The sequence below is a fragment of the Zalophus californianus genome, chromosome 3 (assembly GCF_009762305.2).
Source record: "Zalophus californianus isolate mZalCal1 chromosome 3, mZalCal1.pri.v2, whole genome shotgun sequence".
Classification (NCBI taxonomy): Eukaryota; Metazoa; Chordata; class Mammalia; order Carnivora; family Otariidae; genus Zalophus; species Zalophus californianus.
In genome coordinates this window covers 88,374,435-88,446,523 of record NC_045597.1, presented here as the reverse complement: position 1 = coordinate 88,446,523, position 72,089 = coordinate 88,374,435, and the positions used below count along the sequence as shown (strand labels likewise).

Sequence of the window (72,089 nt, the reverse complement as noted above, 5' to 3'; positions counted from 1 at the left end):
GATCTAGAAGACCAATTGGCAGAAAAAAAAGGATAAAGAAGAGCCAGGGAGAAACAACTCAAAATCCATAAAAACAGAATCAGAGAAATAAGTGACAACATGTAATGTTCCAATGTCAGAATTATTGGAATCCCAGAGGGGGTGGAGAGAGAGAGGACTAGAAGATATATTTGAGCAAATCGTAGCTGAGAACTTCCCTAATCTGGGGAATGAAACAAATATTTGTGTCCTAGAGGCAGAGAGGACCCCTCCCAAGATCAAGGAAAAAGGCCAATGTCCTGGCATGTAATAGTAAAACTCGCAAATCTTAGAACCAAGGAAACCATATTAAGGGCAGTTGGGGAAAGAGATTCCTTACATACAGAGGGAGGAACATCAGAAAAATGTCAGACTTATCCATTGAGACCTGGCAAGCCAGAAAGGGCTGGCAAGACATAATCAAGGTATTAAATGAGAAGAACATGCAGCCAAGATTACTTTATCTGGCAAGGCTGTCAATCAGAATGAATGGAGAGATGCAGAACTTCCAAGACCAGCAGAAACTGAAAGAATATGTGACCACTAAGCCAGCCCTACAAGAAATATTAAGGGGGTTCTATAAAAGGAAAAAGACCCCAAGAGTGATATAGAACAGAAATATACAGAGAAAATCTATAGAAACAAGGACTTCACAGGCACCATGATGACAATAAATTTCATATCTTTCAATAATCCCTCTCAACGTGAACAGACTAAATGCTCCCATAAAACGGCACGGGGTTGCAGATTGGATAAAAAGACAGGACCCATCCATATGCTGTCTACAAGAGACTCATTTTGAACCTGAAGATACATCCAGACTGAAAGTGAAGGGATGGAGATCCATCTTCCATGCCAAAATACCTCAAAAGAAAGTTGAGGTAGCAATTCTTAAATCAGACAAATTAGATTTTAAGCTAAAGACTGTATTAAGAGACACAGAAGGACACTATATCATTCTTAAAGGGACTATCCAACAAGATTTAACAATTGTAGGGGTGCCTGGGTGGCTCAGTTAGTTAAACCACTGCCTTCAACTCAGGTCATGATCCCAGGGTCCTGGGATTGAGCCCCACATCGGGCTCCCTGCTCATGCAGGAAGCCTGCTTCTCCCTCTGCCTGCCGCTCCCCCTGCTTGTGCTCTCTCCCTCTCTCTCCCTCTCTCTCTCTCTCTCGCTATCTCTCCCTGTGTGTCAAATAAATAAATAAAATCTTAAAAAAAAAAAAAGATTTACAATTGTAAATATCTATACCCCCAACAAGGCAGCAGCCATTTACATAAGCCAACTGTTAACCAAAATAAAGAGTCATATTGATTTTTTTTTAAAGATTTTATTTATTTATTTATTTGAGATAGAGAGAATGAGAGATAGAGAGCTCGAGAGGGAAGAGGGTCACAGGGAGAAGCAGACTCCCTGCTGAGCAGGGAGCCCAATGTGGGACTCGATCCCGGGACTCCAGGATCATGACCTGAGCCGAAGGCAGTCGCTTAACCAACTGAGCCACCCAGGCGCCCAAGAGTCATATTGGTAAAATACATTAATTGCAGGAGACCTCAATACTCCACTCTCAACAATAGACAGGTCATCTAAGCAGAAAATCAACAAAGAAACAAGAGCTGTGAATGACACACTGGGCCAGATGGACCTTATAGACATATACAAAACATTCCATCCTAAAACAATGGAATACTCATTCTTCTCGAGCGAACACGGAACTTTCTCCAGAATAGACCACATACTGGGTCACAAATTAGGTCTCAACCAATACCAAAAGACTGAGATTATTCCCTGCATATTCTCAGACCATAATGCTTTGAAAAGGGAACTCAATCACAAGAAAAAATTTGGAAGAAATTCAAATACTTGGAAGCTAAAGACCACTCTGCTCAAGAATGTTTGGGTCAACCAGGAAATCAAAGAAGAACTTAAACAATTCGTGGAAACCAATGAGGAAAAAAACACATTGGTCCAAAACCTATGGGATACTGAAAAGGTGGTCATAAGGGGGATATATAGCCATCCAAGCCTCACTGAAAAAAAAAAAAAAAGAAAAATCCCGAATTCACCAACTAACTGTACACCTTAAAGAACTAGAGAAAAAGCAACAAATGATGCCAAAGCCACACATTAGAAGAGAAATAATTAAGATTAGAGCAGAGATCAATGAATTAGAAACCAGAAACACAGTAGATCAGATCAACGAAACTAGACTGGATCTTTGAGAGAATTAACAAGATCGATAAACCACTGGCCAGACTTATCTGAAGGAAAAGAGAAAGAACCCAAATTAATAAAATTATGAATGAAAAGGGAGAGATCATGACTAACACCGAGGAAATAGAAACAATTATTAGAAATTATTATCAACAACTATAGACCAATAAATTGAGCAACCTGGATGAAATGGATTCCTTCCTGGAAACCTATAAACTCCCAAGACTGAAACAGGAAGAAATTGACAACCTGAGTAGGTCAATAACCAGTAACGAGATTCAAGAAGTGATCAAAAACCTCCCAAGAAACAAGAGTCCAGGGCCTGATAGATTCCCTGGGGAATTCTACAAAACATTCAGAGAAGAAATAATACCTATTGTCCTGAAGCTGTTTCAAAAAAAGAGAGAAGGGAAGCTTCCAGACTCATTCTATGAGGCCAGGATTACCTTAATCCCCAAACCAGGCAAAGACCCCATCAAAAAGGAGAATTTCAGACCAATATCCCTGATGAATATGGATTCCAAAATCCTCAACAAAATCCTAGCTAATAGGATCCAACAATACATTAAGAGGATCATCCACCACGACCAATGGGAATTATCCCTGGGATGCAGGGGTGGTTCAACATTTGCAAATCAATCAATGTTATAGAACACATTAATAAGAGAAGAGAGAAGAACCATACGGTCCTCTCTATTGATGCAGAATAAGCATTTGACAAAAAAACAGCATCCTTTCCTGATTAAAATTCTTCAGAGTAGAGGGATAGAGGGAAAATTCCTCAAGTTCATAAAATCCATCTATGAAAAACCCACAGCGAATATCATCCTCAATGGTGAAAAGATGAGAGCCTTTCCCTTAAGATCAGGAACATGTCAAGGATGCCCACTCTCACCACTATTGTTCAACACAGTACTAGAAGTCCTAGCAACAGCAATCAGACAACAAAAAGAAATAAAGATATTCAGGTTGGCAAAGAAGATGCCAAACTCTCTCTTTTCACAGATGACATGATACTTTATGTGGACAACCCAAAAGACTCCACCCCCAAATTACTAGAACTCATACAGCAATTCAATAATGTGGCAGGATTCAAAATCAATGCACAGAAATCAGTTGCTTTCTTATACACAAACAATGCAACTGTAGAAAGAGAAATTGGAGAAAGGATTACATTTACAATAGCACTAAAAACCATAGGATACCTCAGAATAAACCTAACCAAAGAGGTAAAGATCTATACTCTAGGAACTACAGAACATTCATAAAAGAAACTGAAGAAGACAGAAAGATGGAAATATATTCCATGCTCATGGATCAGAAGAATAAACATTGTTAAAATGTCTATGCTACCTAGAACAATCTATAACTTCAACGCCATCTCGATCAAAATTCCAATGACATTTTTCAAAGTGCTGGAGCAAACAATCCTAAAATTTGTATAGGATCAGAAATGACCCCGAATAGCCAAGGAAATGTTGAAAAAGAAAAACAAAGCTGGGGTCATCATGTTGCCTGATTTCAAGCTATATTACAAAGCAGTGATCACCAAGACAGCATGGTACTGGCATAAAAACAGACATACAGACCAATGGAACAGAATAGAGACCCCAGATATGGACCCTCAACTCTATGGTCAAATAATCTTTGACAAAGCAGGAAAAAATATGCAATGAAAAAAGACAGTCTCTTCAATAAATGGTGCTAGGAAAATTGGACAGCTATTCACAGAAGAATGAAACTCAACCATTCTCTAACACCAATGAAGGAGGGGAAATCAGAGGGAGGGATGAATCATGAAAGACTATGGACTCTGAAAAACAAACTGAGGATGTTAGAGGGGAGGAGTGTAGGGGTTGTGTTAGCCTGTTGATGGGTATTAAGGAGGGCACATATGGCATGGAGCACTGGGTGTTATACGAAAACAATGAATCATGGAACACTACATCAAAAACTAATGATGTAATGTATGGTGATTAACATAACAATAAAAAATTAAAAAAAACTAATGATGTATTGTATGGTGACTAGCATAACATAATAAAATTAAATTAAATTAAAAGAAAAAATGAATAGCCAAGCAGTTCAGCATTGTTCACTGACTAGGCCGTCCTTTCTCTTTTCCCCATGATTTCTAAATATCTCTTCTGTCATACAATGTTTACTCTGGAGCTCTGTTATTTTCTATAAGCTAATCCCACTCCGTCTTAATGAACGCCACTTTAAGTGATAAAATTCCTTCTAAGACTGCTTTAGCTTTGTCCTAAATTTTTTAGATAAAGTTTATCATTTAATTACTATCATTTCTAAACATTTTGGAAATGCTATTATCTCTTCTACTTTAACCCTCCAGTTTTCAGAACTGAAGGATTTTATTTTTAAGTTTCCAGAAAGTTGAAAAATTTTACCTTTTTATTTTATTATTATTTTGTTTTGCTGTGGTCTTTCTAATGTTATTACACTTGAAAATAGGTTATGATGCAGTTTATTGTCATATTGAGGGCACTTATTATGAATGAAATGAGAGTACCATCAATAACCATCTCAAGATAACCGTGATATATTGGAAATATATAGGTATGTCTACTTGTTCCAGGACCATTTATTGAAAAGATTATCTTTGCTCTGTTGTGTTGCCTTTGCTCTTTTGTCAAAGATCAGTTGACTGTATTTATGTGGCTATATTTCTGGGATCTCTGTGCTATTCACTTGGCCTCGTTGTCTATCCTTTTGTTAATATCACACTGTCTTGATTACTGTCTTTTTATCGTAAGTCTTGAAATAAGGGAGTGTCGGTCATCCAATTTTATTCTTCTCTTTAAATATGGTGTTGATTGTCCTGGATCTTTTGCCTCTCAGTGTGTTAATTTCCACAAAATAGATTGCTGGGATTTTGACAGCATCTATAATCAAGTAGGGAAAAACTGACATTTTGACACCCTTGGGGCTTCCCATTCATTAATATAGAATATTTGTCCACTCATTTCTTTTCTTTTATTTCATTCATCTGAGGATTATTGCATCTATGTTTATTCATGAAAGATACTGGTCAGTAGTTGTCTTGTATTGTCTTTGTCTGGTTTTGGTGTTAGGGCAATGCTGTCATCATAGAATGTTTAGAAAGTATTCCTTTTCACTCTCCTCCAAAATAAACTGTAGAGAAATGGCATAATTTCTTCCTTAAATATTTGGTATTATTTGCCATTGAACCCATCTGGGCCTTCTGTTGTTTTTTGTTTGTTTGTTTGTTTGTTTGTTTTGGAAGGTTACTAATTATTGACCCAACTTAATTAATAGATATAGGCCAGTTCAGATTTTCCATATATTCTTGTGTGAGTTATGGCATATCATGTCTTTCTTTTTTTTTAAAGATTTTATTTATTTATTTGAGAGAGAGAGAATGAGAGATAGCACGAGAGGGAAGAAGGTCAGAGGGAGAAGTAGACTCCCTGCTGAGCAGGGACCACCCGCCCCCCCCCCCCCCGATGTGGGACTCGATCCCAGGACTCCAGGATCATGACCTGAGCCGAAGGCAGTCACTTAACCAATTGAGCCACCCAGGCGCCCTCATGTCTTTCAATTAATTGGTCCCTTTCATCTCGGTTATCAAATTTGTGGGCATATGGGGCGCCTGGGTGGCTCAGTTGTTAAGCGTCTACCTTCGGCTCCGGTCATGATCCCAGGGTCCTGGGATCAAGCCCCACATCGGGCCCCCTCCTCTGCAGGAAGCCTGCTTCTCTCTCTCCCACTCCCCCTGCTTGTGTTCCCTCTCTTGCTGTGTCTCTCTCTCTGTCAAATAAATAAATAAAATCTTTGAAAAAAAATTTCTGGTCATAGAGTTGTTCATAATATTCCTTTATTATGATGTTTTAAATGGCCATGGAGACTATAGTTATGTACTTTTTCATTTCTGATATTAGTAATGTGTATTCTCTCTGTGTGTCTCTCTGTCTCTGTCTTCCTCTCTCTCTCTCTTAGTCTAGCTAGAGGCTTATCCATTTTATTCATCTTTTTAAGGAACCAGATTTTGGTTTTATTGTTTTTTTTTTTTTTCTATTGATTTCCCTTTGTTAATTTAACTTATTTCTGCTCTATTTTTTTTCTTATTTATTTCCTTCTACTTTAGATTTAATTTCTTTTCCTTTTTATAGTTCCCAAAGATGGAAATTTTGATGACTGGTTTAGGTTTTTCTTCTTTCCTACTCTATACATTCAATGGTATAAATTTCCTTCTAAGCAGAAAGTTGCATCTCACATATTTTGGTAAGTTGTGTTTTCATTTTCATTTGGTTCAAATTATTTTCTAATTTATCTTTAGAAGACTTTGACCCATATGTTATTTAGAATTTTGGTTTTTAATCTCCATGTATTATGGGATTTACAGTTATCTTTCTGTTCTTAATTTCTAGTTTAACTGCATTGTGGTCTGAAAGCAGACATTGTGTAATGTCCCTCTGCTGGGGGCCAAGGGGATTTTCCTTCAATATTTAGTGCAGAAACCTGCTGAGCTCTTGTTGGTGAGTCTCAAGTTTTGAGACTCCTGTGTGACTGGGTCCCCCTGAAGATTTTAACTTGTAGAGCTGTCCACACTGTAGCTCCATCAATTGCTAACTGGAATTAGGTTTTTCTATCCTGATGTGGTTTCTGCTTGTGAGTCTCTGCTTCAGTGAGCCATGACTTTTTGCATTCACCTGTTTGTCTCTGTAATCTTGGGAGTAGCAATTGTCCTTCTTTTGTAGATGCAAGAACTCTTGTTAATTTTTCAGCTTTTTAGTTGTTGGAATGGAGTGGTAGCTTCCAGGTTCCTTATAAATGTAACTGGAAACCAGTATTTTCCCCTGTCACTTTTTTTTATTCTTTCTTTTGTTCTCTATTTTTTCAAATACTCTGTGTGTGTGTGTGTGTGTGTGCGTGTGTGTGTTTTGTGAACTACTATTGTAAATCATTTCTCCCACTCCATTTTTTTTTTAATTTTCCTACTTTCCATTGGATATGGAGAATTGTCTTTTGTGGGTTAACATTATAATTCTCTTTTCATTCTATTTGTGATTATCTCTACTCTACTAATTAATCCTACTTATGTCCATTTTTCTCTATCAAATTTTAAGTGTAACAATAGTTACATCTTCCTCTTAAGAGGGCAAGAATCTTAGTATTTGTCACCTCTTTTATTCCCCACTTTGTAGGCCTCATCTAGAGGTTTAGTTTAGAATTGTTATAAACATAGTCTTTTTTGCTTTGCCGTTTAGCAAACAGAGTGCTTTTCTAAGTTCTTTACTTCTCTTTACTTACCATTTATTTTGACACATCCTCCTGCGTTTTTTTTTTTCCTACTAGATGGAGCTATTCCTCCAGGCCATTTTTCAGACTGCAAAATGTGCTTTAAGATTTTGATTCCTTATATCATGGATTATTTTTGCACTCAAAAGTTTTTTTTTTCCAAAGTGTTATTTAAAAAGATAAACGTTAATTTATTTTAGTTTTGTATCTGGTCAATGGTTGCATTGGCAAGTCTTTTTTGTCATCCTGACCATTTGTAAGTGTACAGTACAGTGGTGTTGTGGTGTTAACTATATGCACCTTGTTGTGTCAGATGCTATTGGGAAGCCTTATGCCAATTTAGTTCTCATTACACTGTAGAATGTTGGTGGTTTTTTCATGGTTAACCTTAAATTTCATTGATGTGATGTTTCTTCTTCTCATATTTTTCTTTTAGAACTCTATGTGCCCAGGGATTTCTGGCTTTTCATCTTTTTAAAGTCATTTCCTTTAAAAAAAAATCCCTTCAGTTATTTTTTTTTCCTCTGTCCTTGGGTGGTTCTATTATAAAAATATCAATATTTCTACTTCTAGGGCATAACATTCTCTTAAGTTTTCTCCTCTTTCAGCCTTTCTGATGCCTCCTGGCTTAATTTTCGGCCTGCACTTCCAGTTCATTGATTCAACTATTTTGTCACAGATTATCATTTGTGCCATTTAAAGATTTGAACTTAAGTTCCACTTTTCTGTTGTTGATGTCAATATTTTTTGTGGTTTTACTGGCAAGGATGAAGGAGAGGTCATTTTTTTCTATATCTTAGTCCATTCATTGTTTTGAACATTTATTTAGTCTCACCATTTTAAGGACAAATGCTTAGATTTATTCTTTTTTTATTGAGGTATAATTAACATATAACATTATATTAATTTTAGCTCTACAACATAATGATCTAATATTTGTATGTGCTGCAAAATGATCACCACAATATGTTTAGTTATCATCTGTCACCTTATATAGTTACAAAAGTTTTTCTTGTGTTGAGAACTTTCAAGATCTATTCTCTTAGCAACTTACAAATATGCAATACAGTATTATTAACAATAGTCACCACACTATACATTATGTCCTCATGAGTTATTTATTTTGTAACTGAAGTTTGTATTTTTTGCCCACCTTCACCCATTTCGTCCATACTCTACATCACCCTTACCCTCTGGTAATGACCAATCTGTTCTCTATATCTCTCAGCATGTTTGTTTGTTTGTTTGTTTTCTTTATTTGCTATGTTTCTTAGATTCCACATATAGGTGAAATCATATAATATTCATCTTTCTCTGTCTGGCATATTTCACTTAGCGTAATACCTTCAAGGTCCATCCATGTTGTCACAAAATGGCAAGATTCCATTTTTGGGGAATGTGTAGTATTCTAGTGTGTGTGTGTGTGTGTGTGTGTGTGTGTGTGTGTGTGTATGTGTTGTTTCTACATTTGACGATTGTGGATAATGCTGCTATGAATATAGAGGTCCACATATCTTTTTTAAATTAGTGTTTTTAATACTGGAAGTGGAATTGCTGAATCCTATGGTAGTTTTAGATTTTTAGGTTTTTTGAGGAATCTCCAAATTCTTTTCTATAATGCTGCACCTATTTACATTCCAACCAACAGTGTACAAGGAGTCCCTTTTGTTCACATTGCACCAACACTTGTTATTTTTTGTCTTCTATGATAGCCAGATGTTAGGTACTATCTCATTATGGTTTTTTTTTTTAAGATTTTATTTATTTATTTGAGAGAGAGAGAGAATGAGATAGAAAGCACGAAGGGAAGAGGGTCAGAGGGAGAAGCAGACTCCCTGCTGAGCAGGAAGCCCAATGTGGGACTCGATCCTGGGACTCCAGGATCATGACCTGAGCCGAAGGCAGTCGCTTAACCAACTGAGCCACCCAGGGGCCCCTCATTATGGTTTTAATTTGCATTTCCCTGATGATTAGTGATGTTGAGCATCTTTTCATGTGCTTGTTGGCCATCTGTATGACTTGTTGGAAAAATGTCTATTCATATTCTCTTCCCATTTTTAATTTTAGTTTTGTTTTGTTGTGCTTTCTTTTTTTTTGCTATGGAGTTGGATGAGTTTATATATTGGAGATATACATATAGTATCATATAATATATGATATCAACCTTTTTTTAGATACATGATTTGCAAATATTTTCTCCCATTCACTAGATTGTTTTTGTTTTTGTTTTCATTTTGTTGATGGTTCCCTTTGCCGTGTGGAAATTTTTTAGTTTGATACAGCTCCACTTGTTTATTTTTGTTTTATTGCCTTTGCTTTCAGGGTCAGATCCAAAAAATCTTTACCAACAATGATGTCAAGGAGTTTGCATTTATACTTAAGTGAGTCTCAGAATCTTTGCCTTTTGAAAAAAAAATATTTCCATTTATTTATATTTGTTTTAAAAACATATACATTCATATGCTTTATACTTTATTACTTTAATTTTACAATTTTCTACAGTTGAGTGTTGAAGTATCTCCCTTCCCTTCCCCACATCTTACTTTCTCTTTTTTCAGCCATGTCCTAGCCTGGAAGTTTGGCAGTTCTACTATGATTTTGAATTTAGCTAGCATTTGCCATCTTCTCTTTAGTGCTATACACAAATTCACATGTTTTTAGTAATAGATCTGCATTAAATAATAACTATGTTTTCTATCAAACAACTTAAGTGACTACACCTTTTTTCACCAACAGATATGAATTTCTCTAAATCTGCATTTCCCCTTATTTTTTTTGTTATATTTTGACCATTACTAAATTGTCCCTTTTATATGTATATACTTTGTTCCAACAAAAATTGCTAAAGTATTATAAATTCTCTATGATAGTACCGTCTGCCACTTTTAGATAATCTACATATTATGAATATTTACATACATACTTCTGTTTCCTCTACTCCTTTTTTTTGTTTATCTTGAAATCACTATTCAAGTTTAATTGACTTTTCATTTGGTTAGAATAGTTGAGTAAGTGTTTTTGCCACTTAGCCAAAGTTTATGTGTTTTCTATTTTATGGTAGTTTGATTATAGAATTCTAGAGTGATGTTTTTCTTTCTGATTTTATGGCTTAAGTAAGCTGTATTTCTATTTGGAAGTTTCCAAAGTTTAATATCCATCCTAGGTATTCAAAAATTTCATATGAAACTTTTTGTCTATAAGTCTTCCCTGGGACTGGATGCCCTCCTTCAAAATGAAAAGAGAAGTCACAAAGGTTCCTTAATAATGTAGGCCATTTGTGATTTTTATTCTTTTAGAACTCCTCTTTTGTCATATTATGTCTCAGTTTGAGCTATTCAAGTTCCCATTGTACCGCCTATTCTTTCATTTTTCCCCCATGTCTGTGGGGGTTTGCCTGCATTGTGAGATATTCTTTTTCCAGTCCATCTTTAGAATACTAATTAGGTGCTCAACAGCAGCTATTGTTTCTGTTTTAGTTAGTTTCATGTTATTAACATTTGAAAAATAACTTTTATGCCTGGACAGTCTTTTCTGCATTTGTATGCAAACATATTTTAAATGGAAGTTCCCAAGAACTTGTGCTTTATTTTGTTGTGGTTTTGGTTGAAGTTCTCTTTGTTCTTGTCCACACTTTTTTTTTTTTGCAAATTGGCTTTCTTTCCTCAGTTTCTAATTTTCATTAATCTCAGTTATGTCTCTTCAGGTAAAACTACTGAAATACCTCAGAATGTGTCAAATAAACTTTTAGTTGAAAACATGGAAGTTTTGGTTCTGATTGTTCTAAGGTGAGAAAGTTGCATAACATGGACCCACCCCCTCACAACCTTTTTACCTTCTACTGAGGTCAGAAAGATGAACTATCTACCTTCAGGCTTCTCTGGGCACAGACTAGAAAGCAGCCCTCCAGCATCTACACAGCTGTGGGAAATCTATTCCGTGTTGCAATACTACTTTACAGGACACTAGTAATGCCTGCTCTTAATTACAATAATGGTTCACTTGGCCTTGGGATGGCTCGAGCATGTTCTCCAATTTTCCTCTTTCTTCTTTACTTTCTTGGTTATGTCCATATTGATATGAAATCTATATGTTCATTTATGTTAACACTACCAAAATATGTAAATAAAAGAAAATAAACACATCTGAGTTTTTTTTTTTAATTTAGCATTTGAAGGAAGAAAATTTAAAAGAGTAGCTCCCCTCAACTAGATTCACTAGACCTCTAGGTTTGGGAAATGAAATCATGATGTAGGCACATAGGAACTTAATTGAATACACATATACATTCTATATGTAAATATGCATGTATCTATTTATCTAATATGTATTTATTTATGCAAGTTATATTTATATCTATACATTTATATTTATACATTTATATCTACCTTCAGCTTCTTTTTTAAGATATAATTGCCATGTAACACTGTAGTAGTTTAAAGTGTACAACAGAATGATTTGATATATGTAAGTGCTGTGAGATAATTACCTTGAAAAGTTTAGTTAACATCTGTCACCTCATGCATTTGTAATTTTCTTTTTCTTGTGATGAGAAATTTTAAGATTTACTCCCACAGCAACTTTCAAATATACAATGTAGTATTGTTAACTACAGTCATTATGCTGTGCTTTAAATCCCCAGGACTATCCATCTTATAAGTGGAAATTTGTAACTTTTGATCCCTTTTACTTATTTCTCCTACTCCTATCCCCTGCCTCAGGTAACAACTAATCTGTTTTGTGTATCTATGCATATAGGTTGTTTAGATTCTGCATATAAGTGAAATCATATGATATTTGTCTTTGATTTATTTCACTTAGTATGATACCTTCAAGGTCCATCCATGTTGTTGCAATGGTAGGATTTCTTTCTTTAATATATGCATATATGTCTGTGTATGTATATTATCATATATATGATATAATATATATTTATGTTTATATTATATAGAATATACATTTATATAGAATATATGTTTATATATTTAATACATATAATATTTTCTTTATCCATTCTCTCATTGGTGGACGCTCAGGTTGTTTCCATATATTAGTTGTTTTAACATGTGAGCACAAATGTCTTTCCATGTATTCATGTCTTCTTTAATTTCTTTCATCAGTGTCTTATAGTTTTCACTCTATAGGACTTTCACATCCTGGATGAAATTTATTCCTAGTTATTTTATTCTTTTTGATGCAATTATAGGTGATTTTTTTATGTTTGGGTGTTTGGAAAATATTTCAGCCTTTTGATTAATGTGTAGACAGTTCTATCTTTACAAACTTGAATCTTCAACTCCATTTACTTACATATCTTTGTTATCTCTCAATGTTTTAAAGTTTTCTACTTTGAGGACTTGAATAAGTTTTGGGTTTATTTGCTTGCTTTTTATTATATTAATTTTTAAGTATTTGACACTAAAGCACTGCTTTAAATATATATTTTAACATTTCTAATTTTTATATCAAAACATTATTTTTGCATTGAATTTCAATTTTACAACTTTGTTAAATGTTTTAAATGTTAATAATTTGACTATACCATCTCTTGGGTTCTCTTTTCTTTACACATAATCATATCATATAAGAACTTAACATTTTTCTTCTCTTTTACAATCATTTTATCTTCTACTACTTTTTTCCTGAATTAAGATATTGCCTAGAAACTCTGGATCAACACTGAATAGAAGTGGTGAAACTCCTTGTTTTGTTCTCAATAAAATAGGAAAGTTTCAACGTTTCAGCGATAATAATAATGTTTGCTGTAGATTAAAGATAAAAGCTACATACTTTTTTTAGATTAGGAAAGACCCCTTCTATCCCAAGTTTGCTTTTTTAAAATAAATGTATATTTTTTATTATGTTAATCACCATACATTACATCATTAGTTTTTGATGAAGTGTTCCATGATTCATTGTTTGCATATAACACCCAGTGCTCCTCAATATTTTCTACATGTATTAAGTTTTTTTCTCTCTATTGTGTTAATATAGTAAATTATATAAACTGAATTTGAATGATAGACATCTTAGTTTTCAACTTATCTTAATTACATGATATTACCCTTATGTGTTTATTGCTGCATTCACTTTGTTAACATTTTCTTTAGGACTTTATTTTAATCTGAAGACATGTGGTCTATAATTTGATTTTGTTAAAATGCCCTTGTTCAAGTTTTGGTATTAAGATTTTGCTCACCCTATGAGTTGGAAATATAATTTCTTCCTCAAATATTTGGTAAAAAAATGCACTGGTAATGAATTCTACAACTGGAAATGTGAGAAAAAAATTTAAACAATTTTTTAGTAGGAATAAAACTACTCAGGTTTTCTTTCTCATTCTATAACCATGTCATCTAAATACTCAGATTTATTTGCTTAATTATGTTCATAATATTTCGAATTTATGTTATATCTCATTTTACTCTTGATTCCTTACTGGGTATTTTTTGTCTGCTTAGTTACAGAGAGGGACTCACTTTAAATATGACTGAATAAGCATGCAGTATTGCTGCCTGGGGTCCCTCCACCACTGCACAACCCAGCTGATGACAACAGCAATCACAGGAAATACCTGTAAGCCTCTGGCTGGACTTTTACCTTGGTCTGCTTGAGCAGCAAGATGTAAAGACCAGGATATTTAAAGACACTAGAAAAGCCTTAAGCTGATAACTAAATAATAATAATAATAATAATAATAATAATAATAATAATAATAAATCTCACAACTTCTTTACATCTCAGATAATTGTTGTGAGGTAAATTGTCTTCAGGAGTTCACCAGGAATATAAAGCCTCAGAAGCCCAAGGTAGGAACTGACACAAACTTCTGCTGGCTTTATTCTCATTTGGGTTTCACTCTCCCACCTCTGCAATCCATCTTCCTAATACACTACTTTTACTTTTACTCATGACCTCTCTCCAAAGAAGCCCAACTTAGAGCAATTTACAGCATTTTTCAAATTTTATCTATTGTGGGGTAATGCTATTAAGAATGTGCATATTTAGAACTATAGCATCTCTGGATAAACTGAAACACTTGATTTTTATAGAGTCACCTGCTACATCATTGTGAAACTTGTGCCTCAGAGTCTCTTTGCTCTATTATGGATATAGGCTCATCAGGTATATTTGTTACCTAGTATCCTTTTAAAATTTTTTATATTTTCAATTTTTCAATCTTCTGGTAAATTTGTTTTCAGATGTCTTTTTTAACAACATACTGTTATTTTATTTAAATTCAATCTCAAAGAGTTCCCTTTAATTATAGTATTTAGTCAATCAGTATTAAATATAATACTAATATACTTGGAATCAAATATATAATTTTGTCTTAGACTTTCTACATGGCAAGCCTTTTCTATGGTATTTTTTTGTCCTTTAATCATTTTTTGAATACATTCCTTCTATTAAACAATTTTCTATCTATAAGTTTAGAAAGTAGGCCCTTAGTTTCCTATTCTTTTATTGATTAAAGTAAGAATTAAAGCATAAAACCTTGATAATGCCTTATCAACATCCAACATTATTTAATACATTTCTCCTCTTCTAATATAATGTAAAAACCTGAAACATTTAATTTTAATTACTTCTAGATTTTTTTAAAATATTTTATTTATTTATTTGACAGAGAGACACAGCAAGAGAGGGAACACAAGCAGACGGAGTGGAAGAGGGAGAAGCAGGCTTCCCGCTGCCTGATGTGGGGCTCAATCTCAGGACCCTGGGATCGTGACCTGACCTGAAGTCAGACGCTTAACAACTGAGCCACCCAGGTGCCCCATTTACCTCCAGAATTATATGATTATAATTTTATTAATCACAGACACATTAAATTTCAGAAAGCAACATTATTATTATTATTATTATTATTATTATTATTATTAGTGGTGTCCTTTCTGTTATATTCATTTAAATTTACCCACATATTTAGTTTTTGTTTATCTTTATTTCATGCTACAGTTATGACCTTTGACCTAGGATTGTGTCTTCCAAAAGAAAGCCCTTTATGTTGTCTTTGGTGTTTGAGAAGTAATCTTCTGGGTAAAATGTGGCTTCTTTAAAACTAATCTGTTTTTATTTTTAACTCCTTTTAAGATTTTCTCTTTGGTATGTTTCCCCTAGTTTCACACTGATGTTTTAGGTATAGATTTCTTTATAGTTTTCTGTTTAGCATTTACTGGACTGATGGATTTTGGGGATTGATTTTTTTTATCTGTTATGGAAAATTTTCAGCCTTTATATCTTCAAATATTACTAAGCTATTCTTTTTCTATTTTGCTCTGTGACTCCAATTTAACCTATATTAGACTTTTTTCTTATGCTTTTCTAGTTTTACTGAGATACTTTACATTGTGGCAGTTTAAGTTGTTCAACATAATGATTTGATAGATGTGCGTATTGCAAAATGAGTACCACAATAAATTTAGTTACCTTTCATTAATTCACATGGTTACAATTTTTTAGTGATGTGTATTTTTAAGATCTACTTTCTTATAAACTTCAAATTACACAATATATTTTTGTTAACTGTAGTCACTATCATGTACATTATATCCCCTGAACTTATTTAACTTATAATGAAAGTTTATACCTTTTGACCAGCTTTACCCATCACTGGTTCCCCCTCTCCAATTTCTGGCAACCACCAATCTGTTCTCGTTTCTATAAGCTCAGTTTTATGTTTTGTTTTGTTTTGGGTTTTTTTGGTGTTTTTTATTCCAATTATAAGTGAGATAATACAGTATTTGTCTTTCTCTGATTTACTTCACTTATTTATTATAAATGCATTCTTCTGCTTTATAATAGGTTTCTAATTATTTCTTGAATTGTGACTAAGCAGTTAACAAATGTGACCATTAATTTTTAAATTTTAGTTATTTTACATTTTTGGTTCTACAATATTGATTTTTAATTTCAAAATATAATAGTGATTCCAGTTTCCTGATAGTATTACAATGGTTGTTAGATTTCTAAGAATGTCTCCAAGATTCCCACATCCTTGGATACACATATTTCATAATCCCTGGGGTTTTGGCCTCATTAGACCCTGAGCAAAGACACCACCTTTGACTTCTGACCTACAAAAGTGTGAGATAACGAATGTTGTTTGGAGCCTCACAGTCTTTTGTCATCCTGGATCATCAATATAAAACCAATGCAGTTAGTAAGTTTAACTTAATCTCTTTGAACCTAATAAGCACAGTTTTTTGTTATCATTTGTGTCTAATAAGTTTGGTTATTTCTGTTGTCAAACTCAGGTCAAATAGAAACTTTAAGACCAATTCTAAAGAAAGTCAGATTAGGTTCAAATAATCATCACAATGATCTCATTAAACATTATCAGCAATAATTAATTTCAGAATATAGTAGTTCAAGCAACTTAATTTCTGAGCTAAAATAATTTAGAATCTAGAAAAGGCAAAGTGATCAAGTATCAAAGAAAACATAAATAGAATAAAACAGTGCAGTTGAATTTAATGCATTCCAAAATATAGAATATTCATGCAATTTTTTCTGACTAAATTAATATAAAAAAGGAAGAAAAAACCCAGAAGGAAGAAATTAAAGAATTATGAATAAGATTGTTAAACTAAAAATACAGGAACTTGAATTTTCAGCATAAAATTCTTACAGGTCACCTGTAAAGATTAAAACAGATAGTCTAAGAACTCCTATAGAAAGGATTCTGAGTTAAAGGAGATTTTGTGCAAAGATAGGGTAATTAGTTGGCTTTAAATCTGAAAACATGGTGAAAAGATCCACCTTGGATACAGAAGTTTGTTTTAGAGGGGCAGAGTGTGACTATGGAAAATAATAATTTCCAAAGCTATCCATGTTCTAATTTCTGGGACCTATTTGTATGTTATGATACATGGCAAAGGGAATTAATATTGCTATGGAATTGAAGTTGTTAATTAGTCTATTTTAAGATAGAATGATAATACATGATGATCCACATGTGTTCAAAGTGAAGTGTAAGCAAGAGAGGAGGAGGTCAGAGAAATGCAATATAAGGAATTGACTTATATCTTTGCTCATTTTCAAGATAGATGCAGTGATGAGATAAAGGATGAGGATAACCTCTAGATGCTGGAAAAGGCAAAAAAAAAGAAGATATATAAAATATAATATATCTTTCCTTCCCCCCAGAGATTACGGAAAGAAATGCAGTATTGTCAATGCCCTTACCCTCTCCCAGATTCTTGGCAGTCTTGATAATCAGTAACACTTTTGATGAGTTAATGGGTTTTAGAACTCCTCCAAAAGATCAAAATGTTTTCCAACTCTCTTGAAAAACCTTATTTTTAGAGCTTTGTGATTTTCTGACCTGGCTCAGAGCTCATTTATGAGAAATGTGTTATTCCTAGAGCATTTAGTATGAATTTGGAGAAAAAAAACACGTCAGATTCATATACAGGCATATGTCTTATTGCAGGTTTGGTTCAAGACCATTGTAATAAAGCAAATATCACAATAAAGAGAGTCTAATGATTATTTTGGTTTTTCAGTGCATATAATGTTATATTAAATAGAGTATAATGTTTACACTATACTGGAGCCTATTAACTGTGCAATGGCATTATGGCCCCCCCAAAAGGTACCTAACTTAATTATAAAATACCTTATTGCTAAAAAAGGATAACCATCATCTGAGGTTTCAGAAAATTAAATCAGTGATAACTGATCACCATAGTAAAAACAACAATAATGAAAAAGTTTGAAATATTGTAAAAATTACCAAAATGTGGAAGAGAAACAAAGAGTGTAAATTCTGTTGGAAAAAAATGTTGCCAATAGACTTGCTCAATGCAGCGTTGTCAAAACCCTTCAAAGTATCAAAAATGCAGTATCTTCAAAACACAATAAAGTGAAGCACAATAAAATGATATATGCCTGTATTAATTATATTTTAAAAATGTAAATGGAATAAAAAGCAAAACATCTTTAATTATAAAAAAATTATAAAATACCAACATTATTACTATAAAGAATGGATTCATGAAGGACATCATGAGGATAATACAAAGTGTAGAAACAAGAGTAATGCATGTGATTTCCCAAATAATACATGTCATTTTCAGATTATATATATATATACATATATCTGTCCCCACGTGAGTTTCTGCACCCAGTGCCAAATGTGTTTCAGATGCTCTCCCCATTCCCTCTGCCCCTCCCCCCACCTCCACTTGTGCACAAGCAATGCTCTCTTTCTAAAATAAAATAAAAAGGGGCACCTGGGTGGCTCAGTCCTTAAGCTTCTGCCTTCAGCTCAGGTCATGATCCCAGGGTCCTGGGATTGAGCCCTGCATCAGGCTTCCTGCTCAGCAGGAGGCCTGCTTCTCCCTCTCCCACTCCCCCTGCTTGTATTCCCTCTCTCGCTGCCTCTCTCTCTGTCAAATGAATAAATATAATCTTAAATAAATAAATAAATAAATAAGTGAATAAATTGGACTGCATCAAAAATAAGAACTTTTGTGCATCAAAAGGACACTATCAAGAAAATGGGAGTGAGGAAATATTTACAGTCACAAATATGATAAGCGTTTGATATCTAGAATATATAAAAACACTTCCAACTTAACAAGAAAATAATCAATTAAAAAATACACAAAGGATGAAGAAAACTTTGTCTACAGAAGATATGCAAATGGTCACTAGGCATATGAAAAGGTGCTCAACATCATTAATTACCAGAGAAATACAAATAAAATTACAAAAGAATGTCATTTTACATGCATTGGAATGGCTATTAAAAATAAACAATACTCATTGGAGGAAGATATGGAGAAATTGGAGCAGGTACATTGAAGGTGGGAATTAAAAATTTGCAGGTGCTGTGGAAAACCATCAATTTCTCAAAAAGTCATACAGAGAATTACTGTATGATTCAGCAATGTCAGTCCTAGATATATATTCAAAAGAATTGAAAGCAGGGACTCAAACACATATTTTATGCCAATGTTCATAGTAACATTATTAACAATATTCAAAATGTAGAAACAATCCAAATGTCCACCAACAGATGAATGTATAAACAAAATGTTGTATACAGTACAATAGAAAATTTTATTTTTTTTTATTATTTTATTTATTTGACAGAAAGCAAGACAGCAAGAAAAGGAACACAAGCAGGGGAGTGGGAGAGGGAGAAGCAGACTTCCCACGGAGCAGGGAGTCCGAAGCGGGGCTCCATCTGAGGACCCTGGGATCATGACCTGAGCCAAAGGCAGACACTTAACAACTGAGCCACCCAGGGGTCCCAGAAAAATATTATTAATGGCCATAAAAGAAAAAGAAATTGGTATATGTTACAACATGTGTAAACTTTGAACACATTCTAAGTAACATAAGCTAGACAAACAAGGACACATATTGCTTGATTCCACATATACAAGATACCTAGTGTAGGCAAATATGTAGAAACAGAAAGTAGAATAGAGGTTGGTGAAGTCGGGAATGGAGAAATGGGGAATTATTGTTGATGGGGTAGAGTTTCTATAGAGGATGATAAAAAATTGGGGTATAGATAATGGTAATGGTTGCACAATATTGTGAATGTACTTAATGGCACCTATTGTACTCTCACAAATTGTTCAAATGATAAAATATTATAGCTAGATGTATCATATGACCTCACTGATATAAGGAATTCTTAATCTAAGGAAACAAACAGGGTTCAAAGAGGGTTGCTGGAGTGGTGGGGGTGGGAGGGATGGGGTGGCTGGGTGATAGACACTGGGGAGAGTATGTGCTATGGTGAGTGCTGTGAAATGTGCAAGACTGTTGAATCACAGATCTGTACCTCTGAAACAAATAATGCAATATATGTTAAAAAAAAAAGAAGAAGAAGAAGAAGATAGCAGGAGGGGAAGAATGAAGGGGGCAGAGATCGGAGGGGGAGATGAACCATGAGAGATGATGGACTCTGAAAAACAAACTGAGGGTTCTAGAGGGGAAGGGGGTGGGGGGATGGGTTAGCCTGGTGATGGGTATTAAGGAGGGCACGTTCTGCACGGAGCAGTGGGTGTTATGCACAAACAATGAATCATGGAACACTACATCAAGAACTAATGATGTAATGTATGGTGATTAACATAATAATAAAAATTAAAAAAATATTATAGCTAGATGATACAGACATAGATGATAGGTGATAGATATAGATAGATGATAGATAGATTAGATAGATAGATGATGATAGATAGATAAAAGATAGATTGTAAAGAAATATTTTTAAAAGACAACTATGAAATTGCAAAGGGAGGAGAAGGAGATCAAGGAACTGGAGGGCAGAGGAGAGGAGGAAAGGGAAGTAAAGGGAGGGGAGGGGAGGGGAGAGAAGAGGAGGGGAGGGAAGGGGACAGAAAGGGAGGGAAAGGGAGGAATTTGACTGTTTGACTCAATGGTTCCAGGTAAGTATCTCATGTTTGTTCACGTGAGAAAATATTACATATTAAAAATATCCCTTATACCATTTTTTAAAATTTTATTTTATTATGTGATGTTAGCCACCATACAATACATCATTAGTTTTTGGTGTAGTGATCCACGATTCATTGTTTTCATATAACACCCAGTGCTCCATGCAGTATGTGCCCTCTTTAATACCCATCACTGGGTTAACCCATCCCCCAACGCCCCTCCCCTCTAAAACGTTCAGTTTGCTTCTCAGAGTCCATAGTCTCTCATGGTTCATCATTCCCTCCAATTTTTCCCCTTCATTTTTCCCTTCCCTCTCTTAATGTCCTCCATGCTATACCTTATGTTCCACAAATAAGTGAAACCGTATGATAATTGATTTTCTCTGCTTGACTTATTTCACTTAGCATAATCTCCTCCAGTCCCATCCATGTTGATGTAAAAGGTATGTATTCATCCTTTCTGATGGCTGAGTAACATTCCATTGTATATATGGACCACATCTTCTTTATCCATTCATCTGTTGAAGGGCATCTCATCTTTTCCCACATTTTGGCTATTGCAGACATTGCTGTTTGAACATTGGGGTGCATATGGCCCTTCTTTTCACTACATCTGTGTTTTGGGGGTAAATACCCAGGAGTGCAATTGCTAGGTCATAGGGTAGCTCTATTTTTAATTTTCTGAGGTACCTCCACACTGTTTTCCAAAGTGACTGTACCAACTTACATTCCCACCAACAGTGTAAGAGGGTTCCACTTTCTCCACAACCTCTCCAACAGTCGTTGTTTCTTGTCTTGTCAATTTTTGCCATTCTAACTAGTGTAAGATGGTATCTTAATGTGGTTTTGATTTGAATTTCCCTGATGGCTAATAATGATGAATATTTTTTCATGTGTCTGTTAGCCATTTGTATGTCTTTGTGGGGAAGTGCCTGTTCATGTCTTCTGCCCATTTTTTGACTTGATTATTTGTTTTTTGGGTGTTGAGTTTGAGAAGTTCTTTGTGGATACCAGCCCTTTATCTGTAGTGTCATTTGCAAATATAATCACCCATTCTGTGTGTTGCCTCTTTTATTTGTTGACTGTTTCCTTTGCTTTGCAGGAGTTTTTATCTTGATGAAGTCCCAAAAGTTCATTTTTGCTTTTGTTTCATTACCCTTTGGAGATGGATCTTGAAAGAAGTTGCTGTGGCCAATGTCAAAGAGATTACTGCCTATGTTCTCCTCTAGGATTTTGATGGATTCCTGTCTCACATTGAGGTCTTTCATCCATTTTGAGTTTATCTTTGTGTATGGTGTTAGAGAATGGTCAAGTTTCATTCTTCTGTGTATAGCTGTCCAATTTTCCCAGCACCATTTATTGAAGAGACTGTCTTTTTTCATTGCATATTTTTTCCTGCTTTGTCGAAGATTATTTGACCATAGAGTTGAAGGTCCATATCTGGGGTCTCTATTTTGTTCCATTGATCTATATGTCTGTTTTTATGCCAGTACCATGCTGTCTTGGTGATCACTGCTTTGTAATATAGCTTGAAATTGGGCAACATGATGACCCCTGCTTTGTTTTTCTTTTTCAACATTTCCTTTGTGATTCAGGGTCTTTTCTGATTCCATACAAATTTTAGGATTGTTTGGTCCAGCACTTTGAAAAGTGTCATTGGAATTTTGATCAGGGTGACATGGAAGGTATAGATTGCTCTGGGTAGCATAGACATTTTAACAATGTTTATTCTTCTGATCCATGAGCATGGAATGTTTTTCCAACTTTTTGTGTCTTCTTCAATTCCTTTCATGAGTGTTCTGTAGTTCCTAGTGTATAGATCCTTTACCTCTTTGGTTAGGTTTATTCCGAGGTATCGTATGATTTTTGGTGCTATAGTAAATGGAATTGCTTCTCTAATTTCTCTTTCTACAGTTGTGTTGTTAGTTTATAAGAAAGCAACTGATATCTGTGCATTGATTTTGTATCCTGCCACATTACTGAATTGCTGTATGAGTCCTAGTAATTTGGGGGTGGAGTCTTTTGGGTTGTCCACATAAAGCATCATGTCATCTGCGAAAAGAGAGAGTTTGACTTCTTCTTTGCCAATTTGAATACCTTTATTTCTTTTTGTTGTCTGATGGCTGTTGCTAAGACTTCTAGTACTATGTTGAACAACAGTGATGAAAGGGGCATCCTTGACATGTTCCTGATCTTAAGGCTACATCATAATTTGGAAGTTATTATTCATCTGAATTGATAAAACTTTGTTCATCTATATTTAGGGATACCACAAAAGTTAAAAGAAATGGGTCTGAGCCATATATTCTGTTATAGAAAGTTCTTTGAGAAATATTATTAGCTAAGTTGTTAAAATATATACACTAACTCTATCTTAAAATTTGCATATGTAGAAGATATATAGATATAAATATGTAAAAGAAATACACATTTACACTATAAACTCTTAACTAAGGTGATTACATGATTTGCCATTCCGACTGGAACATTTCTATGAATTGAAAATGTCTCCATTACATTAAAAACTATACCAGATCAACAGGTATAAACTGGGATATGTGGTCACTCAATTTTTAATAACCATTACTTCTAAGAAAGGTAATAGAATTTATTTTCTAGTTATCTTAGCATTTTAAAAATAAGAATATACTCCTCTATTGCTTCTATATTTTTAAGTAAATGAAATACAAAAATATTTTTAAATTGTTAGAAATATTGTTTAAAATACAAGTTTGGTTACATTGTGGTTAATAGATCAAATCTTTAACAATGGGGATTGATTAAATGAATTATGATACAAATGTAGGATAAGCTATTGTAAGCTTTAAAAAATTCAATCGTGCTTACTTATAGAGCAGTTGTTCATTATATAATATAAATTTAAAAAGCAATATATAAACAATATAGAAAATAGTTGATTCCAAATTAAAATGTGTATCCTAGGAAAAAGGTAACTGATAACTGGACTTAAAAACTTACTTTTGAGTGCATTTTACTTTTCCTGGTTTCCAATATTTTCTGCAGTGTTCATTTATCTGTTTTAATCATTAAACACACACACATATTTTTACTTTACATGGGATAATAGCTGTTAACTGTCTTAATTTTTACCCAAAAGTTTGTTTGGCCCAAACCATTGACCAACTGAAATAATTTACCAACTTCCATAATCTAGAGAAATTTTACTAAAGCACAGGAGAAATAGGGACAGAAGTGTAAACATACATTTCATTATCTGGGCCAAAGACAAGGTATCTACATATCTGACAAGAAGTTTAAGTATATGAAAAGATGTTTATATATTTCTTGTGAAGTTCTCTGGTAAAAGGCAGCTCTGAGTTATAATGAGTACACTGCCCTGAAGATTGCTTTCAGAGGCTAGCTCTCCCTTTTAAAATATCCCACTCATTTCAAAGGAATATAGACTGTCAAGGTTGAAACCTTCAACAACATCGCCACACTGTCACTCAACATCTTAACTACTTTATCGAAGAGGAGCTTGTTGCCTTTAGAAATAGTGCATTTAATTTTTTTTGAAAGATGTTACAGAAAGAAAGAGCTAAATTTATCTCCTGATAGATTTCTTGTCTTTCTATTATTGAGAAAAGGTTAATCCAACGTCAAATAATTGAAAAGAGATGTACTGTAACACTTTCCCATTTGTCACCCTGAGCATCTCCTCCTGTCCAAGCTAAATATCCTCCATTCCACATAAGAATAGTTTGTTCATTCCATATCCTCTATCTGGAAATATCTTCATTATCATTGTTCAAGATGACCTTCATGTATTGCCTCCCTGACGCTCATGCGCCACTCTGATTCAGTTAGATCTCACATAACTTACTCACATAGCATCCAGCTGTTATTCTTTTCACAGCATTTTCCATGTTGTGTTTTTATTGTAAGTGACTTTCGGATTTTAAACTGTGAGGTCCTAAAGGGCAATGACCATGAGTCTGCTTTTATATTTTTGGTGCAAAAATACTTCACATGTGTTTCAACTTCTGGTGTTGGATTGAATGGACCTTTGAAATGAAAGCAAACCTGGAAAAGCAAACCATGAATACAATTTAATCCCTCAACAAAAGCAATGTGCCTTTCCTTCTGGAAATGTGTACCCCCAAAAGACAGCATTTAACGTTTGAAGTTTTCTCTCAAGGGTGCCTGGGTGTCTGGGTCGCTTAAGTGTCTGACTCTTGATTTCAACTCAGGTCACGATCTTGGGTCCTGAGATGGAGCCCCATACATCAGGCTTTGTTCTCAGCAGGGAATATTCTTGAGGATTCTCTCTCTCTCCCTCTTCCTCTGCCCCTTCCTGCCCTCAAGTAATAAATAACTTAAAAAAAAAAGATGTTCTCTCACCCCTCCAAATTACGAGTGCCCTTACTGGGCAAAGTTGGCATTAATCACTAAAGACCATCACCAAATTATCACAGCATCTTCATTTCCCAAGCCTGCCACTCAAAAACAAGGTGAATTTCTTTTACCCTTTTGGATTCCATTGTCCTCACCACTCTGATTAAAACTGTCTGGATGACCTTTCAACATTTCACCTCCTCCAGTTCACATAACATAAACTAATAACCAAACTGAACATGGATTTATTTGGTCTATCATTTCTGTTCTGGTGTATATTTCTCAGCTTCATTGTTCCCAGTGACATGCTTCCAAGAAAGTATTGAAAGTTGCTTCTGAGGTGAAAGTAGTTCTGAAACAAGCTTAGGAAAAAGAAATCTAATTTTTAGAACTCAAAAGAAATATGAGTGATGCCAGGTATAGATGATGGCTTATATTCAAGGCTTAAACCAGTGAGTATTCATATTCTGAGATTCTTCAGAGACTTAGTATTCGCCTTTTCACAGAGATCCTCATTTAGGAATATGCCATAGAAAGAGACCAGTGTGAGATCCCAGAGTGCCCGGGGAAAATGTATCTAGTTACGGGGGCTTTTTAATCCGTGCCAGTGATTTATCAATACAGCCTAACCAAACGCTTTATTAATTCAGAAGGTGTCATGATTTTAATTTATCTTATATCTTTTATTGCCCAGGCCAAATACTTTACTAATCATCACATGTGTTTCAACGATTGAAGCGTACATTAAAATATTTGACAGGCTGCCCATTAATCTACACATTGTGGCCCATTGTGCACTTTGCTGATGGAATTTCACATTTTATAGACCCATCTTTGAATTTTGATGATTTGGTTCAATATTGTTAGCAGAGAACTTGCCTTCTTGGGAATGTATTGCCCATTAAAAGCAACATGCTAGGGTGACTGGAATGTGTTTTGATTTAACAATTGAGTTTATAATTGTATACACTTCAGTAACCACAGAGCTTCCTCTGTTGAAAGGGACTTTGGCTCCTGTGTATTTATGTTGTAAAAGAGCTTTCTTTCTTCTATTTTTAGACCCCAAAATGATGCAAAATCTGCTTAAAGACCAAATGAATAATATTTATAGATAGTTTGGGGGGCACCTGGGTGGCTCAGTCGTTAAGTGTCTGCCTTCGGCTTAGGTCATGGTCCCAGGGTCCTGGGACCCACATTGGGCTCCCTGCTCTGCAAGAAGCCTGCTTCTCCCTCTCCCACTCCCCTTGCTTGTGTTTCCTCTCTTGCTGTGTCTCTCTCTGTCAAATAAATAAATAAAATCTTTAAAAAAATTTATAGATAGTTTGGAACACATCTTTTTTTTTTTCCTTTTTAAGAACATAATATCTCAAATCTTATGGTGCCTGGGTGGCTCAGTTCGATTAAGTGTCTGACTCGATTTTGTCTCAGGTCATGATCTCAGAGTAGTGAGATGGAGGCCGTCATTGGGATTCATGCTCAGCATGGAGTTGGCTTGAGATTCTCTCTCTCCCTCTGCCTTTCACTGCCACTCACTCTCTCTCTAAAATAAATAAATAAAATCTTAAGAAAAAAATATATAATATCTCAACTTCTACCATGAGATGTTAAATAAAGTAATCATCAGGATCTAGAAGTCAAAAAGAAAGGGAAAGCTTAAGATAAAATACTGAAAACAGACTCTAAAAGATTCTAGGTGCTAGATTCACACCATCATTGACATTATTAGCTATCTTCACTATATTGCTGGGTAAATTCAGGAACTACACAACAACCAAACTAAACCAAACCAAAACAAACAGCTTTATTTGACTTTTTTTCCCCCCAATTGTGATGCCTACTGAAATTTTGCATTTCCCTCAGTCACTTTAATCTAGAATCAATATAGCCTTAATCTTGCATATCAGCCAACAGGGAATGACCTCCATAATGTGCATAAATATTTATTCAACAGATATTTCTTGAGCTCCCTACTATGTATTCATCATTTGGTAAGATACACTGCCCTCAAGGCAGTGGTGCGAAGACACACATGAGAAGTTGAGAAACATAAACAATGTATCAGAAGTCAGAGTATGAATTTTTCAGCAAATTTAGTCTAGTGCAAAAGGCAACACAGAGGTTGAGGAAAATTAGTATCAGCAAAGGATTATTAAATGTATCTACTGTGCATTTTGAGTTTAGGTTAAGCTGCAGGCAAATCACAGCCCTGGAATCACAGCACTATGGGACTTGGAGAAGGCTTTAAAATTTCCCATTGCTTCAGTTCTCTATATGTTGGATTTATGCATCGGATCACTAATCTGACTTTACAGATTATTGGCAAGAGTAAAGGATAAGAAAGACACTGTGAATACAGTGTCTGTTAAATATCAGATACCCAAGAGTAACTTTGGTGATAAGTATGTGACTTCATTAATTAATGCTATTACTAAAAATGTAATAAAAATGGTTAATAAAATATCTGTATAGTCAAATGATGTTCCATGGAAGAGATGGGCCTCATTTGGGTCTTGAAAGGACAGACAGGTTGCTTAGTGAAATAAAGGTGAGTATGCCCAAGGGGGGAGTAAAATCATAAGTGAAGGATGAGAAGTAATACAGAGCACAGTGTATGGAGCATGGAGAGTGTATGGGTTTATTGGAGATGTCTGGTTCTATGATATAGTGGACTTATTCTAATAATGTGGGCTATCCCAAAATGGGAGGGGTCTATACAGCACACTCAACTTTGCAGTTTGTCATTTTTCCAAATTTGGACTCAGAACATGCAGGTGCATTAGCAGGTTTCAGATGAATTACAAACCCTTAATTGTTAACAACAGTTAATATGCTGACATTTTTGATAATCCAATTAAAAATTGAAAGAATTAGGATCAAGATATAGGATTTTCTCATATAATCCTACTAAATTACTATTAGAATTATAGCAGAGGAAGTAAAAAGGAATAAACCAGGTATTTGAATGAAGTTGAATTTAGACACAGAGGTTGGGAACATGGAGGTCTGGGGATAGGACAACTACTTTTTATTATTAAACATTATGTTTCATTTGAATCTATCATTTTTATTAAAAATCACTAACAAAATAAAGAAGTTTTCTTCATAATAATGTTATATATGGTTTTATTGAGGAAAAGTTATAGCCAGTTATGAAATGTAATTAATAAACCTGAATATGTTATGAAATGAAATGTAATGAATGTTAGTCAGTTATGAAATGTAATGAATAAACATGAATATGTCCATAGAAGAGGGTCTCGTGATTGCTTATCATTCCTGTGTGTCACAAAAGAAAAAAAAAGTCAATTAAGACTCTGGTTTATAACAACATCCCATACAGTCATCATATATCCTGAAAGCATGAAAAATGCTTTTCCTTTAGTATACAGTTTTTTCCACCATAGCCGTGAAGAGCATTATGTAACAATATTTTTGGTAGGAAAAATTCTAGACTTCATGGTTTTATCTTGCTTCTTCAGAACAGAATCATTTACATGTCACTACTCTTAGGTCCTTGAAAGATATTTTCCCTTCATGCTCATCTATATTCACAGCATTATATTAGGGAATATTCACACACACATACACACACACACAACTCTCTTTTAAAAGGAAACTTATACCTAAGTCCCTAAAATTATAGAGACATCCTTACTATTTTATCATATATTTTAGGCCATGGTTTCACAAACTGTATAGCAATAATGTGAGGGTTCTTCATTAAACTAGTGAACAAATAAGCATGTCAAAAATTTTTAAGCATGTGCTAAATGTTCAACATATTGTACCATGTGCCTCACCTCTGAATAGATATGGTTGATGACAGACCATTAAGAATATTTCCTAGTTCAGAGGAATTCTTAATCTCAGGAAACAAACTGAGGGTTGCTGCAGTGGTGGGGGGTGAGAGGGATGGGGTGGCTGGGTGATAGACATTGGGGAGGGTATGTGCTATGGTGAGTGCTGTGAATTGTGTAAGACTGATGAATCACAGACCTGTATCTCTGAAACAAATAATACATTAACATAACATAATAATAAAAAAATTTAAAAAATACGATTCAAACTAAAAAAAAAAGATAGTAAAAAGGGAAAAATGAAGGAGGGAAATCAGAGAGGGAGATGAACCATGAGAGACTATGGAGAGGGGAGGGGGCTTGGGGGATGGGTTAGCCTGGTGATGGGTATTAAAGAGGGCACATATTGAATGGAGCACTGGGTGTTATACGTAAACAATGAATCATGGAACACTACATCAAAAGCTAATGATGTAATGTATGGTAATTAACATAACATAATAAAATTAAATTTAAAAAAAAGAAATACACTAAAAAAAGAATATTTCCTAGTTCAAAATCCAATAGAGTTTATTTGGGTATGCATCATTATATAAACACACAAAAAATTAATCTTTCCCTCCTTCCTAACTGCCACTGACTATCTGCTGGTGTCCTAAACCTGACTCAGTCTCAGTCTATTCAAGTTCATCCCTAAGCACAAAACTTCTTAAATGCAAATTTTGTCAGTCTCCTGCTCAAAATCTTCAATTTCCGAGAGTTCTTAATTGCATGAATCTGGCTAGCTTGACCACAAATAACTGAGTATAAGTATTAGATACATAACAGAATAAGTGGAGGAGACTGAAAAAAGATGGATAGGATAATAGGTGTAAACGAAAGTTATTCTGCAAGATGAGAAGCAGGCAGTGCCATATATACTTTTTTTTAGAGGTATGGAAATTTATATCCATGACATTGGCACATATATTCCCCTGTCTCTTGCTACAAATGGAATAGAACTGGTGGAGAAGTATTCCACTGAGACCCCAGGTCTTCTGAGCTACAACCCAGTTCTAGAGGGCACAGGTTTCTTGACTGGTCTGTCGGTGGCAAAGTAACTCACCTATTCCAACATTTTCCCACCTATGGCTAATGGGAGACATCCATCCTCTCAGGGTGACATGGGATACATGAGACAGATGTGGTTTTGGTAGATCCTTCAATAGAGATACTGGTATTCAAGAATTCCAGGATGATATTCCAAGGCAGTAAATCAAATGCCTGTTGATGAGGGGTTATGGTAGAGACTCCAGAACTAGATTCCAGCTCAGCCAACATTTATCCACTCCAAGGATTTCTACTATAAAATCTGGTAGGACTCCCATCAGGCTCTGCAAAGACTTATTTCTCAGCAGCCACCTTCTATTCCTGAGTCCTTACAGACTGTGGATACTCAGGCAAAATTCCACTATGCCAGACGGACTCCTGAAGAAACCAGAGGTACTGTACTCTAGACATGTTAGATCAGCTACTTGAACGTCTAGCCACCTCTGAATTAGGGTACCAAAGATAAGAATAAAACTTCCTGCATATTTACTGTACATAGTCATCTTCTTTGTTCCATTAGCAGCAAGAGGAACTGATCTAGGGTTATATTAGCTAACTTTGTCTCTGTGCCTGATCACCACTGCTGAGGTCTTGGGCTGACACAGCTGCATCTAACAAGTAGCCATCCACACATCCTTTGGGAATTCATTCAGGATGTTTTTTTTGGGGGGGTGGCTTTTTCTGGCTGCATTTCTAGTAGCTAGTATGTCAGTATTCTAGCCGGTATGTCATCATTGCTATTGTACTAACCCGCAGCCATCAATATTAGTAATACAATGGCTGTGAATCCCAAACACCATGATATCTTTATGTTGTTATATTGACAATCACAACCCCTGTTTGGTGGGTCCATTTGGTCAAGTCAAAAAGGATCTCTCTGTATGCATTTCTTCTATTGCATGACATGGCAGTAGCTTCCTCCAGTACTATACATAATGGAAAAGAGATCCCCAATTAGGAGGAGCAGCTAGATGATAGAAACCTGAAGGAGTTAATGAATCAGTGAATTCTTTGACTCCAGTTAGCCACTGCTATTCTGCATGGAGCACTGGGTGTTATATGCAAACAATGAATCATGGAACACTACATCAAAAACTAATGATGTAATGTATGGTGATTAATAAAACATAATAATAATAAAAAATGACTTCTTGACTCTCCAGTGCTTTCACACGAAGGTGAAGCCCCTTTGAGTAGCCTTTAAGTCTCTTCTTACTGTACGTGTGGCTTATCTCTCCAATCTGAAGGGCATTTTAACCATGGGCTATGGAATTGTCTATATTTTATAATAATGTATTTGGTGAAAATTATTGGACAGTGATGTATTTTTCAGCTTCAAGCAATGTCTTTAATATTTTCTTGATCATATCACATAATTTCCCTTTTAAGAATATCAGTTATATCTCCAAATGTGAGAAATTGGTATACAGTTTAATACACATGAACCCAGGAAAAATGGAGTATTTTTCCAAAGTAATAAGATGACTGGTACCAGCAGAGTGATATTTCTTACCTGGCAAAAAATGAAGTGCAGTATGAACATGATAAGGTCAAAGTGAAAGTGAAGACCTCATTAGCTTAGAAAAAAGGTAGGGACAAAACAGACATGTAGGAAAGCTTGAGGACTAACATTCAATTCTTAATTGACTCTCAGTAAGATAAATTCAAAGAAATTTTACTAGGTAGAATGAGCCATGACTGCTCAGAGTGATATTTTTAGTTCCACGGAAGCATTCCAAGTTTGGAGCAAAATGAACAAAGATTATTTAGAATGGGAATCAATTTCCTAATCCTTATTATCATTATATATTCTTAGTTATGTCATTTCCAACCTCAAGCAAGGGACTTTGAGAAGTTCTGGTGTTTCCAACCTAAACTTTCCTAGATTCACTAACATTAAAAAAAAAAAAAGTTTCTGAAAAGGAGTTATTCATTCTTCTGTCATCTCAAAATTCCCTGTGTGGCTCTATTATCCAGCTATTTCATTCTGCTTTGTAACATAGCTGTTACAATTCTGACCCAACCATATTTTCTAGCATTTTTTCTCATTTAAATGTAGATAGCAATCCTGATTTAATAGAGTTTTGGTGAGATCAATTTTGGTGATCTGTGTAAAGCACCCAGCACACTGCCTTGTACATAGTAGGGCCGATGATTCTGTTTCCAACCTCTTCCTACTTGATTCTTGTTTACAGATATCCTCTTGATGGAAGATACAAAGTCATATGCTACACTTTGTCCACTGTATGAGTCAAAATAGTGTCTTGCTGATTGGAGGAATTCTAACCTGTACCAATGGCAGAATTTTATAAATAAGGAATTTGAGGCCCAAAGTCATAAACAAGCTGGTCTAAAATGACTTGACATACCAATGGCAGAACCACGTCCTAATTATATCTTTTTCTGTCATCCAAGTAATTGTTTTTATTAATGAATTAATTTATTAAAAATATTGATAACTCCTATAACCATATCTCTTTTCTTTGTTGTCTCAGTAACATCTTGTAGGCAAGGGAGTATTCTAGTTCCTTATCAATAATTATTAGTTACTTTAGTAATACTCATGGGCCCTAGCATGTGATGGAGTTCTTTTCCTGACTTCCATTGGTTGACTAGTTTAAATTTATATGATTCATACCTAGGTCACCACAATAATATTAGAAGTAATGAGTAATTGTAGGTATTTAGTAGGAAAGCACAGAATTACCTTGTTCTGACAGTGTTACACAATTAGATATCAGTGTTTGTCTTTCCAACTAATACCGAAAGCCATGTTTATATAATTACTTTTACCTGCCTTGAACAGGATTTATTTAAATATCTTGATGTTTCAGTCTCTTCATCTGTGTCTGAAAAACACACACAATTCCATCAGATGGTTGAGAGAAAAATTGTTAAATCGTGTGTTTTACAACCCTACTACTGTGTAGAGATCACTGTATATGGTTAGTTGATGGTCATGCCCTTCTTCTTCCCAAATTAGCTTCGTTAGGCTGGCTAGGTTTCCTGTCACTACAGAAAGGTTGGAAGAGTTAAGAGGTGAGCTTCAAAGTGATTGCAACTTGAGGATCCATTGCCCAAACGTCACAAAACCAAAATAAGTACTTTTCTGCACTAAGTATTATCTGTAGCATATTTGCACACCTAATATAAACTAACTTTCTAAGACACATGTCTGCTTCTTTTGTTCTCTCCTAGATGGTGCCTACCACTGTTGTGTCAAAGAGATAAGTACAGTGAATCTTTCTAGATGTAATTTCATCATGGGTTTTTTTCCTTATCCATTATCAAAAAGAAAAGAAAAAAGAATCACCATTAACTTTAGAATAATGAGTTAATTTTATAAAGTCAGGGAAAATATTTATTTACGTGATAAATAAATTAAGGGGTATGTAGAGAAAATCACACCACTGAGATCAAAGGAGTAGAAAATCTCTTCATTTTAAGGTGGTTTTTGTCAATTCCACAGGTAAGTCTCAAGAACTGGCTTTAAAAGATGGATAGACAGATGGGAGCACCTAGGTGGCTCAGTGGGTTAAGCATCTGACTTCAGCTCAACTCATGATGTCAGGGTCCTGGGGTCCTGGGATCCAGCCCTAAGTCGGGCTCCATGCTCAATGGGGAGCCTTCTTGTCTCTCTCTCCCTCTGCCCCTACCCCCACTCGTGGTCTGTCTCTCTCAAATAAATAAATAAAATCTTTAAAAAAAAGATGGATAAACAGATGAATGAATAAAGATTCATTCCATTATTCATACATTTGCACAAATATATATGAGAATATATATATGAATAATGGAATATTATTCAGCCATAAAGAAGAATGAGACCTTGCCATTGGCAACAAATGGATGGAGCTAGAGGGTAACTTAAGTAAATCAGTCAGAGAAAGACAAATACCACACGATTTCACTCCTATGTGGAATTTAAGGAACATAACAAAGAACAAAGAAAAAAAAAAAGAGACAAACCAAAAAACAGATTTTTTACTAGAGAGAACAAACTGGTTGTTGCCAGAGGGATGGTGGGTGGGAGGATGGGTGAAATAGGTGATGGGATTAGAAATACACTTGTGATGAGCCTTGAGTAGAATTGTTGAGTCACCATACTATATGCCTATAATTTATGTAGCACTGTATGCTAACTCTATTGGAATTAAAAAAAATGGATAGACAAATTACAGAGCCCTGGCCAAAACCATGCAATAACCTAATACTTCCATATTTATGTATGGAAGAATTCCATCTTCCAAAATAAAATGCCAAGCATGCATCAATGTCTGTTTCATGAATTAACATGGCTTATCACTGCACTTGAATGGTAAATGTGTCACAGATCTGCTTTGTTTGTCCCATGCTGAAGTGTAACTTGATGTGGTCTGTCAAAGGTTTGGCCAGGAGAGAATGAAGGTGAAATATCTATAATATATTAAACCCTGTAAAGACTTTCTGGTTACTCCCGAGGGGCTTGGAGGTAAACAGGCTCATCCTTCACAATTGAGAGTCAAAGTAGAGCTACCCAATTTCTGCTTCTTATGAACCTCATTATTTACTTTTAAAGGTTGACCTTAATTTTATTTTATTATTATTACTATTATTATTATTAATTTTTTAGAGAAAGAGAGTGTGAACAAGGAGAGGCAGAGGGAGAGGGAGAGAGAAGTTTAAGCAGGCTCCATGCCCCAGCACCGAACCCTATGCAGGACTCAATCTCATGACCTTGAGATCATGACCTGAGCCAAAATCAAGTGTCAAAAGCTCAACTGACTGAGTCACCCAAGTGCCCCAAGGATGATCTTATTAATCTATGAGTTTATTTTCTCCAACAGTCCCATTTCGCCCTGCTAAATATTTAATAGACACAATTATTTTAATAAGGTGTACACTGAAATATTGGGAAATAACTAAAATATCTTACAAAAATATAGCAACTAAACAAAATGATGGCATGCCCACTCCAAGGTATATTATAAACCACTGGTAAAGATATACATAAAGACAACAGCATGCCATCAAAAAACTTTAATGTTAAGTGAAAGAAAGAGGTATGCTAAGTGATTTTTTGTATGCTAAGTGAATATAGTTGTACATGACAAAAAACATAAATTCATACTAGCAACAAAAAAGATTTTTAAAATGTATTTTCTTTATTTATATTCTTTTTAAATATATTTTGCATATACATGTGTGTTTATGATATTATAATTGAGAAATTATTGAGGTGTCTCGGTGGCTCAGTGGGTTAAGCTTCCAAATCTTGGTTTCAGCTCAGGTCATGATCTCAGGGCTGTGAGATCAAGCCCCATATTGGGCTCTGCACAGCATCTGCTTGTCCCTCTCCCTCTTCTCCTCTCCCCACTCATGCACTCTCTTTCTTTCTCTCTTTCTAAAATAAATAAATAAAATCTTTAAAAAAATAATTAGAATTGAGAAATTATTGCCTTTTATCCAAAAGATAGAAAGCATGGCTCTGAATTTTTAAAGAAAATCTACAACTAATCTTCCTTATAATTTACCCCTCTGCATTCTTGAGTTCAAATTTTTCTTTTATTTTTGAAAATTGTTTTTTTTCTTTGTTTTTGTTTAGTTTAGTTTGGTGTCTTTTTTCTTTTTTTTTCTTTTTGGATGCAATTATTTTTTTGTTGTTTTTGAGGTGGGGGCATATAATTTATAATCACTGACTTCCACAAGTCACCAAATGCTTCTTTTTTTTTTAAGATTTTATTTATTTATTTGACAGAAATAGAGAGAGAGAGAGCACAAGTAGGCAGAGAGGCAGGCAGAGGAAGAGGGAGAAGCAGGCTCTCCGCCGAGCAGGGAGCCTGATGCGAGACTCGATCCCAGGACCCTGGGATCACAACCTGAGCTGAAGGCAGTCACTTAACCAACTGAGCCACCCAGGCGCCCTCACCAAATGCTTCTTATAAGCTAGTGTTTTAAGTTGCTTCTGGACATATTTAGATGTAAAACAAAGCTTTACCTATGAATTCCATACCAAAATTTCAATTTGAGCAACACTGATCCTAATTACATTTCTTCTTATGCATAATGATTCTCTATGCAACCTCCCAAACTTCCCGTTTTTTTTTTCCTCTGTAGTGTAAAGTCATAATCACCCTCTGACATATTAAATATTTTACTTATTTTTTTACAACATAAATGATCTAACAGTGTGTTTTTTAGTTTCTTTTTTAAAAAATGTTATTGTTTGTTGTATCTGCAGTGCCTACCATATATTCTACATTCAATAAATGATTGGATGGCTGAATGAGGAGAAATGGAAAGAGAACAAAGTCGTTAATTAGGAACAAAAGAGTGAAACATTAATGTCTATCTGCACACCTTCGTGAACTTTCTAGAAATGAGGTCAGAGGCATATAGTTCGAGTTGTCCCTCGAGGTTTCTATGTTGTTTACCAGGTTTGCTGCCTGGGAAAAGAGAAAATTACACTTTTCCTTCAAATTGGGTATGGCCATGGGACTCCATGGCTCAGAAGAGATGCATGGAAGTGATATATGCCACTATTAAAGTGACACTTAAATAATGCATAGCTGCCACATTCCCTTTCTCTTGTCTCAGCTGTCATGGAAACACAGAGATGAGTATCCATCATCCAGGGCCCTGAGTGAAGACAGCATAGAGCAGAGTCCACCCTGTTGACTTGAGATGGACATGTCACATGAATGTGACATTAACCTTCATGGCTTCATGCTGATTTGTTATAGTATCTGCACCTCAATCCAATCTTCACCATGGTCTGCATCTTTTGTAACTAGAATCTTTCACATAACAGGCACAGAATGAGCATTCTTTCAATGAAAAGGAAGGATAGAAGAATGGAAGGGAGGAAAAGAGAAAGGGAGGTAGGAAGGAAGGAGGGAAGGAAGGAAAGAAAGAGAGAAGTTGGAGAACAAGGCAGGGATGAGTGAAATGTTCTCATCCACATCACGCTAAGCCCTTGAACTTTTCCAGAACAAAAGAAGTCAGAAGCACAAAGCTTAGTATCATATATGTGACTAAGAATGAAGGTTGAAATTAAATGATGCATGTCCAATGATGGATCTTAACAATCTTAGTTAAGAATGAAATACATGTTAATAAACATATATTGCATACTACTATGCACTGGGACCTATTCTGGGTTCTCTAAATAAATATATGTTAATTAATGTATTAATTTCTATATGCAATTTATTTTAGGATTTAATTACTAAAACATTACTTATTTAATTTTTATTAAATTATTTAAATAACATTTTATTTTATTTTATGATTTAATTTAGATTTATTTTATTTAAATTCTCTGTCGTAGATGAAGTAGACTACAGAGGGGCAGTGGCAGAATCAGAAATACCAGGGGCAATTGCTTGGGCTAAGTATGAATAAATATGCTTCCTAAGATAAGACAACATGGGCTCCAGTCTGAGCTCCACTACTTATAAATTCTATAACTTAGGGCACATTGTTTGACTTAGCTGAGCCTTATCAATAAAATTAGAATAATAATTATTCCTATCTTGTAGTTTTAATGACCCAAATAAATACATCTATATAGGCCTTAGCCAAATGTATGGAAGTTTTAATAGATGCTCTCTCCTTTGTTTTTGTTTGTTTTTACTTCTTGAGCCATCAAGTTAAAACTATAAAGTGGGTATTATATTTTTTAAAGATTTTTTATTTATTTATTTGACAGAGAGAGACACAGCAAGAGAGGGAACACAAGCAGGGGGAGAGGGAGAAGCAGGCTTCCTGCTGAGCAGGGAGCCTGATGTGGGCCTGGATCCCAGGACCCTGGGATCATGACCTGAGCTGAAGGCAGACGCTTAATGACTGAGCCACCCAGGCACCCTATAAAGTGGGTGTTATTGTATGTCACTTACATAAAAGAATAACTGAAGCTTTGATAAATTATGTAACTTTTCCAAGGGGAGAAGAAAGGAGATGAAGCTGTGATAGATACTGGAAGCCCAAGATTTGCTTACTGTGATAGGCACTTCCTGGCTGCTCTTATGTAAATCCATGAAGCAATAAATATTGGGAAAGCATGCTTCTTTTGCATCACTATGTTAGAGAGTCTATGACATGGGCCATGTGGGAGAGTACCCATCACATTATCTAGACACACATGGAAGCACAGACAATGAGAACTAAGCCATGAAATTAGCACACAATTAATAAGCACGGAGATGGACAAAAGTCACCTCAGAGAAAAAATACTCCCTAGGTGCACAGTTGGGTGAGCAAGATCATAATCATCCTAGTAAAGGCTGTGTCAGTCATAAAGTCTGTTCAGCCATAGAGATTTCTGAAAGAACCAGAGAGACACGTATCAGCACTTCCTATCCAGAAGTTTCCAGGAATGTTGGTCTTTTGACTAAAGCTCCATTCCTTCCAAGCCTTACAGCAACACATGAGGAGATAGAAATGGCAGGCTGACAGGTGTGCCAGGGGCCTTCAGGGAGAGAAGGATCTAGATTTTGCCCCAAGCTTTCTAGTTCACAGAACCTGAGAGTTTTCATTACAATTTATCCATTTATTTTACTTTTTTTTAAGATTTTATTTATTTGAGAGACAGAGAATGAGAGATAGAGAGCATGAGAGGGAAGAGGGTCAGAGGGAGAAGCAGACTCCCTGCTGAGCAGGGAGCCCGATGTGGGACTCGATCACGGGACTCCAGGATCATGACCTGAGCCAAAGGCAGTCGCTTAACCAACTGAGCCACCCAGGCACCCATTTATTTTACTTTTAGATTTATATCCTATGTGCTTCTTTTGCATGAGACAGCCTTCAAATCCACTCCATTTTAAGACACTTATGAATCAAGCTCCTACATCTGCAAGGCAAAAGGCCAGACAGCTTTTCTGTGATACATAGTGGCCCTTCATCAGCCAGCATTTTCCTAGTGACACTCCTCATTTGTTGAAAGTTTACTGCAAAGTTTTTGAGCTAGTAGAAGACATATTATCTGATGCTGTTCCTATCATTGTGGTTAAAGAAAAGTAATACTGTTAAGGAACAGTATATTTAAATAAACATATTATTATGTTATATGGTACATATATAGGTACATATATAATTATGGTGTTTCATGCACACATGTATGTACATATATATGAATATGTGTATATGCACATATTTGTATATGTATACATGCATACATACATACACAGGTGTACATGTATTTAGTTTTTATTTTTATCAATTACCTATTAGTGTTTAACATACCAAAAACTTAATGGCTTAAAGCAGCACACACTCATCTTCTCACAGTTGTTTTCGAGATCATTTGTCTGGTCATGGCTTAACTGCGTCCTCTACTTCAAGGTTACACAGTCAAGGAAACAGAAAGGGCTGTGGTCTCAGCACCAGGCTCAATGGGCAAAGGATTTCTTTTAAGTTCATTCATGAAGTTGTTGGCAAGATTCAATTTCTTGCAGGATGTTGGACTGCGGACCTCAGTTGCCTGCTGGCTGTTGGCTGGAAGCCACCTTTACTGCTTTCTTCATGTGGGACTCTCCAACAGGACAGTCTACTTTTTCAAAGTTAGCAAGAGAAAGAAAGTCAGCTGGTGAGGTAGATATAGTCTTGTTTAACTGAATCACAAAATAATCATTCTATTACTTTTTCCATATTCTATTAGCTGGAAGCAAGTTATTCAACACAAGGGGATTTTACATGTGTGAATACCAGGAGACTGGGAATATTGTTGGGGTAGGGTATTTATAAATCTGCCCACTACAGGATATTGTTCCCATATCCATTATTTTATTTATATGTTTCTCATAATAACCCTCTGTATCAATTATCATTACGCTTGTTGAAAGATGGAGAGGATAAGGTCCTTAGACTTAAGTGATTTATCCAGAGTCAGGGCACCAAAAAAAGACAGAATCTGGCTTAGACTTCAAAGCCTAGTTCAATTTCCTCTGCAAATATGCCTCATTTTCTGAGCTGGGTTGGGTCACTGTCCAAGAAACATTATCTGATTAAGGGTCTTAATGAATACAAATAAGTTTTATTAATCTAAAGTTTGATCAGTGGCATCCTTGGGTGTTTCTTCTTTTGATCTTTAACTGCCTTCAACTTTACTCATTGGAAAATTAAAAGTGGAAGAAGAGCCCTGGCTAATTGAAAATTATCACTTCCACAGACTTTATGGGTTGCCAGAGAACAGGTACTAAGAACACTTGGCAATGGTTATTTCAGCGTGTTTGATTGAAGGGTTATAAGCCAAAAAGAACTTATCATCTGGTCAGGGGAAGTAAATTGTCAGACATTCAGAGATCCTCCTTGGACCTAATTAAAGAAGTCAATTCCATTAAGTGAATCAAAATTTACTCAGATCCACTTCATGCCAGGCACTATGGTGAGCACTAATAACACAAAATGAGTGAGAAACAACAAATCTTATCCTTGAGATGGTCAATTTATAGAAAAGAGTGTAAGGAAAGTGACTTTGGCCATCCCTGAAGCAGACTTCTGTGAATACCTAACTTTTCCCAAGGCAAACACTTGTTGCCCCTGGAAACAGAAATCCAGGGAAAAAAAAAATCTTATCTGTATAATTATGGACCTTCTGAACAGATTTCAGAAGATTCAGCTTAGGTCCTTCCAATCTACCTTCTTCCTCCTGCTTCATCTTCGGGAGCAATTTATATTCTACCCTTTTTTTTGCACCCAAGTTCTTAATGAGAGTTCTTAATGAGAACAGTGAAAAAATTTTAACACTTGCTTTGCTTCTCAAAGGAGATAATAAAAACAAAAGTCTATAGAAACCCCAAAGTTACATCCAAGTTTTTATGTACTTGGCATTACTGAACCTCTTCTAAATATGATTAAGCATTTTTGAATTGAATATGTTTGATGAAGGCCATTTTTCAATTGCAACTATTCATTTTCAGAAAAAAAAAAAGGAAAAGACCATTTGGGTTGTTGCTGTAGAAATGTTCTTATATAAACTATATTTTATGGTATGTCAAATATATATAATGTTTATCATCTGAATTAGCAAATATAAATATAAAGGACAGATAAATATAATAAAATACATAAGTTAAAAGTACTCCTTAATTCAAAGACTTTTGAAGATGAGTTGTATCTTTTGATCTAAAAAAATACTTCCACAAATGACATATTTTTTATAAAGAATCCCCTAATATGGCATAAAAATTAATTTAATAATACTCAATGTCATTACATTGAGATGCCAAGATTAATTAGAAAAGGTGTTTTATCACAAAAACACTATGAACTTTCTCCCCCCTTTTTCATGATGAATTTAAATATGCACTTGATAAAAGACAACAGGGGGAGAAGAAAATTATGCATGCCTTTTTTTGAGAGTGTTATAAAGACAAGCATAATTAACTGCATATTTATTAAGAAATCCTTTATATTTTCTTATTTCTTCTTATGACCAATATGACTTTGTGTTTGTAAAACAAAGCCATTGTTAAATTTACATAATTGAACAAGAGCTTGTAATTCTATTTATTAAATTAAACAAGAAAGTTTATTCACCTTTTGATATTCACCCGTATCTAAATTCCACAGTGTATAACCCAAAGTCTATTAGTTTGGGCTGGGGAGAGAGAGAGGATTATGGGAAAAGTGTATGAATATTGATAATCACTAGGAAGTCAACCATGCAGCCATCATCCGTGGCAGAGTACTCAGTAGTCACCTCATCTGCTCTGATAGCTCCCAAGCACAGAACAAAATCCAAATAGTTCAACTATACATAAGTTTGGTGGAGATGATCTTGGTGCAGTGTCTGCTACTATGTGCTATATGTTATCTGGGTATGGTGAGGTCATTCATTGTTTACCGATGAGCCAATTCTCTGCCTTTGCCTCAACCAACTCAGACTGGCTTTGCCTAAGATAGTGGCACCTTCTATCTTAGGGAAGGCAGATACTTATCCTAAACCGAGAAACATTACAGATCTATTGCCACCATGACAATTCCATTGCATTTGGATAGTAATTGACTTAGGAAACAGCATGTAAGTCAGTTCTGGGCAATAAAATGTAAGGTAAAATCTTTGGATTGGATTGGGGGACATGGTGGGAGAAAGTTCTGGGAAATATTTTCCTCTCAGGAAAAAAAAAAAAACAACAACTGAAGTTTTGTGACGAGAAAATCCAGTGCCATTTTTCTTCTTGCCTCAAATTGGTATTGGTGTAGGAAGATGTTGCCTGGAGCATAGCATAATTATAACTAAGAGATGACAAGCTAAAAGTTTGAGGATGGGAGAATAATAAAATAGAGACAATTGCTGTACCAAATGTGGATCCTACACTCCGACTTTTATTTGAGATCATTTATTAGATTATCAGCTAAATTTGAAGTTTACTGGACAGATGACCCCTCAAGTATTTTTTTCATTATTTTCAAGTATTTTTCAGTATTGAAATTGTTTCAATGTCTGTTTCCTGCTTCTTAAATGTGATGAGATACCCATTTTTAAGCTCCTTATGAGCAGAATTAGCCTTTGATGAAACTTTCCAGTTAGCTAAATTTCCCTTAAGAATCCCTTAATTCCACCTGCCTCCCATCCCATCCTCAGCTCTGGCTCACCTGCATCCCGTTTTCTCCCAGTACCAAGATGCACCCACTCTCTCTCCTTTACCAGAAACTTTCCTTAGGACAGAAGGATCTGATAGCATTCATACCCTCTTTAGTGTGAATGCAAACCATTTTTCTTCTCTCAAAATTATTTACACTTTGCTTTCTGTCTCAATGTGGAAAAATATTTTATCTTTAGTATATGAACATCATGAACATAATATCAGTGACTTTTATTTATGAGTATAAAGTTTCATTCAAGAATCCAGAAAGATAAGAAGTTTACTTACCCTACCTACATATGTATGAGGTAAGATGGGCCATATAAGTGATTCAATCTGAAACTGTTTTTAGATATTTCAATAGCTTCCTGATGAAATAAAGAATTAGTTGTTTGTGTTTTAAACAATTAAGATCAATGGATAAATATATAAAAGACATTTATTTTTACTCAAACAAAAAAATAGGGAAAATAGCTTTTACTGAACGTATCTAGATGTGACACCAACAAATATAAATCTTCAGAGAAGCCTGTGTTTCCCTTAATCACAGGATCTCATATTTGGAAATGAGATGATTTGTTCCACAGATTCCCCTCTCACTAATTTAGAAGGTTTTTTGTTGTTTGTTTGTGTTTGTTTGTTTTGTTTTTAATATAAAGAAGCTGCCAACTAGTGAATCTGGACTCTGCATAGACATTGCACACTTTATTCCTTTATATTGTCACAATAATCTTGTGAAGTAGTGGTAGCTATACATTACTCAAATGAGAACCTCATGGTTCAGAGAGTTTAATTAGTTTATGATTGTACAACTTGTAAGTATCAGAGCTGGAATTCAAACCCATGCCCTGGAACCAAGTACTTCCTACTACCCTTTGCAGTCACATTTTAAAAGCAGAAATGTCCAGGAGGCACGTGGGAATGAGTTTCACAGAATAATAGATTGCATTTAGAGGCCCCTGTTTCCCCCCCATATATTTAATGATCTATTTTCCCACTGAGTAATTAAACATGTTCCTTGAGGACCAGAATTGTGACTGCACTTTGTGAAGACACTCTGGTACTTGAGGCAGAACCTTGGGAGATCCCCAGGTACATACATGTTCCTCACTTCTTGCATGGGATGAGCATATAAAGGGCTTTAGGATAAGACTGTGCCTTAACACTATTTGTTTCCCAACATAGAGTACAGTGTCTGACCACAGGAACACTGCTCAGTAAATAAATAGTGTGGTAATATCTTCCTGCTCTGTGTTTTTCCAGATCTGAAAGAATTTATATTAGCATGGATCTTTCATTTCCATAATTCCAACCATGCTGTATTTTCTGGCTCAGCCTTCAGAGATTGGCAGAGTTTTGCAGAATGAGCACTACTTAAATAAAGTTGGAGATTAGGGAGGAAATCTTCTCATTCCCTTTACCCAGAGCAGTAAACTGACAATCCTCAAAGAGTTGAGATAGGCTTGAAACCCAATATATTGAAGTGAGATATTAGGAAATTATTCTACCTGGAATCCTTCTTGACTTAATGAACAATTAAATTTCATTCTTACTTTGAAATTGCAGAAGTGAATGAGCCCAATTGCTCCGAGCTTCCTTCTTTGGAATATCTTCTAAAGGCGATAATTTAATAGGAAAGTAATTGCATCTTATTGTTGGAGAAATTCTGCCATTGTGGATTATCAGTATGTTTAGTGGAACATTAACCACTGATGACAATAAAGGACATTTGTAAAATGACTTCCCTCAAGAAATTAAAGCTGGGCTTTGCAGAGAAGTAAGCCTTGGTTCAAATATTGTGTTGACACAACTGGAGTGGTGTTTTGGGGCAGTTTCATCTTTCTACTTTTTATTTTCTGTTTCCACAAAGCTACAAGAGTGATATTTACCTCACCAGTAGGCTACAAAGGTTAAATAAGATTATATGCCTGTATAGTTGCTAGCATAATTCCTAAGACATATGCAATACTTTGCAAATGTTGCTTTTTCACAGTGCTAAATAAAATAACAGTTTGTTGATACTACTTTTTAGTTAGATAGAGATAAGATGACTTGACCGAAAGGTTGCTGACCGTACTGTGTGACCTTGGGAAGTTCACTGAATCTCTTAGAAAACTCAAGTTTCTCATCTGTTGAGGAGAATAGTTACAAATTTTAATGGTTATCAGTAAAATAAAGTTGGTATGTGTCATTTACACAGGACTTGATACACAGTAGTCGTGTAAGGCAGACCTGCTCTTAGCTAAGTGTTATTGTCAAAGATATCACTGGTGACATTGAGAAGCTCACTCTGAAATACATCACATCTTCCTGAGAAACCAGGCTTGGTCTAACAGAAAGGCTCCTGGCCAGGGGGCCATGTTTCCTCCTAGTCCTTTTGACACTGTTCTTTATTGGTGTTTTTGTGATCTGCCTGCATAGTTACTTTAGTCATTATGGTCATTTTAATACTCATAGGTTTATATGGCATGGTTTACTCAAAATTTTAAAAGTGGGTATTTGTCCCCCTTGGAAACATAAAAATCTGAGTTTGTTTCACTGGTTATCTTCTGTCAGATCCTACCATCATATGAAACAATGAATTAAAGAACTTTTCTATTGCATAAATAAATGCCCATTTTATTAATTATTGCAAAGGCAAATAGTATAGAAGGTGTGCTGAGTGGTAGCTGCCCTATAATTCTCTGCCTTAAGAATGGGGAGCTGGATTAAATGCCTCTCTTAAGGTAACTTCTGCATGAACTTCCACCCTCTTTCTTTCAAGCTAGATAGAGGTTACATCTAAGCATCTTGACCATGATTATTAGTAGCAAAGGATTATCATAAAACAAATGTCTAATTTAAAAGTGTTGGGAGGGGGCTCCTGGGTGGCTCAGTCATTAAGTGTCTGTCTTCGTCTCAGGTCATGGTCCCAGGGTCCTGGGATCGAGCCCCGCATTGGGCTCCCTGCTCCACGGGAGGCCTGCTTCTCCCTCTCCCACTCCCCCTGCTTGTGTTCCCTCTCTCGCTGTGACTCTGTCAAAAAAAAAAAAAAAAGTGTTGGGAGTTTAAAAAAACAGTCACATAGAGCCTTGATATTTTATAAATATGAAAATAAACACATCAGAGTTTGCATTTTTAAACCTTGAGAAATCCAAAAGGCAATATGGTAGCTCCAAGAAAGCATTCTATCTAATCTCCCCAGTCCAGCATGGACAGACAATGCATTTTACCTTTTATTTTTTCTTCTTCTTCTTCTTCTTCTTCTTCTTCTTCTTCTTCTTCTTCTTCTTCTTCTTCTTCTTCTTCTTTCTTCTTCTTTTCTTCTCCTTCTTTCTTCTTCTTCTTCTTCTTCTTCTTCTTCTTCTTCTTCTTCTTCTTCTTCTTCTTCTTCTTCTTCTCCTTCTCCTTCTCCTCCTCCTCCTCCTCCTCCTCCTCCTCCTCCTCCTCCTCCTCCTCCTCCTCCTCCTCCTCCTCCTCCTCCTCCTCCTCCTCCTCCTTCTCCTTCTCCTTCTCCTTCTCCTTCTTCTTCTTCCTTTGCCTGTTAGGTTTTATCATGCTCTGATCTAACCATACCCCTAGCTCTGGAAGAGAAACAAGAATCATGGCAGTTACAAGCACAGGTTTTAGAGTTAAGCAGATATACTCTGAAATCTTGATCTAACACTTAGAAATTGGGAACCTTGAGCAATTTACTTACCCTTTGAGGCTTGTTTCTCTCTTTATAGAATCAGAACAACAGTGATTATTGAAAAAGGTTTCTGTGTGGGTCAAATGAGGTAATATATTTAATATATCTGGGTCAGTGCTAGAATATAAGAACTGCCAAAACCAATGGTATTAAAAGTGTTGTTATCATTATTATTATGAAGTTTATCATTATGAGGAAGGAACTGGTAGTGGAGGAAAAAGAAAAAGGAAGATTGGTATACAGGTAATCTAACCAATCTATAGGTCATTCAATCTCCCAAAACAAATGTTATTACCAGTAAAAAAGTATATTATGACAAGTCCTCTTAAGGCTTTATGTAAATGAGACCCTATTGACACTGGGACAGACACACACAAATGGACAAATTCCACTTAACTTGTGAAATATAACCTGTGACAAGCATTTGGGAGGAAGCTATGGTTTACATTTTTACCGTGCAGCTATATTACAGAATTGGTCATTCTGATATTCATCTATTATATGAAGTAATATAACTTTTCTTCATGTTAAAGATGTTCTCATTTTATTCTCAAATCTTTGATTCTTGTTGGCATTACCAACATCAGGTAACAACTGACAAATGTACTTAAATGAATTTTGTAGAATAACTCCTCCTTCAAAGCCCCACTATCCTGCTCAAGAAAGGACTCTCTTCTCAGAATGTTGGCTGCTTCACCAATCACAGATGGGGATGACTTGGGACACCATGTTCCACCTGCCTTGCTAAAAATGAATAAACTTTTGAGTAAGTTTTAAGAGGAAGGATACATCCACAATTTAAAAATGAAACAAAAGTCTGAAGAGTTTGGGCTTGGCAAAACATAATTACTCAAGTTGGAAAAGGGCCAAAATACCAAGTTTAACAACCATGACTAAGAAAGCTATATATGTCTTGGAACATTTTTAATGATCACTTTTTTTGCAGCATATTAACATCCACTCATAATTCCCAAGCCCCCAAGGTGGGAAGCATTGCATAGAAAGGGTCCTCTCAACATCTTTTGGTGGGGTCTGTAGCAAAACTGGCAGATGGTTGAACTACTTCAAGGACAGAGATATTATGCTCCCAAGGACCATGGTATCTGCAAGAAAGAGAAATCTCTAATCTCAGAGATAAGGCACCTTCTGGAAACTTATTCTCAAGTGTCCAAAAATGTTATTGGCTATTTTCATCATCACAAATGTGTCCAAGCAAGATGATGTCTGATGTCACCTTTGTGCTTCCCCTAGGCGGGACTGTGTAGGGGAGGATGTTGAGGAAGAGCCAGTCTGTCAGGCTCTGTTGTGCATTCATGCAGATCCATAGTAACCTCCCTTCTGCACCATGTCACCTTTTCATGGAGGTCATATAATGAGACTTTAAAAGGCCACCTTGAAGAAGAATAGGGATATTCATCATAAGCCATAGGAGGAGAGTTCCATAGAACAGAACCAAAGTTCCTTAAGGACATCAAGAGCTGAACTGAAAGTTATAATTAATCAGGAAGGAGATTAGTAGATACATTTCTTCTAGCAAATTGTGCCTTGGGAGGATTATACGTGGGAAGTCATGACATTATGATCTGTGTAAGGCAAAGTGTTGCTGCTATGTAATTTCAGGGGACTATATGTGTAAGTGCAGAGGAAAATAATGAACCTCACCAACTGCTAACCAAAATAAATAGAAAAAGAAATATTTGCATTTATTATATATATAATCAATATGTTTTATATTATAAATATAATCATTATAAATGCAATCAATAAATATTGATCTACATGGGGTTTCATAGTATTTCCCTCAAATCTTTCATCAAGGGTATGTGGTAGCTAGTGTAAGGATGGGATCTAAGGACTGACTATTCTCAGAGAAGCCTCCACTGAGACAAGGAAAGACATAACATTTGGCTAATAGAGAACTCCTGGTCAGATACACAAATCTCTAGGGAGAGTCAGGATGAGAGCAAATCCAAAGGAGGCAAAGCAGAGGTTATAGCCCAAGATGGAGAACCAAGAATCTGCACTCTGGAGACATGATAGTGGACAAACTGAGACCAAGTGGAAGTAATACAGACTGGTAGTGAAGGACTTGCCTCTGAGAACCACATGGTTGCTGAGGATTTATTTTTAGGAATGGCAGGAGTGCAGATTGTGGGCCTTTCAATTTGACTTAATGCTGGGGACCAATGATAAAATAAGGTAACCACCTACTTGGTCTAGTGTAGTAGTAAGTAGATAGGAATTATTTGCTAGCATTTATTTTTCGTATACTGCATTTTTTTTAATTTTCCAATTTTACCTTTTTATTTTCTAATTCTAGAAGGAATGAAAACTCTGGTGAGTATCAAAGAATTGAGAATCTTATTAGAAGCAAATTAAAAATGTATTAAAAAAGGTTTTTGGATAATTGCACAGAAGGCAGGAGATTAATTTAATCCTTTCAATCCCCAAATTATTTCAAAATTTTCATGTTTTCATTTTCTTATAATAAATGTGTATCACTTACATGGTTTTAAAATCATCATAATCACAATCATCTAAAATAAAATCTCAGATGCCAATGAATTTTAGATATCTGATGTTTAGATTCAGCATTTTCTTAAATTACCAATATTCACATGGTTGGTTAGAAGACAAAAGTTAGGATCTGCCACTGTTCCATTGGTATTACTATCCATTCTCTTCTCTAGTTTCTAAATACAGTTTCATACTAAGATTTATACTCTCTGTGTACCCCATTCAAGAAGATAGATTTGTTTGACAATAGATCCAGCTATATAAATTAGAATTAACTTGAAGAGAGATATTTTGGATCTTCCTTCTCAGCTCCATGTTCTGAAGATAAAGGACAAGGTGTATTTCAAGTTTCAACTGGATACTAATTCTTGATCAAGAGTTAGGACAGACATAGATTGATGTTATACATAATAATACCATTTTGCATAAAATAATGCTGGTGACATAATGCTAATTATAAGAAAGATAGAAAATCATACATATAACATTGTGTTAATTTTGCAAGTATTTTATGCATAGAATATATATATAAAAATATTAAAATAGTTATCTAAGGACATTATCTAGGATAATGGCTGATGGTGATTTCTTTCACTATTAATTTCTACATCAGCCTCTTTTTTTACTATTATAGTAGACAAAGCATAAAAATACAATTTATAAAAAATAATAACTTATTAAAAGACTAATTTGGACCATAAAGAACAACTTCGGATAAGCTGTATCTAAAGATATTAGATCTCAGATTTTTTAAATTAAATGAAATAATTTATGATGAGGGCTTGACTCATTAAATGACAATACATACTTTTTTACTCCCTATTATTTTATAGATGCATACTCAAAAAATACTAGTAAAGCATTTTAAAAGACGCAGGTGATAACTAGATTCTTAGAATGCTATTCAATTTTATGGAGTTACAAGGGAAAAGAAATCCCCATGTCACCATCTTCCTTCTCACAAACTTAAGAGTGTTCAGCCTAGTGCTTAGAAAGTATTCTAAAAAGGTGGAAAAAAAAAGGCTGGGAGAAGCAAACACCTACTAAAACCCTTCTGACACATTTTTAAGTGCTAATGGAAGCTGTATGCAATATTCAGTTTGGAATTCACTACTATTCAAGACTGTATTTACACGACTGAAAGAAATTCACTTAAATATGAAGAACTGTGAAACTAACTGGCAGATAGATGGAAAATGAGAAGTATTCCACCCATTTACAGATCAGATTTTTTCTCTTAAAAAGTATGTACTCATTACTCAAAATTCAAATATTTCTACTAAATGTTCCTCAGGAAGTATGCATTCTCACCAACCGCAAAAAGGACCCACAGTAATAAACAAATAGGAATGGCTTCCTATATTGACACTTCTGCATATCAGTATATTACTAAACTTAAACACCTGATATTAATTTTGAAAAAGAAATTCCTGGTATTATCATTTGGAACCCTAGAAAGATCCCTGGACCTTTCATTTAAGTGACTCATTAGATTCCCATTTTTATATAAGCCAGTTTTAAATGGGTTTCTTGTAACAAAGTGAGGCCATGATAATCAAAGTAGCTGCCTCCTCTCCTAAAATGGGATTTTTTTTTTTAGAAGGCTGTGATTTGGCCAACTTTGTGTCTTAACTTAATGGTCAACATCTACAGAGTATGAAAAAATTTTTCTTATCTGCACTGAAAATATAAGCAAGCATCAACAGCATGATTCCAAGTACAAGTGCATTGGATCTTCAGACTAGGGAGCAACCACTCAATGGTTGGGAGATTACAAGTATTCATGGATATAAAAATAGATGGAGTTTTTAAACTCAGCACCCAAAAACCAAATCATCCAGTTAAAAAATGGGCAGAAGACATGAATAGAGATTTTTTCCAAAAAAGACACATAGACACATGAAAAGATACTCAACATCAGTCATCATTAGGGAAATACAAATCAAAACTACAATGAGATATCACTTCACGCTTGTCAGAATGGCTAAAATAAACAACACGGGAAGCAACAGGTTTTGGTGAAGATATGGAGAGAAAAGAACTTCTTACATTGTTGGTGAGAATGCAAACTAGTGCAGCTACTCTGGAAAACTTTCCTCAGAATGTTAAAAATAGAACTACCCTACGATCCAGCAATTGCACTACTAGGGTATAAAAATAATATATAATGGAATACTTATATGTAATGGAATATTACTCAGCCATCTAGAAGAATGAAATCTTCCCATTAACAACAACATGTATAGAGCTAGAGAGTGTTGTGCTAAGTGATATGTCAGTCAAAGAAAGACAAATACCATATGATTTCAATCATATGTGGAATTTAAGAAACAAAACAAATGAACATTGTGGGGAGGGAAGAAAAAAGGCAAATCAAGAAACAGAATCTTAACTATAGAGAACAAATGGGTGGTTATCAAAAGAGAGGTTGGTGGGGGAATGGGTTAAATATGTGATGGGAATTAAGAAGTGCACTTGTGATGAGCACTTGGTGTTCTTTGTAAGAGATGAATCACTAAATTCTACTGAAACTAAATTGCACTGTATGTTAACCAGCTGGGATTTAAATAAAAACATGGAAAAAAATAGATGGAGCTTTCTAGGCTAAGAATGTTCCTATGGATTTGGTATGTTTTGAATGATGCCATGATATAGAGGCAAAAATTATAAGATGAACAGAAATTACAACATAATAGAAAAGGGCATTATATTCTGTGCAGTCTTATAGGAGTTGGCCCTGCCAAGCAGGTGAGGCAGCACCGATGGAAAAGTGGGCTACCTATGGAGGGGGGAAATATTGAGAGGTTTAAAAACTGAAAAAAAATAAATTAAAAAAAAAAAGCTGAAGAGAGTAACATAAGAGTGTGATGGAACCCAGCAGACTGCATAATTATAGATGATGTCTCTGAAGGACTAGGTTAAACAAACTCAAGAAAAGAAAAATAAACAACGAAAACAGGTCTGGGATTTCTTAGAATTTAGGATTTGTGATTAAATTCTTGTTCATAAAAGTTGTTTTAGTTCTGTGTCTTTTAAAGACAAGAAGTGCATCAAGGCAGTAGATGTTCTCTTCTAACAATATTCTTTAAGAGGCTAAAGCTGCCTCAGTTAGCTACCAATCAAGTGTAGCAAGGATGTTAAAAAAATAAATAAATCATAACCTGAATCTTTACCTTTAATCTGCCTATTAAAGGCATTTGGGGGGTGCCTGGGTGGCTCGGTCAGTTAAGCGTCTGGTTTCAGCTAAGGTGATTTCAGGGTCATGAGATCAAGTCCTGCATTAGGCTTTGCACCCAGCATGAAGTTTACTGGAGTTTCTCTATCCCTTTACCGCTGCGCTCCTGCTTGTGCTTTCTTTCTCTCTCTGTCAAAAATAAATAAATCTTAAAAAAAAGACATTTGGATATGCCAAGACCTCCTTCTGAACACTGTCATTAATTAAATAAATGAGACCAGAATGAATAAGGAGCAATGCATAAGCATGATTGGCATTGCCTGACTCATAGAGCATTAGTTGCAATATAGAAACAGATCAGGCACATATAAATATTCTAAACTATTTATTGCAGTGAACCAGGCTTTCCATCACCCACCCCTCCTCTAGGAAAACATATTGAAGTTGTAGGAAGGCAATAATAAGGAGCAGGTGACAGACAGGATAAAGAAAGTAAGAGATGTGGTTAGAATCTTGTCCAGAAAAATGAAAAGAGTTTAAGGAGGAAAACAGAGAATGAGAAGGTAAATGAAACAGGCTGTGAAATTGCCCTGAATGCCGCTAATACTGAAAAGATTTGATGAAACACAATAAAGCCATTTGTGATAATTCACAGCGTGATTTTGTAAATTACTTAAAAAACACTGTGTCATAAAAACAACTTATAGGAATGAGAACATATCAAGAAAAACAATAGAAATTGTGAGTTTTGTCATTCTGTTATTAAATCACAACTGTGGTATAAAGGTGACAGCAGAATATAGTCTTTCTATGTTTCTTTCTCTCCCTAGGAACTTGACTAAAATTTAAAAAAAAAAGATAGATGGATAGGTATATGAAAGAGAATTAAAAATAACACTCATCCTATTTTTAGTAGCAAGTTGCAGAGTTTAAAGTCCTGTAAAAGCCACAAGGGAAGAGGGATAGGAAAAGCTAAGAACCTGCCATGAAAATCCTAAAGGTAAGATTTAAACTGAAACAACAAAATGCCTTAAATAACTGGAACCAAAGCAGGAATTAGCCATTTAGAAATCCAGCAAAGGCCACAAGGGGCAAGTTTAGGGAAGAAGAATGCTAGAAGGGCCCTGTTGAAAGTGTCTAGAGGACCTAGCAGTTATCAGAAAGTTTGAGTACACTCAGAGTACACTCTGAGGGTGGGAAATTTCCTTGAAGTGTATTGGCTGTGTTTCCTATTTGCAGTGGGCAGTGACTACACTGGTAAGGACAATGCTGTGGCAGAAAACTTCATGGACACAGCATGAGACCACAGATTACTGAGGCAATCTCACTGAGGTGCTGTGTTGGAAGAAGCAGTCTCTTTCTTAAACAGTAGGGAGATATTTAAGGCTGTGAAACCCATGGGGGTGTCCAGAACCCCCTAGAGCCCTGAATGGGGCTCCAGAGAGCTAATGGTGCAAACTCCAAATAATTGAGAAAACTCATTGGAAAATATTTCAAAAGTATCAATATATTAAAAAATGTAAAAGCATAGCAAAATTAACCAAAAGATGAACATTCATGGGGAAAAATTTCTATACACAAATACACTCATTGAAAGCATGATCTCACAGAAGGATCATAAAGCATGTCTGAAAGAGAAAGTTCTACTTTCTCTACTCAAAGGTGGCATTCCTTTCTTGAGGAAAAGTATGGGGGGGGTAGCAGAAGGAAAAACTGTCACAGGAAATAAGACAAAATGATTCATAAAGAGACATACACTTGTAAACACAGTAAGGCATTTAAAGAACAGTTAAAAATAATTAAATAAGATACAGTGACCCTTGAACAACATGAGGATTAGTGGTAATGACCTAAGGCAGCCCAAAATCCACAAATAATTTTTGACTCCCCAAAAACTTAACTACTAAGAGCCTACTGTTGACTGAAAGTCTTACTGATAGTAGGAGTAGTCAACTAAGAAGTATCTTGTATGGTTTATGTATTATATATTATATTCTTATAATAATGGAAGCTAGAGAAAAGAAAACATTATTAAGAAAATCATAAGGAGAAAATACATTTATATTATTGTATTATATATACAAATAAAAAAATTGTATATTAGACCCATGCAGTTCAAACTTATGTTGTTCAAGGGTCCATAGTAACTGGAGAATATATGCTCTCTCTCTTTCCCCATATATGTGCATATATATATATATATATATATCAAGCAATGAAGTATAGACGCAATTGGAATGTCCAAAGAATATATATATTTCGAATAAATGATAGATTATAGATGATAGATAGATAGATAGATAGATAGATAGATAGATAGATAGATGGCAGAACAAAGGGTAAATGTTAGCATGGAAAACTTTTCTTATTTGCCGATAATGTGATTTGTAGAATGTAGTACAACCAAAGGAATAATGGTTACATTCTTAAAATTAATCAGAGTTTAGCAGTTTTGATAATAAAAATCAAAATGTAAAAATTAAATTTATATATTAACCTTTATAAGTCAGGCTTATAAGTTTAAGTTTATAATAAACTTTTAGATATGTGTGTATGTGTGTATACATCACCTATAATAGCGTAGAAATGTCAAGCACCTAGTAATGTTTCATTAAAAATAGCAATACTATTGAGAAAAACATGAGTGAGAGTACCAAATATTAAATATAATCTACATAAGTGAGAAATATACATCTTTGGTAGATTGCATAAATCATTATTGAATAAGAGGCAATTATCCTCTCATGATTTATTGACTCAATGAAGTTCAAAAAAAAGTAATAAGGATTTTTTATTTATATGGAAGTGCAGATCTGCAGAGCAGATCCTACAATTTACATGGAAATGCAAGGGACTAAAATAAACATAATATTCTTGAAATATAACAAAATGGAAGAATTGCTCTACCAAATATTAATGCCCCAGCAAAGTCATATTAGTTAAAATAAAATACTATTGGCACAGGAATAAAGAAATTAATCAATGGAGCAGATTGAAGAGTCCTGAATAGACAGATGCACATAAACATTGGATATATGCAGTGGTAGTGTGCAGCAGAAAGGAAAAGATTGATAAATTATGGACTCAATTAAAAGTAAGAATTTGACTTACACAAAACAAATATGATTATGAATATAATTATGAAAGAAAAAATATAAAGAGAGATTCATTTAGACAAAAGACTTAAAATGGCATCAGTAGATAGACATTTGCTAAAGGGAAAACTCCCTCTGTGAACAGTAACCACATGAAAAAGTTTTCAACCACATTAATTAAGAGAAGTAAAAATTAAAATTGCAAGTAAATAACACTACATACAGATTGGCAAAAATATTTTTAGATAATAAAAATAAATTCTGATAATGTCAATTATTGACAAATTTATATGGCAATAGAAATTGCCAAAACTTCTGGAGGGAGTGTAAATTAATTCAATCATTATGGATTATAGTTTGGCATTATATGACTGAATATCCATAAGCTTTATCACCTAACAATTCAGTTGCTATGTAATATCCTAATGAAACTTATGACCTCAAACACCAAGACACATACACAACAATGTTCATAAGGGATAGTGCCCAGATCCCAAAACTACTCATCTACATGTCCTTTAACAACAAAAAAGATGAACTGTGGTATATACATACAAATAAAATGATGAAAAGTATAAAAGGAACCCAAGCTACTTGCAACAACATGGATGGGTCTTGCCAATAAAATAAAAAATGCCAAGACCTGAAAAATCACATACAGTATTTACATAAATTTAAGGAACTTGTAAAACTAAATTATATTGTTTAGAGGTGGACAGGTGTAAAACAAGTGTAAAAACTATAAGGAAAATTAAGGAAATAATCAAATAAATGATATGAAATTATCCCTTTAGCATGGCTATGTTATCATGTCCTAGAGTGAAAGATGTATCTTCTAAAGTTCTATTTTTTGTTTGTTTGTTTGGGAACCTCTTTAATTCTCTGTTAATTCCCCAGCCTGCTCTGATGTTTTACAAGAAATATCTTTAGTCTTTTTCCAAGTAAATGATGAGTTATATTTTTTAAGTGACAAGGACATACATAAACCAGCTAAAATAATAGTTTTGGGATTAGTACACTATAATATAAAACACTGTTCTATAATAATATTATGTCATAATAATTTTCTTTTAAATCCAAGAGTAATAGTTATTTTCCAGTGTTAAAAAGAGAGACATAAGCTTGTTATTTAGAGCTACAGTGATTGCCACCAGAATTAAACACACACTATACTTACATATCCACACAGACATATATATTAACATATGCACATACAAAAACAATCAAAATAATTTCCCTGTGTGGGTCAAATGTGAAGCTATGGTTTTTGTCAAAGGTTGTTTTGATTCTTTGACTTGATATTTATATGTAGGATCAACTTTGATGATTTTTTATTGACAAGTTTCAAAAAAGATAATTTAGTTCTGGAGATCCACTGTACACTTTAGTAACTATAACTAACAATACTGTTGTGTACTTAAAATTTGCTAAGAGAGTAGATTTTATGTTAAGTGTTTTTCCCACACACACACAAAATAATGATTAAGGGAGGAAATGTTGGGGGGTGATGGATTATTATGACCTTGATTGTGGTGATGGTTTCATGGGTGTATACTTATTCCCAAACTCATTGAGTTGTGCACATTAAATATATACAACTTTTTACATGTCAATCATTTTTAAGAAAGTTATTGAAAAAGGAAACGAGGGGCGCCTGGGTGGCTCAGATGGTTAAGCATCTGCCTTCGGCTCAGGTCATGATCCTAGGGTCCTGGAATCGAGTCCCGCATTGGGCTCTCTTCTCCTTTGGAGCCTGCTTCTCCCTCTGCCTGTCTCTCTATCTCTCATGAATAAATAAATAAAATCTTTAAAAAAATAAAAATAAATAAAAAGGAAATGAAACATCAAACAAAACAGAAAAAACAAACAACAAAATCAAAATAATTTGGAACATTTCAGACAAAAAGAAATTGTATATATAAGAATGATCTAAAGTCAGTTACCATACCTCAGATAACAGGCTTACAGTTTCTGTCTAATATCACTGCAACCACTTTGCTTCTACAAAGAGTGCCAATACTCTATCAGTTTCATATCCTGGTATATTTTAGCATCCTGAAGATAAAGAGCACATAAGCCCAGAAATGTGGTCTAGCAACATTTTAGGGTCATGAAAGATATTCAAATACATGTGTAGATTTATTAGTATCTTCAATTTCGCTTACATCATCATGATACCAAGAAGTGTTGAATTATCTGTTGTTGTGTAACAAGGTATCCCAAAATGTCATGGTTTAAAAGAATATGGATCAATTATCTCACAGATTCTATGGGTCAGGAATTGGGGCACAGCTTAGCTGAATGGATCTGGCTCAGGGTCTCTCACAAAGCTGTAATCAGTGTGTTGGCTGGAGCTGAAGTTATCTCAAAACTAGATTCCAAGAAGCATCCTCTCTTCCTTGCTTACTTGGTTCTTGGAAGGATTCAATTCCTCACAGACTATTGGGTGAGACATCAGTTCATCATCGGCTATTGACCAGAGGCCTCCCCATAGAGCAGCTCACAACATAGCATCTGGCTTCCTTTGCAACAAACCAGTAGCTAGAGAGTGAGAGGGGATAAGCAATATGAAAGTCATGGTCTTTTATAATCTAAAACTGAAAGTGGCATCCCATCATTTTTGCTGTGTTCCATTCATTAGATGATGGTCACTAAATATAGCCCATATTTCCCAGAAAGGGAATGAGCAAGGACAGGAAAACCAGGAACTGAGAAACTGGGGGTGATCTTTGGGGCTATCTGTACATTTCAAAAGATAGTGCATTGAAAATATGTACTATTCAGCATTAATACCAGACAGTTTTGCTTTGAAAAAAATCTCCCCAATATTGAGAAGAAAAAACCCTGGCATGGAGAGCACCATTCTCTATGATAGGTAGTTCCCCCATGTGTTAGCTCATTGAATTCTCTACAGCCATCTTGAACGTACTATTTTCCCTCTATTATAGATAAGAAGAATACTGAGGCTGTAACAAATGCAATAATAAGCCCAAAAAGCAACAACTAATAAATGTGGGCAAATTTTTTTAGCTTTAATACTTTTGCTTTGAGCACAATTCTTTTCCATTCTAATCACAGACATGATCCTAAGATTAGAAAAGCCCAGCAGTTCTACTTGTCTCTTCTTTTCCTCACTGTTACATATCCAGATGTTTTCCCACCGAAAGTCAAAATCTGCTGATGGACAGGAATATGTCAGCACATTGCTGTAGTATACAATTCTCAGATAAATATATTAGCACCTTTCTCCCTCTGCTTATTTCTATACAAAATTTATTTTGTTTCTGGCCACATTTATGCAATCTGAATGAAGTCTTCCATGGGAGACACCTTTTATTGCTGCTGTATGTCTTCCTCCTGTCTGCTGTTCTTCCCCCTTTAGAAATAAATATTTTACTCACTTGGCTATCTGAGCAAATATTTTATGCCTGACACAATATTTATACACATATATATGTTTTTCAAAAAGCATCAGAAGTGTGAATTTCATGTGCAATAATATATTTGAGGTGCATTATGTCACTCCTCAAGGGTGAAGCAGGTTTTTAGTGACAAATGAAGGAAAGGATGATTTTGAGATAACTACTCAAAACATGGAGGTGAAAGCTGTCTTGAAAGCAAATACCTGAATTAGTAAATGAAGTACATTCTTTGATAACTATGACTTCTTTAAAAAAAATCTGTGCACTTATACTGATAAGTTAATAAATGGTTTAAGGATGGATGTCTGGTTAATCACAGCCTGGTGAACAACATTTTAGCACCTCAGAACATGTCTTTGGTGGAAATATAATTTGATCTTTGGAGGCATATAAAACCTAAGAGGGGGTCCTGGCACTGAAAGTTACAACCTGTGAGCTCCTGAGAAGTTTGCTTAACATTTTCAAAACTTACATTCCTCAACTATATGTTTTTATATTTTAGGAAGGTTTTTGTAATGATTTAATGCATGTATGCCCCTTATCATACTGTGTAATATATAGTAAATGTTTTATTTTAAAACATTATTATTATTGTTATTAATATTGATTCTCATCTCCTCTTTATATTTTTGTTACTTTCCTCACACCATCCCCCAGCATTTGTTCTTTATATATTCACTTAATAAATACTTATTAAGGACTTGCTAACTGACAGGCACTCAGCTAACCATCACTGATATTGGATAGTGCAGGCACCCTACCATCTGAAACTCCCAGGCAAGTAGAAGTGATATCTGCAAATCAACAATTATGACAGAACAGTATATAGAAAAAAATAGTCTTGCCCCAACCTCATCAACTGAAATTGACATACTGAGTTTTAACCCTTGAGCATAATTATGAACAATTTCAGAAGGAACAAGTGCCATGAATTGAAAACAGTTTCAAAGACAGTAGATATTATCTAACTAGATAAATAATCACAATAATCATAATAATAACAAATGCCAATTGTGTAAACATATCAGTGAAAAACTAAATTGTCATAGCGGTTTAGAAAACAAGATCAACTACATGTTGTGTATAAGAAGTCCACCATTTTAAATATAAAGAATCAGATAAGTTAAAAGTAAAGGAAAAGACAATATATACCATAGTAACACCAATCAAAAGAAAACTCAAGTAATTATATTAATTTGATATGAAACATGCTTCAGAACAAGGAAGATTGTAAGAGATACGGAGAGTGATTATATAATGATAAATAAATAAATTAGGTTTCCAAGAACACATACAAATCCTAATCATGTTCTTACTCCACAGTAGAGTCTCAAAATACACAAGGCAAAAACAGAACTAAAATGAGAAACAAATTCATGATTTTAATTGAATACCTCAATACATCTCTATCAGTAATTGACAGATCAAGCAGAAAATCAGTGTAAAGGAAATAGATGATTTGAACAACACTATCCATCAACTGCATTAAATTGTCACCTATGGATTGACCATCCAAAACCAGCAGAAAACACATTCTTCTCAAGTTCACATGGAACATCATCAAGATAGGCCATATTTGGTGCAAAGAGTGGAAATGATGCAAAGCATGTTCTCAGACCACAGTGGACTTAAACTAGAAAACATAACAGAAAGAGAGCTAGAAAATACCCAACAATTTGAGAGTTAGACATACCTCCATAAAAACCATTGGTAAGGAAAGAATTTTAGACAGATTTAAACAACATTTTGAGTTACATTAAAATAAAATACAATTTATTAATATTTGTGATATGCGTCTAAAGCAGTGTTTAGAGGGAGATTTATAGCGTTAAGTGTACATAACAGAAATAAGGAAGGTCTAAAAATAAAATCTTGGGGCGCCTGGGTGGCTCAGTCTTTAAGCGTCTGCCTTCGGTTCAGGACATGGTCCCAGGGTCCTGGAATCGAGCCCCGCATCAGGGTCCCTGCTCCGTGGGAAGCCTGCTTATCCCTCCCCCACTCCCCCTGCTTGTGTTCGCTCTCTCACTGTGTCTCTCTCTGTCAAATAAATAAAATCTTTAAAAACATGAATAAATATTAAATTAAATTAAATTAAAATCCTAAGTTTTCACCTTAGAATACTAAAAATGAAGAGCAAATTAAATCTGTAGCAAGCAGACAAGGGGAACAATAAATATCAGAAATCATTAGAAATAAAAACAAGAAAACAATAGAGAAAATTAATGAAATGATATCTGGTTCTTTTAAAAGATCAGGAAAGTTGACAAATCTATAACAAATCTATTCAAGAAAAAAAAAGAGAGAGAGAAAAAAACAAAAGGACTTGGGCCATTGACATTACCAGATTTTTTCAAGTAAGAAGAGGAATCTCAGTCATGGCAAGGTAGTTGCCCCTCATTACCTGGATGAGGTAGGACAGGTGATACACAATGAGGGCAGGAAGCAGTATGTGTGGAACTTAGGTTATCCACTTGAGTACCCCTTCCAATTCTGCTTCTTAAGTGTGAAATAAACTAGTGTTGCAACACTGGCCTGAGAAGGAAATGGTTATAAGAAACTCAGACTGCCCACAAATGAAGGTATGGCTCATACCAGTAGGCAAACATTCAAGACCAACAGAGACAGTATGTGAGGGCAAGGCGGATTTAGAGTGTAGTGTAGGGAGGGAAGTGAACTAGTACCAGTTCAGGGCATGTGACCAACCACAGGATTGGGAACGTCATTCATCCCACTAAACTTTCTATTCAATATCCTCCTCAGAAAAGAAGACTTACTGATATGCTGGTGAATCTTGCTCCCCAAATGTGTTTGGAGATGTGGAATCACATAGTATAGGATAGATCGCTGAAGTCAAGAATCTTCCCAGCATTAAATCTCAAGCAAGACTCTCTTTGGGCAGCCCTTGAGTGGTGAGTATGGAGATACTAGTGTCTGGCCATTTCTGTCCTAAGTAGGACTCTTTTGCTGCACAGTGGGGTGCCCTCCACCCTGATGTCTGCTTTTCCTACTTTCCTTTTCTTTCACAAATATTAGATCTGCATAACATTTTGGAAGCTTTACATGCCAAATTATGCTTCTTCTCCCTGTATCTTGTGCCAGTAAGTCTCTTGCACTCTTTTTTTTCCATTTTTTATTATGTTCAATTAGCCAACATATCATTAGTTTTTGATGTAGTGTTCAATGGTTCATCAGTTGTGTATAACACCCAGGGCTCATCACCACACATGCCCTCCTTAATACCTATCACCCATTTACTTCATCCACCCAACCCCCTCCATTCTGAAAGCCTCAGTTTGTTTCCTGGAGTCCAGAGTCTTTCATGGGTTGTCTCCCTCTCTGATTCCTCCCATTCAGTTTTACCTCCCTTCCCCTATGGTCCTCTGCACTATTCCTTATGTTCCACATATGACTGAACAGATACTTCTCCAAAGAAGACATGCAAAGGGCTAACAGACACATGATGTTCAACATCACTAGCCATCAAGGAAATACAAATCAAAACCACAATGAGATACCACCTTACACCAGTTAGAATGGCTAAAATTAACAAGACAGGAAACAACAAATGTTGGGGAGGATGTGGAGAAAGGGGAGCCTTCTTACACTGTTGGTGGGAATGCAAACTGGTGCAGCCACTTTGGAAAACAGTATGGAGGTTCCTCAAGATGTTAAAAATAGAGCTCCCCTACAACCCAGCAATTGCACTACTAGGTATTTACCCCAAAGATACAGATGTAGTGAAGAGAAGGGGCACATGCACCCCAATGTTCATAGCAGCAATGTCCACAATAGCCTAACTGTGGAAGGAGCCAAGATGCCCTTCAACAGACGAATGGATAAAGAAGATGTGGTTCATATATACAATGGAATATTACTCAGCCATCAGAAACAATGAATACCCACCATTTGCATTGAAATGGATGGAACTGTAGGGGATTATGCTAAGTGAAATAAGTCAAGCAGAGAAAGACAAGTATCATGTGGTTTCACTTATTTGTGGAAGTCTGTTGTGGTCTTAAATCTGTCATAACATCTGCTTCTCAGGAGAATATGAACTAGCACAACCTTTAAATAAGTATCAATAAAATGCATGAAACTATTACTGAAGGGATCAATAATGAGCAAGGATACTCTCTACCCTTATAAATGACCTTCCCTTTTTTCAGAACCTTCTTGAAAAAAATTTTTTTAAAAAGGAAAAAGGAGAAATATTCTAATAACTAAGACAAAAACTAACAAAGCTTCTGAAACTATGATTACCTTATATTACTAAGAATGGTAAACCTTTAGGCTTATGCCCCAGTGCTTAAAACTGATAACAATGCCTGTTAGAATTGCATTTTTGTTTGAGGGACAATAAAGCAAAGCTTTAAATCGAAGAAGGCAGTGGGGCACCTGGGTAGCTCAGTTTGTTAAGCTGCTGCCTTCGGCTCAGGGCATGATCCTAGGGTCCTGGGATTAAGTACCTCATCAGGATCTCTGCTCTGCGAAGAGCCTGCTTCTCCCTTTCCCTCTGCCTGCCTTTCTGCCTACTTGTGCTCTCTCTCTATCTCTCTGTAAAATAAATAAATAAAATATTAAAAAAATAAATAAAGCAAAGAAGGCAGAGATAGAGGAATAGATGATAGATTGGTGATAGATGATAGATAGCTAGATAGATGATAGATAGATAATAGATGATAGATATATGGATGGTAGATAGATAGATAGATAATAGATGATGGATAGATAGATAGATAGATAGATGATAGATAGATGATAGATGGAGAGAAAGAGAGTAGAGGGAGGGAGACAGATACAGAGATATGGAGAGAGAGTTTGAAGTCATAAATACACAGACATTTATGGATTTTTTTGCTACAGAGGATGAGAGAAACACAGCACGTTTACAATCATGCTCTATAGGTAGAATTTATATTTTTAAAAGCAAGGAAATAATGGTATTGTTCCATTAAATTATTGCCCTGTGAAATCATCAAGTTGGCTAGGCCACAAACTCTCACCTTCCCACAACAATAAAGGCATCCTAACAATTACCATCAAAATATTTATTGGACATGCTCTTCCTCTCAATTCCTTTTACTTCTGTCCTACCCAAGTCTTCATTACCTTTCACCTGGATCTCTAAAATAGCCTTCTATCTGCTGTCCTCTCTCAAATACTATTCTTTTCAAAACAAATTCCATATAACAAGTGTGTTTTTTGTTTGTTTGTTTTGGGAAAGACTATGGTGACTGTGTCCTTTAACAGCCAATAACCTACCAAGCCTTTATTCCTCCAGCCCTATGTATACCATAGAGCTTCTTTTTCCCCATATCACCTGGAATGTTTCCTTTACAACCATCATACCATCCCATCTTCTTTCTCTTCCCATCAAACACCCCATTCTTTTTCCCTGGCTAAATCCTATTACATAATCAGTACTCAGCTCAGCTATCATCCTCTCAGAAGCTCCTCTGACCCTCATTCTGTATAATCTCTTAGATCAAGGAGTTTATGGACTAAAGTAAAGGATCTCCTGAGCACACTATGCTATTCTTTACCAAAGCATTGCCACTTTGTATTGAAACCTTGCTCCTATATGTTTCTATCTCCTTCCATTCTATAACCTTCGTGAGGGCATGTACTATGCTTTCATTTATAATGTTTGGCATAAGGTTTGGGGGGGCTTTAGTACATGTTTATTTAGTTGAGTTGTAACTTTTATTAAACTTCAGTGAGTTATCAAACAGAAAATTTATCAACATCCATTGCTTATAAAGATTCCAAAACATTAAATGCAATTTTAAAACAATGTTATCTCCAGAAAATGTAGTTTGACTCTTCCTCTACTCTGACAAAGTGACTGTCACTTCCTCCTGCATTACCTCTAGCCATCAGAAAAACTAATATTCCTTTTTAATCCATATGTTCACATTGCTATCTCCCTATTGGATTATAATGAGATGAACTATTTCTTGTTTTTTTTTTCTTGAGATGAACTATGTCTTCTTCATTTCTACATATTCATAATTTAGCACAGTGTCTTACATATACTAGACTCTTAATAAATGATTTCTTTAAATTGATAAATCTCAGTCATTTTAGCTCTGCTAATAGAAAACATTTTGAGAAGACATAAGAGGTAGCATAATCCCCGGGATGCTTTGCTACTCTCAAATTTCAGACTTAATTTCTAGTCTTCATAAGTTGATTTTTCTAGAAAAATTTGTTTGGAGATTACCTCCAAATAGAGCTTTTAAAGTGAAATAAAACTATAATTTAAAATCTGTCTTGAATACCAAAAGTTCTACTAAAATGCAAAATTTTGAGTGGAACCATATTAATTTTTATCGTCATAATTGTCATCATGGTTAGTATCATATTCTTTTTAAATAGCTATCCTGAGCTGCATTCCTAGTTTTCTGTGAAAAGTCTTGGAAAATGTGAGTATTTTATAGCAGCACAAGCAGAAACTGATTGGAATTCAGTCATTTGGAAGAGTATCTGTTATTTTCTTCCATTGCTTTGCTTTATCCCCTGGGTGCTTGCCCAATTTCCTCTTCAGTCCAGGAGCATAGCTTTTGTGACCTCAAAGATTGCTCTGAATGGGAAATTTGTCTTGGGAGAACATACACCTGCACCTACCCCACAAGGTGGGGCCAGACCACAAATTAATTGCACTCTAATGAGTGCTTTGAATCTGAGGAGTCAATTTCCCACACATCTGAATTACGGATAAGGCACTAGGATGGCTGGGACTTTGTATCTAGTCTGTTATGGTGTTTCTCTTTCTTTTCATACCATCAATTTGAAGCCAATCAAATCTTAAGTTTAAATTTATCATTTTTCATCTCAAGAGTGCACATTCCTTCAATTTTTACTGTGAAGTTTATATGCCTTTATACAGTTCACAGGTCTGTGACTGTAGGTTTTTCTTGCCTCTGTGATTCACCCCATTACTGTTAATATTTCTATCCTCAAACAAAAATATAGAAGTGTCCAAAAAACCCTCTTTTGGCATTTACAGCTTCCAAATAAACAAATCCATTAAGACTCTCATCATGTTTTTTATTTATAAACATAATTTACTCTATTCTGGATTTTCTCTTGGCTGCTGCTATATCTTCACTGTTTCCCTAGAATATATATTTTATTATAGCCATATTTCTTTGACCACTTTAAGTTCCTCCCACTTTAGAAATAAAATTTTTTCATTGAGATGCCCATCAGATAAAATATATACCACCAGACATATATTTACTCAAGTTGCATTAGAAAAGTAAATTTGTGTCATAATGCAGACCATAAGAGATGCTAGCAGCAGTAAATCCATGTCAAGAGTCTTGCAGTTTTTGTGTTAAATGGTAAAATATACGATACAGAATGTTCTTCTTATTAGTTAGTGAATAGCCCTTTGAAGTAATCAAGAATTACTCTCTTAAGTGAAGATGTCATATGCAAGAGCAATGTACCCTTTGATTGGCACCTCCTTCTCTGGCCCTTTTAAATGAAGATGACTATGGGGAACACACAAAAGTCAGTCATGGCAAGCTGGTTTTCATTCACCCTGACACTTCCTTCTAGCCCCTTTGTTCTTATGCTTCCGCTGACAATCTTTAAAGTATGAACTATCAAACATTTTTTAGATATGTGACTTCATAGTTCTGTATGAAAATAGATAATAATTGTTTTCATTACATTTTTTTAAAGATTTTTTTTTTATTTATTCATCAGAGACAGAGAGAGAGAGAGAGAGAGAGGCAGAGGGAGAAGCAGGCTCCCAAGGAGCAGGGAGCCTGATGCGGGACTCGATCCCAGGACTCTGGGATCATGACCTGAGCCGAAGGCAGACGCTTAACCATCTGAGCCACCCAAGTGCCCCTCATTACATTTTTATGTACACTATAACTCAACTGACTATGGTCTGCTTAGAGTCATATGACATTTAATAGTGAATTATGACAGTAAGCTATTGATTGTTTGGAAATTGTCAATATAATTTTCTTTGAGATCTCTAAACATTGATTTTCTTTTTTCTTTAAGTGCTATAATGCTTTGGTGTGAACCATTCTTGTAATAGTTTTATGTATAAAACCAAAGAAAGGTCTTGGGACACCTGGATGGCTCAGTTAGTTAAGCACCTGCCTTTGGCTCAGGTCATGATCTCAGGGTCTGGGATTGAGTCCCGCATCGGGCTCCCTGCTCAGCAGGGGAGCCTGCTTCTCCCTCTGCCTGCCACTCCCCCTGCTCGTGCTCTCTCTCTCTCTCTGACAAATAAATAAAATCTAAAAAAAAAAAAAAAATGGTCTCTGAATTTTCTGGTTGCCAGGATAGGTCCAGGGGCATTCTACTCCTTTTCTTCATCAGTGTTTTTGAATTTCTCAGTTTCCATGCATTCTACTTTCAGATCTCCAGAACTATAAGGACAGTTGGAAAAAACTGGTTTTCATGAAGACAAGATTAACCTGGGAACCCAGTAACATTTATTGGAATGCAATGAGAATAAAAACATCCCAAATAACTTACAAAATGTGAAAATCAAAGAAGTGTACTTATTATGTGATTTAATCAAATTATTGGTCTGCTCAAGTAATTCAGATTTTTAAAATTTATTTAGATTGTTTTATTTTGTAATTAATTATTTTTATTAAAATATAATGTATTATTTGTTTCAGGGGTAGAGGTCTGTGATTCATCAGTCTTACACAATTCACAGCAATCACCATAGCACATACCTTCCCCAATGTTCATCACCCAGCCACCCTATCCCTCCCATCCCCCTTCACTCCAGCAATCTTCAGTTTGTTTCCTGAGATTAAGAGTCTCTTATTGTTTGTCACCCACTCTGGTTTCATCTTGTTTCATTTTTCCTTCCCTTCCCCTATGATCATCTGTCTTGTTTCCCAAAATCCTCATATAAGTGAGATAATATGATAATTGTCTTCCTCTGATTGACTTATTTTGCTTAGCATAATACCCTCTAGTTGTTGTTGCAAATGGCAAGATTTAATATTTTTTTGATTGCTGCAAATTGTCTATTGTGTATATATATACCACATCTTCGTTATCCATTCATCTGTTGATGGACATCTTGGCTCTTTCCATAGTGTGGCTGTTGTGGACGTTGCTGCTATAATGGGGGGCACATGCCCCTTTGGATCACTACATTTGTATCTTTGGGGTAAATACCCAGTAGTGCAATGGCTGGGTCATAGAGTAGCTCTATTTAGAACTCTTTGAGGAACCTCCATACTGTTTTCCACAGTGGCTGCACCAGCTTGCATTCCCACCAGCAGTGTAGGAGGGTTCCCCTTTCTCCACATCCTCACCAATATCTGTCGTTTCCTGACTTGTTAATTTTAGCCATTCTGACTTGTGTGAGGTGGTATCTCATTGAGGTTTTGGTATATATTTCCCAGATGCCAAGTGATGTTGAACACTTTTTCATGTGTCTGTTGGTCATTTGGATGTCTTCTTTGCAGAAATGTCTCTTCATCTCTTCTGCCCATTTCTTGATTGGATTATTTGTTCTTTGGGTATTGAGTTTGATAAGTTCTTTATAAATTTTGGATACTAGCCCTTTATCTGATATGTCATTTGCAAATATCTTCTCCCATTCTGTCGGTTGTCTCTTGGTTTCACTATATCCTTTGCTGTGCAAAAGCTTTTTATCTTGATGAAGTCCCAGTAGTTCATTTTTGCCTTTGCTTCCCTTGCCTTTGGAGATGTGTCTAGGAAGAGGATGTTGAAGCTGAGCTGAAAGAGGTTGCTGCCTGTGTTCTCTTCAAGGATTTTGATGGATTCCTGTCTCACATTTAGGTTTTTCATCCATTTTGAGTCTATTTTTGTGTGTGGTGTAAGGAAATGGTCCAGTTTCATTTTTCTGCATATGGCTGTCCAATTTTTCCAACACCATTTGTTGAAGAGACTGTCTTTTTTCTATTAGACATTCTTTCCTGCTCTGTCGAAGATTAGTTGACCATAGAGTTGAGGGCCCATTTCTGGGCTCTCTATTTTGTTCCATCGATCAATGTGTCTGTTTTGTGCCACTATTGTACTGTCTTGATGATTACAGCTTTGTAATAGAGCTTGAAGTCCAAAATTGTGATGTCATCAGCTTTGTATTTCTTTTTAAACAAAGAAGCCTGCCTCTGGCTATTTGGAGTCTTTTCTGGTTCCATACAAATTTTAGCATTATTTGTTCCATTTCTTTGAAAAAAGTATATGGTATTTTGATAGAGATTGCATTAAATGTGTTGATTGCTCTAGGTAGCATAGACATTTTCACAATGTATTTTCTTCCAATCCATGAGCATAGAACGTTTTTCCATTTCTTTGTGTCTTCTTCAAATTCTCATGACTATTCTATAGTATTCTCAGAACAGATCCTTTGACTCTTTGTTTAGATTTATTCCTAGGTATCTTTTGGTTCTGAGTGTAATTGTAAGTGGGATCAACTCCGTAATTTCTCTTTCTTCTGTCTTGTTGTTGGTGTATAGAAATGCAACTGATTTCTGTGTATTGATTTTATATCCCGCCACTTTACTGAATTCTTGTATCAGTTCTAGCAGGTTTGGAGTGGAGTCTTTTGAGTTTTCCACATAAAGTATATCATCTGCAAAGAGAGAGAGTTTGACTTCTTTGCTGATTCAGATGCCTTTTATTTTATTTTTTTTTTTTGTCTGATTGCTGAGTCTAGGACTTCTAGTACTATGTTGAATAGTAGTGTTGATAGTGGACATCCCTGCAGTGTTCCTGACCTTAGAGGAAAAGCTCTCAGTTTTTCCCCATTGAGAATGATATTTGCTGTGGGGTTTTCATAGATGGCTTTTATTGTATTCAGATATGTACCCTCTATCCCTACACTCTGAAGACTTTCAATCAAGAAAGGATGCTGTACGTTGTCAATGATTTTTCTGCATCTATTGAGAGGATCATATAGTTCTTGTTTTTCTTTTATTAATGTATTGTATCACGTTGATTGATTTGTGAACATTGAACCAACCTTGAACCCAGGGATAAATCCCACTTGGTCGTGGTGAATATCCCTTTTAATGTACTGATGGATCCTATTGGCTAGTATTTTGGTGAGATTTTGAAGAGTTGTGTTTTCATTTTCTTTGTTTCCATTAAATTTTTTCAATGTTATTTTAAATTTATTTATTGTTATGTTAATCACCATACATTACATCATTAGTTCTTGATGTAGTGTTCCATGATTCATTCTTTTTCCATAACACCCAGCGCTCCACGCAGAACGTGTCCTCCTTAATACCCATCACCAGCCTAATCCATCCCCCCAACCCCCTCCCCTCTAGAACCCTCAGTTTGTTTTTCAGAGTCCATTGACTCTCATGGTTCCTCTCCCCCTCCGACTTACTCCCCTTCATTCTTCCCCTCCTGCTATCTTCTTCTTTTTTTTTTTCTTAACATATGTTGCATTATTTGTTTCAGAAGTACAGATCTGTGATTCAACAGTCTTACACAATTCACAGCGCTCACCATAGCACATACCCTGCCCAATGTCTATCACCCAGCCACACCAACCCTCCCACCCCCACCACTCAGCAACGCTCAGTTTGTTTCCTGAGATTAAGAATTCCTCATATCAGTGAGGTAATATGATACATGACTTTCTCTGATTGACTTATTTCACTCAGCATAACACCCTCCAGTTCCATCCATGTCGTTGCAAAGGGCAAGATCTCATTCCTTTTGATGGCTGCATAATATTCCATTGTGTATATATGCCACATCTTCTTTATCTATTCATCTGTTGATGGACATCTTGGCTCTTTCCACAGTTTGGCTATTGTGGACATTGCAACTATAAACATTGGGGTGCACGTACCCCTTCGGATGCCTACATTTGTATTTTTGTGGTAAATACCGAGTAGTGCAATGGTTGGATCGTATGGTAGCTCTATTTTCAATTGTTTGAGGAACCTCCATACGATTTTCCAGAGTGGCTGCACTAGCTTGCAACCCCAACAACAGTGTAGGAGGGTTCCCCCTTCTCCACATCCCCGCCAACCATCTGTTGTTTCCCGACTTCTTAATTTTAGCCATTCTGACAGGTGTGAGGTGGAATCTCATTAAGGTTTTGATTTGGATTTCCCTGATGCCAAACGATGTTGAGCACTTTTTCATGTGTCTGTTGGCCATTTGGATGTCTTCTTTGGAAAAATGTCTGTTCATGTCTTCTGCCCATTTCTTGATTGGATTATTTGTTCTTTGGGTGTTGAGTTTGGTAAGTTCTTTATAGATTTTGGATACTAGACCTTTATCTGATATGTCATTTGCAAATATTTTCTCCCATTCTGTCGGTTGTCTTTTGGTTTTGTGGGCTGTTTCTTTTCCTGTGCAAAAGTTTTTATCTTGATGAAATCCCAATAGTTCATTTTTGCCCTTGCTTCCCTTGCCTTTGGCAATGTTTCTAGGAAGAAGTTGCTGGGGCTGAGGTTGAAGAGGTTCCTACCTGTGTTCTCCTTTAGGATTTGGATGGACGCCTGGCTCACGTTTAGGTTTTTCAACCATTTGGAGTCTATTTTTGTGTGTGGTGTAAGGAAATGGCCCAGTTTCATTCTTCTGCATGTGGCAGTTCATTTACCCAACACCATGTGTTGAAGATACGGTCTTTTTTCCATTGGACATTCTTTCCTGCTTTGTCAAAGATGAGTTGACCATAGAGTTGAGGGTCCATTTCTGGGCTCTCGATTCTGTTCTATTGATCTATGTGTCTGCTTTGTGCCAGTACCATACTGTCTTGATGATGACAGCTTTGTATAGAGCTGGAAGTCCGGAATTGTGATGCCGCCAGCTTTGCTTTTCTTTTTCAACATTCCTCTGGCTATTTGGGGTCTCTTCTTGTTCCATACAAATTTTAGGATTATTTGTTCCATTTCTTTGAAAAAACTGGATGGTATTTTGATGGGGATTGCATTGAATGTGTAGTTTGCTCTAGGTAGCATTGACATTTCACATTGTTGGTTCTTCCAATCCATGAGCATGGAAGGTTTTTCCATTTCTTTGTGTCTTCTTCAATTTCTTTCATGAGGATTTTATAGTGTTCTGAGTACAGATCCTTTGCCTCTTTGGTTAAATTTATTCCTAGGTATCTTATGGTTTTGGGTGCAATTGTAAATGGGATCGACTCCTTGATTTGTCTCTCTTCTGTCTTGATTTTGGTGTATAGGAATACCACTGATTTCTGTGCATTGATTTTATATCCTGCCACTTTACTGAATTCCTCTATGAGATCTAGCAGTTTTGGGGTGGAGTCCTTTGGATTTTCCACATACAGTATCATATCATCTGCAAAGAGTGAGAGTTTGACTTCCTCTTTTCCGAATTCGATGCCTTTGATTTCTTTTTGTTGTCTGATTGCTGTGGCAAGGACTTCTAATACTATGTTGAATAGCAGTGGTGATACTGGACATCCCTGCCGTGTTCCTGACCATAGGGGAAAATCTCTCAGCTTTT

The 72,089-nt window shown here is 35.4% G+C and overlaps 1 pseudogene; it reads right to left on the bottom strand.

Annotated features, from left to right (window-relative positions):
• Nucleotides 1-30,222: 30,222 nt before the first annotated feature.
• On the bottom strand, nucleotides 30,223-40,816 carry LOC113920401 (annotated as a pseudogene).
• Nucleotides 40,817-72,089: the final 31,273 nt, after the last annotated feature.